This window comes from Cnephaeus nilssonii (genome assembly GCF_951640355.1).
Source record: "Cnephaeus nilssonii genome assembly, chromosome: 7".
NCBI classification, from domain to species: domain Eukaryota; kingdom Metazoa; phylum Chordata; class Mammalia; order Chiroptera; family Vespertilionidae; genus Cnephaeus; species Cnephaeus nilssonii.
In genome coordinates, this window is record NC_137078.1 from 6,552,349 (window position 1) to 6,624,437 (window position 72,089).

General features: G+C 46.8%; 1 protein-coding gene across 1 annotated transcript; it reads right to left on the reverse strand.

The window, feature by feature from the left end:
* Positions 1 to 7,126: 7,126 nt before the first annotated feature.
* ST6GAL2 (ST6 beta-galactoside alpha-2,6-sialyltransferase 2) lies at positions 7,127 to 54,807 on the reverse strand (the record flags this gene model as incomplete). The annotated part of the gene is made up of 5 exons (XM_079778231.1): positions 7,127 to 7,383; positions 37,157 to 37,331; positions 39,440 to 39,541; positions 40,941 to 41,038; positions 53,901 to 54,807. 5 exons carry the CDS (start codon positions 54,805 to 54,807, stop codon positions 7,127 to 7,129), a joined length of 1,539 nt encoding a protein of 512 aa, XP_079634357.1.
* Between the last annotated feature and the right edge of the window lie 17,282 nt (positions 54,808 to 72,089).

The window sequence follows — 72,089 nt, forward strand, 5'->3', positions numbered from 1 at the left end:
ATAATAGTTCCTAGAAATCCAGGGAGAACTTTTACACTTCACATCTCAATTCTGAGGAGCCACATTCCAAGTGTTCGATACCCATGTGTGGCTCGTGGCAGTGTGTTTGATAGTGTGTCCCTAAGTGAGGTGTAAGACTCACATTACAGTTCAATTATAGCAGTTTTCTCTGTAATGATGCAAAAAGAAGGGTGCATCTTATACCTGATGTCTTAGATTCGATGAATTAGGATAGATTTTACCTTGTGTTGGAAAGAGAATTTGAGATAAAAATTAAGTGTAATTATGGAAAAAAATGGAGTCACATTTCTTACACATCCTTGCTCTGTAGTGCATTTGAGAGTCCTCTAGACACCAGCTCTGAGACTCACTCTGAGCCCTACAGGGGGCAGCAGCAGCAACTGCTGCTGGCTCTTCCCCTGCTGGGGTCCCAGGGCCTCTGCAGGTCTTTCTCTAGTGTGTCCAGGCTCCCCTGGGCTCTCTCCAACAGCTTTCCTAAATGAGAAGAAGAGCAGTTGGGAGAAAGCGCCCCAATCTTGTGTCAGCATTGTTTTCACAATAGCCATGGGGCATGCTGCTATTCTAAATTCAGTCTTGTGAATATTGGAAGTCAGCAATGACAAGGAGAAGATGTATTTTCGAAAGGTATTGATTTTTCTCTTACCTTGACTTTTGTGATCAGTTTCTCAGCTTGTGCTGCATTTTTCAACTTCAGCACTGTATTTTTCCTCCAGCATGACACCGTTTAGTGCGGACAGCAGCTGGGAGAGAGCTGATAATATCCCAGGAGCCATGCCTGCTTTCTCGAAGCCATCTCAGCAGTACTCTACATCGGGCTGTGGCAAACAGTGACTGGCTTCCAGTCACAAAATGAAAATTGTACGTAACGGACACATGTAGTTCAGATACATTTCAATGTTCTTGGAATGTAGAAAACTTAAAAGCCTGCGTCCTCTTTGAATTTCCATAAATTTCAGAACTTAAAAATATAAAAGCATGATTATCCTCCAAAACTGAGCCGGAGTATGGGATTTTTGAGTTTTGGAGTAGTACCGCAGGGAGGGGCTGTTTTCAAGAGCCTAGTTTACCGGTTCCAAGAGTGAGCGCTGAAGGCAGTCGAGAACTGCAAGCTTGGCCCTGTCATTTCCCAGATGTGTGACCGACTGCAGGCTGGTGATTAACTAACTTCTCTGGCCCAACTTCCCTGGAGCTAAGATAGCTATCCACCTGGTCAGCGGTTTTGTGAGGTCTACACGCACACTACCTTAAGGCTTGCCTAAATGTACTCAGCATTGGCACACCTTTTCGGTGAAGGGCCAGATAATAAGTATTTTAAGCTTGGCGGGCTCTAAGGTCTCTGTCACCACAGCTGGACTGTGCCTTTTATGTGGTAGTCATAGACAACATGGAAACAAACGAGTATGGCTGCTTGCCAGTCACACTTTTATGTACCAAAACAGGCTATGGGCCCTGATTTGCTGCCCCTGCAACAGGCAAAGAGGAGCCAGCGGAGGGTTAGTGCGGTGTAAGACTCACATGACAGTTCACTTACAGCAGTTTTCTCGGTAATGACGCAAAAAGAAGGTGCATCTTATACCTGAGGTCCCCGCCAGGTCTGAGTACCAGGGTTTATTGAGCACAGACTTCAGTTTATAGAGCTGGGTCAACAGATGAGACTTTAGTATGAGGTAGTTTGGTTTCTGCATTAATGAATTTGACATGTAAATGGCACTCATTTCTTACTTTTTCTCACTGCAGCCTTCCTTTTCTGTATCCTTTTCACCTCCATCTCCTTCCCCTTGCTCCTCCTTCATGTCTTTGAGTGCTGCCTCAGGTACTTCTATTTGAACGCAGAGTCCTCCCAGCTGCTGGCTGCTCTCCGAGTGAGGAGCAGCTTCCTTTGAGAGTTCCACCTCAGGTCCTTCCCTAACCAGCCCAATGAAGCCTGGGCTTTAATTATGTAAAAGCAAGCAGTCATCTTCCAGGGAAAGGAAGATGGTGATAACGAGAGGGTGGGGCAGTCCTCTGTGATTCTCAGAATTGCCAGCTGTTCGCATCAGTCCTCACCTCAAACACCCATGCTCCCCTTCAAGGATTCCTTCATATTCTAACCAAAAAGCACAAATGCCCAGGAATTTCTTTTTAGGAGCCTAATTAACTGATTTTCCACTCACATGGCAAGTATGAAAATAGCAAGGCTAATTTGACTTTGCAGTGGATGGAGGTGAATTCACTGCCTACAGGCCCCCCTCTAATAACTTATGTACATTTTGACGTAAAGCCCTGTGGAACTGGGCAAGTCCCCCAAGGCAACAAATTAATCACAATGCGGGGCCAAGTCAACATCAGGATATGATAGTCTGTCCTTGCCTTTCTGCTTGGCTTTGCTGCAACCGCTCCCCTGCGCTATGGTGTTAGGCCCTGGACGAAGCCCAGTGTGATGCTCATAGTTGGAGGCAAGATGTTGTTGCTTCTTCCACAACTTCTAATCAGATTTCAAATTCTTGCCTTTTTTTAGGATGACTCATTATTTGCCACTCACTCATCTGCATGTGCAACTTCTACAAATGAAAACAGAGAAATTCCTAGACAATTGAAAAAATGTTTTATTTACAAGAAAAAGTCTGTACACTGTGTATACATAAAAACATACAAAACCAAAATAGAAAATATCAAAACCTTAAAATGTGTACAAACACCTTTAAAATGTAACCCTGAAAACCTCAAGCCTTAGTTTGAAGAGCACACATTTCATTTAAAAATTGTCATACAAAAAAAAGTCCCAATGCTGTTAAAAAAGTTCACTGGCTTCCACCAGAAAAGTTTTCTAAGTATTTTTTTTAATCTAGGATAAACAGAATGTGTGATATTATAAATGTTATGTCTTAATGCTACCAGTACAGTTAATTTGCTTGAAACCTACCTAATGAGAAGATTCTTTTCCGTAGAACCAATCAATGTTTCTTCCCTGAATCTTGTAATGAGTTGTCAACTTCTCATCAAACTTCAGAGTGACATTAGGTTGTCTTCAGGTCATGGGTTCACCTTCACAGTGATGTTTAAATATGTCCACTATACTTTTTAATGTAGCCAGGATGTGTAAAGTATGAGTGTGTGGAAGACTAATTTTTTTTAACAGAAGGACAAATAACATTTGCTTCCTTCTCTTAAAAACTTGGTGTTTGTGTCCTAGCCAGTTGCTCAGTGGTTAGAGCATTGGCCCACGAACTGAAGGGTCAAGGGTTTGATTCCAGTCAAGGGCAAATACCTTGGTTGCAGGTTCAATCCCTGGCCTCGGTCGGGGCATGTGTGGGAGGCAACCAGTTGATGTGTCTCTCTCACACAGACGTTTCTCTCTCTCTGTCTTTCCCCATCCCTTCCACTCTCTTAAAAAAAAAATCAATGAAAAAATATCCTCGGGTGATATTTTTATATTAAATTATAGGATTAGCAAAAAAATAAAAACAAAACCACCCCCAACAACAAAAAAAAAAACCCTAGTGTTTCCATAATTAAAATAGAATGTATTACAAAGATTTCAGAAACAAAGTTTGATGAAAAAAGACAATATAAATCCAACCATGTGTGTAGATATGTGTATATACAATTATATAACTATATCCATATGCACACTTTTATAACAAGAGAACTAATTCTTTAAATTCCACTGGCCCAAACTTGTAGAGGAATATGCTGGATTATATTTTCTTACTAAAAAGTTTCACCCATTCAATAAAACAAGAACCAGCACTTACATTTTATCCTTGAATTGACAGAAATACCTTTCATGTCCCAATTGTGTAAAGTCCTAGTGACAGAAAAACATGCAGAATATTTTTCACAATGGAAATATCCAGAGTACAAAAACAAATTTGAACTCAGGCACATTTTATGCAAGCAATTCATTTCTAAATGTAGCTGCCTTTACCAGCTGTGCAACCACTGGGTAGAGTTCTAAACGATCAGAATGTGAGAAGTCACATAGGTAGTGTGGTAGAGCATATGCAGAGGCTATTGGCCTACATATTCAGTCATGTATTTCTCCATAATCCCCCCACCTCCTCTCCCATTTCTTTCCATAGCTAAGCAGAAATGAGCCAGGTGACTTTGGCCACCAGCCCAAACATGCACTGTGCCATGTGTCTCCGGAGACCGGAATCCAGTCATCTGTGCAGACATCACATACCATGACGCATGTGAAGCTGACCCCACCTACATCAAAATTCTCCCATCACATACCATGGCACATGTGAGATTGACCCCACCTAAGGTGCCCAATGGGACCTGGTTAATTCAGTGATGGAAGTGCTGCCACTGAAAAGGGTTATTTCTTGAGAAAAGCAGCCCTGTACGGACTGAGGGGAGGGTCAGACTCACAGGGCCAGCACTGCCTTCCACGGGGACAGTGAGAACGCTCCACCTGCTACACCTTACCCTCACACCTGGAGGGACTGGTGAAAGGAGTCAGGGAGAATCTAGATGAAGGTGAGCTGTCATCCTTTGCCAACAGTTGTTTCTTTGTGATTACAACAAAACCAAAAAAGATCAAGTGAAAAGATCATGAAATATATAGCAATGTGACCTTGCTCATCTTGAGAATGAAACGAGGGACCAGTGGCCTCGGGTTGCACTATGAGGACTTGATCAGCGTCCCTTCACAGAGGATGGAGGGTTTAGAAGGGGCAGGGCCTGGAAAAAACGCAGCGGGGCACTGTTTATTGTCAACTATGCCACAAAAGGCCTGTGTGCTTCACTGCAGTTCATATGTAGCCTATAAGGACTTAATCAACGTCTGGCCAAATATTGCACGTAAGACCCATTTGGCTAATCCTCGAAGCAGTCATCATGCTAACTCCAACTGCCTAATGTTCTGAGAGGCTAAACAATTTAAACTTCTAAATTGGAGAACGCCCAGCCCATGCTATATTAGTATGTGTACCACATTTTTGGAATTTTAACAAATCCTGAGTCCCAAGAGTCAAGACCATAATAAATTCAAAGATTTTAATTAAACTTCCTCTATATCCTCCAGTCTTTCTTATCATTTCAGCGACATAGAAAGCACTTTTTAAAAGTATATGCGTTACAACATAATGCAATTTAAAAATATTTGAAGTGTTTTCTGGGGCTTTGGACCTTGAGTATTTACATTGACCCAATCCATTTTCCTCTAACCAATCTTTCCAGTCATCCAGGGGTTGTCCTGGTGACGGGATGAGGTAAGGGCTCACGAGGACCACTGGGGAACCTCCATTCCCTGCATGTGAGGGCGGAGCCGGGGGCTGGGGCCAGGACTGCAAGAGGACTGCTCGCCGCACCAGCGCTACCTCACCAGCATCCAGCATCACTGAACCCATGACCCACTAGACATGGGACGAGACTGAGCTCTTTCAGGAAATAAGGGAGAAAAGCGCTTGACCAGGTCTGCTCAGACATAAGCTAATGTGCAGGAAAAAATCACCCATCTCTTCTCATACATACAGAAACGAAGCTCTCACAGGGACTTTCATGGACACTGCCACATTAAACTTTCAGTTACTTCACTATTACAGTAAAGATGTCTATAGGATTCTGCTATCCATTTGGATTTCTGCTGAGATGAGCCAAATAGTCGTCAGTTTCTGTAAATCACTCTTGCTCAAGAAAGTAGTCTTGAGAGGGCTCAGGTAAAAGCAATCTGGAACAAAAAAACTTTCCATAAACCCTCCTGCCATTCTAACACTCTCTAGGGGGAAGGTACTTAATTAAGCTGCTGCGGTCATTGCAAAGAAGTGTCAAACAGATCAGTGAAACATGTTTTGGTTGCATATTGAAATAATGCCATGTTTAATTAAAGTATTTCAAAGGTTTCTGTTTCACTCTGTTCATATCAAAATCTTTTTTTTCAATGTATGAGTGACCAAAGTTTAGATTAAGTAAAATAAAAACTGAATATAGCTAATGCCTTGGGTGACCATATCCCCTCCAGCTGTCTTTCCCCTGAAGCAGATACATGTTTTCCTTGTTGCTAAAGAGCCACGCTTTCACACCATCTTATTTAACTATATGGCTTTGTTATATTGCTGACATAAAACACATCTGTGAAAATGAGGACGGGATTCCTAAACATCCATCCCTCCATCTGTAGGAAGAATTAGTACCAGGTTTCCAACAGCTGATACTAACCTGCAAGAAATCCTCATAAAAGACAAAGATGTGCATCCCAGGAGCAGGGGGTTACTGCTCCCAAACCCCTCCTTCTGCGTTGGAAGGAGCCCTCTCCCATAGGTGTGTCCCATTGTCCTGTGTATGACTAGGAAGGCCATGGGGAGGGCTGGCTGGTGAGAAGGTCCAAGGCAGAGTGCTGGGGCGGGGAAACGTCTGGGTTACCCTGCAGCCTCGTTACTCTGTGCTACTCACCAGTGCTGCTCCTTCCATCCAGGGGATGCTCCCAGTTGATAAGAAGATCATGCAGGAAAACCACATGTCTCCTCTGTGTGCAATTCTAGGCTGGACTGTTCTTGGCCTGCTTGGCATGGTTGCTCTATGGTTTCAGAAATGTGTCTTGACATAGAGCAAATCACTTGTGGCCACGGGAAGCACAGATGGCGAATGCAACGGTTTGGAAACACAGGCACCTCACAGGAATCCTAGATTCCTGATGTTAAAATAAACACAGCTGAGTGGCAAGTCAGATATTCGTCATAAACTCTAGAATCTTTTCTGATGAATGCCTGCACAAGTGACGTTCGATGCTGTAAACACTGTGCCTCAATGTCCGTGCTTCCAGGTCTAAACCTTTTTTTAGTGTTAGACGTGTTGCTGGCATCAGCCCTGTCACCAGCCCTGATAAGCTGAGCCCACAGCGTGGAAAAAGCTTAGCAGTGTTGTTATACATTTTATTTTCTTCCAGCTATTCTTTTTTGTGCATCTTTCTTGATCTTTTTCCCCCTTTCAATTCCATTACTATATTCAAAGCAGCAATAAATACTCAAGGGCTTAGAAAGAGAAGAATTCTCGAGGCCATCACTAAATTGCAGTTTAAAGACTCAAGACCACATTGCCTAAAATGTATGTTCAAGTATTCTTTTGTGACTTAGAGCACAGCAGTAGTACTTATTGCACATTGGTTCCCCAGAGTCCCTTTTCAAGAGTTGGGGGCGGGGCAGTGCACGGCCCGCAGCCCTGGCAGAACCACCTTGCCCTTGCGGTGCAGGTCCCCTTGGGCACCAGTGTTCAGGCGCTGCACCAGCAGCTTCTCGTAGAGCAGGGGGTGGTAGGCCCCGAGTGTGCAGGCCGCGTCGTAGTACAGCTCGTGGTAGTGGCACAGCTCCGTCTGCCTGACGGATGGGAGGTATTCGTACACGTGCACCTCACTGCACAAGGACATCATGAGGAGGATTCCTGGGACGGAAAGAAAATGGAACCCGATGACCTCCACGTGGGAAGTTCCTATTGGCAGGGTGGTGGGGAATGACGGTGACCAGAAAACCTTGCTCTCCAGGCTTCCCACTTCCAGTGAGTGGGTATACTGGTTCATGGGTGTGGGGCATATGAAGATATAATCCTAGCCTGGCTTGTGTGGCTCAGTGGTTGAACATCGACCTATGAAACAGGAGATCACAGTTTGATTCCTGGTCAGGGCACATGCCTGGGTTGTGGACTCGATTCTCAGTGTGGGGCATGCCGGAGGCAACCGATCAATGATTCTCTCTCATCATTGATGTTTCTATCTCTCTCTCCCTCTCCCTTCCTCTCTGAAATCATTAATATATATAATCATTTATATATAAAGATGTTATACTAGCAGCCCTGGCCGGAGTCTCAAGTGGTTGGAGAGTCATCCCCTCGATCAAAAAGTTGTGGGTTCGATTCCCAGTCAGGGCACGTATGGAGGCAACTGATTGATGCTAGTCTCTCACATCAATGTTTTCCTCTCTCTCTAAAATTAAAAAATACATATCCTTGGGTGAGGATTAAAAAAAAAAAGATGTAATACTAGTATATATATACTTGTTCAGTTGAGTACTGTGGGATTGAAAATAAAACACAAAGTTACTAAACTTAGAGACTGCAATCTAGTGAGTGACAGATCTATATCCCCCAAGTTAGACTACCAGGTATCAGATTGTACCCTCAGGTTCCACCTGATTTGCAATAGAACTGCTATGTTCCAAAGAAACATGTTACATAAAACTGATTATAAAATAACTGCTTGATTATAAATTAATATAAAATAGCTGTTTGAATGAGAAGAAATGGAGTTTTAAACAGTTTAAAATTCATACTAAAAATTATTTTTTTCACTGAAACTGTCAGTATTGGAGTTGCTTTAATTTCTTTGTTTTACTGTTCAAATAGTGAGCTGTAACCCCAAACATCACTGAGCAAACAGAGTTTGTGGTCTAGGCCAACAGGCTTTCTTTTCCTAGAGCCACCTCATTAACACCCTTTAAACATTAAAAGAATGTGCACACTCCTTTCATTACAAAGATATCCCTGCCATGGAAAAAGCAAAGTCACACAGTTAGAGGCCATATTTGTTTGTAGAGGATAACCATATTTCTAATTAAGCAGCCCTGTTTGCACCATGAAAATCCCCACAACCAGAGGAAGTCCTGCCTAGGAGACACCGGGAGAGAAGAGAGGAGGGGCCGGTTTTGCCCAGGAGATGCAGAAAGCTTGCCCAGGGAGGGTAGGCCCGAACCTAAAGGGCGGCCTGCAGACAGGGGGCGGGAGGGAAACAGAAGGGGTGCTGCTGCCAGAAGGACACAGGTACCTGCTTGGAAGACTCTGAAGATGTGAGCCGAGAGCCACGGCCCTGTGTTGTGGCTGAGAGCAAAGCACATTCCTAACAAAGAGAAGGTGAGTTCCTTCAAATTCGATGAAGGAGTTGTTCTCAAGGGCAAGGTTAAAACCCCCAGTTCCTCTCAGTTCTAGCGGTTTCCTCCTCCTCTTCCTGCTGCCCCACTGTGGCCCCTTTCAGGGTTGGCAGAAAGTGACAGGCACTCAGGTGGGGCCCAGAGGGACCCACCAAGGCAGGACAGCCCCTTCTCCCTGAAGTCGCGGAGGGCAGTGGGCACTGTTCTGAGTCGGCACCGCGCAGGCGATGAAGTCCCGCCTCTGAGAAGCAGTTACTGCTCGACGAACATTTTTCTATTCCTCACAAGATCATCTATAAAGAACTGACATGGTAAATGAGAATGCCATGTGCCCAGGGAAAATTAAATTCTCCTTTATTCCCAGTTCCTTTCAACCTGCAACAAACAAGAACCTGTGTGACGTGCATGCTTTCTCTCGATGAGGGCACAGGACCTGTGTCTGCGGAGAGAGAAGAGCTTTGGCATTTCCTAATCAGAGCTAGGGAACAAGTTCTTGGACATGGCCTCCCCGCACTGGCTGCCCTCCCCGCCCTGGCTCTGGCCTGTGGTCAGTCCTACACATTATGCACGAGTGCAATATGACAACTTGCCTGCAGGCGGCAGTGAAGAGGCTTGGAGGGAGTCTGTTCCCCAGGTGGTTCTGAGAGGCAATGGCAAAGGCACTCATCCATGGGGACTGCAAGCAACTATATCCTAGCTGCTCTTTGCAATTCTGGTTCTAAAGTGTCAGTCAGTTTGTTGTTCCTCTTCCTACAGCAGTTCCCACACTTCAGACTGAAGTGAATGGCCTGGACAGCTTGTTAAAATGCAGACTCCTGGACTTGTCCCCATTCCCAGAGATTTGGGTTCCAATGGCTTATGTTGAAGCTCAGGAAACTGAATTCTTAACAAGCAATCTTAAACTATCTGTGGTGAAAGCCCATTTAGAAAGTCCCAGTCGATCACAGAGCAATACTTTTGAAAACACAGTAACAATGAATTATTAGAGACACGTATTTGGATGACATTTGGTGTCAAATTTCTATAAAAATATCTAAATACTTTCCATTTCCACAGTAATCTGGTTGTAGACCAATCACAAGCATTCCTGGTCCAGTGCTGGCCCACCACCCATGCTGGTCTAAGACATACGTTCTCTGAAAAAAACTGCTGTCAGGGAGTCCCCAAGCTATCTCACAGTAGCCAGACATTCTACCTGCTGGGCAGCAGACACACCCAGGAGATCTTGGGGTAGGTTCCCTATATATCCTTACTGTCTATTGTCTTGGTTTCAAAGGGCTACTAGGTGCTTGAATCTGATCTTTAAATCACATATTTGCTAAATATACAATACTAGAGGCCCAGTGCACAAAATTCGTGCACTGGTAAGGTCCCTAGCAGCTGCTGGCTGCCAGCAGGGGCCTCCCTCCCTTCCCCTGGCCAGCTCCGCCCCCTGGTTGAACTCCGGGACAACTCCTGGTGGAGGGACAATTTGCATACTACGCTTTTTAAAAAATATATATTTTATTGATTTTTTACAGAGAGGAAGGGAGAGGGATAGAGAGTTAGAAACATCGATGAGAGAGAAACATCGATCAGCTGCCTCCTGCACATCCTCTACCGGGGTTGTGCCCACAACCAAGGTACATGCCCTTGACCAGAATCAAACCTGGGACCTTCCAGTCCGCAGGCTGATGCTCTATCCACTGAGCCAAACTGGTTAGGGCCATACTACGCTTTTATTATATAGGATAGACTTTGTCATAAAACTAGACAAAATGTTATGGTTTCACTATAAGTAAATAGGTACATTTTAGCATTTTCATAAATATTTTTTATTTTAATTTTTTATTGATCTCAGAGAGGAAGGGAGAGGGAGAGAGAAATAGAAACATCAGTGATGAGAGAGAATCATTGATCAGCTGCCTCCTGCACACCCTATACTGGGGATCAAGCTCACAACTTGGGCATGTGCCCTTGACCAGAATCGAACCCTGGACCCTTCAGTCAGCAGGTTGACACTCTATCCACTGAGCCAAACCAGCTAGGGCAGTGGTCGGCAAACTGCAGCTCGCGAGCCACATGCGGTTCTTTGGCCCCTTGAGTGTGGCTCTTCCACAAAATACCACGTGCGGGCGCGCACATACAGTGCGATTGAAACTTCGTGGCCCATGCACACAAGTCGGTTTTCGGCTCTCAAAAGAAATTTCAATTGTTGTACTATTGATATTTGGCTCTGTTGACTAATGAGTTTGCCGACCACTGAGCTAGGGCAATATTTTGCATTTTAAAATAACTTCTAGGGCTTCAGAAATACAAAACTTGCCAATTAGTTCATGACAGTCCCAAACGAAGGGCAATCAATGGAGGTTCAGAACATGTGGCTTCTCAGCTCAGCATCTGTGTAACTCCTACCTGACACAGGCTTAGTTAGCAACAGTGTTCCCCATGTCGTGCTGTGCCCATATGTATGAGTGGTTTCCTGTGACTATGAGCTTTTGCCATGCACCCTAAAATTTATCTAGTAGCAGAATCTGCTCTCAGTGTTTAAATGGCAGCCATTAATAGTGAAATTAGAATGGCAGCACCTTCAATAGGAAAATTAAATTATACTCATTGGGTACATGTAAAAGATGGACAAAATTTATGGTACCAAAGGTAGAGAATATTTTTATTTGAAATTATTTTTCAGGCTGCCTGGTCAAATCATTTAGCATGTGAGTACATTTTAATTTATTAAGGCTGTTATTACATGTAAATTTGAGTTTAGATTCAGATTTTGGCATATAATAAGTACTGAAAATCTTTATTAAATGTGGATATATCTAGGACTTAGTAATACACAAAACCCTGAAGATGGCATTTCTTCTGACAAGTTCAGAGTATGTGTATCAGGGTACAGGGGGTGTGGGGAGTAAATACTGTGGGAGAGGGGGGAAGGGTAAGGACAGGACTAGAAAGACCAGAGCCCAGGTACTACTGAGAGATCTCTTCAATTAAATTCAACATTTATTAAATGGGTCACAGTGCTAACCATTGAGGATTTAGAAAACATTTCTTTAAGGAAAAAATTATCAAATTAAACTAAAGAAGTAACCTTTAAATTAAAAACAGGGGCTAAGCCCATAACCTAAAACTCTAAGGGTGACTTGAGGAAAGTGTCTTAAACATTGTGCTGAGGAAAGTGTTGGGCACCACACCAGCCTCTCTGCTGAGGTGTGCGATGCTGAGCCCGTCGTCCAGACATGACAGCCACCACCAGTAAGGTTCCAGGTCGGGAGTCCCCTCCCAACCCCTGGGCTTTATGACTGGCTGTGAGGACTATATAAGCAAGGATACAAGGCAAAATCAGCAAGGAAAAGCCACAGGGGGAGAGAAGCCCAGGGGACCCGGGGGGAGGCTTCCAGAATGCTGTCTGAGTGGTCACACAGGATTACTCATTATCCCAGCAACACGTGTGAAATGCTGCCAACCAGGAAAGCTTCGCAGAGAACCAGCACTCCAGGTAGGTTAGCACCGGGGGCTAGCCACGTAGGCAGGCTCTATCTGGCGCAAACCAAAACTCCAGACTCGAAGGAGGAACGCAGGTGAGCCACACTGCTTGCACAAACAGTCTAGACAGAGTGAACCATTCTTGTCTTACCAGTTATGACAGTGAAAACCCTCCCCGAATCCAAGTCCCCAGATGCCAACCTTGTACAAGGCCTTTATGGAGCAGCAGGCAGGCCTTCTATGCACAGATACCATATACATATAAATTCAAAGTGTGACCTCGTAATCATTTCCCCATGCAGTATCGACACAGGGAATTAAAATCTGCGGATGATACAAATGTTACTACTATTTCTTTCATTTCCTCTCTTATGACTGTTCAGGATTATCCAAAAAGCAAGAATACAAATCATCTAATACTATGCTATTCAGTAAATAATTTTTAAAAATAATCACTTAAGGAACTTTTATGTTAAATAATTTTATTTATAGATTACTAAATAGAAGCTGTTTCATCACTAATAAAACTTTACTGCTTTTGATATGGAACTATAGTTTTTGATAGGTAGATCAATATTTAAAACTCTTTTTCATGTGTTTTAACAAGCCAATCAAATGGGCACATGGCCAGCTTTTTAAAATAATTAAACATAATTCAATTAATGTTAAGTTTCTTGGCCAGATTTTATAAATAAGTCCATACTAGGGATTCATTTAAAGAAAAAAAAAAGCGTAATTTTTCCAGGCAATTATGACTCAAGAGGCATTCATGTGCCAAATTGCATTTTTAAAATACTGTATAATGCAACATAATTATCAAGCCAATTAAAAAGCATTTACACTGGTCTTAATAAAATGTCACATTACATAACTCAGCATAACAAGCAATGTGTATTCATTTGCTCAGAGTGTGGATAAAAAGCAAACTTCAACTCATGCTCCGATTATCACAAATTCGGAATGAATGAGGCTCCTTCTCTGAAATTCTACTATGCAGATATTGATGTATCTGATGTTCTTTCAGAGTCTAGTATAGTTTAATTGTTTAGCCTTTAGCTGTACTGTAATTACACTAAAATTTTCTTGCTTTTCACCTGGCAATATTTAAAGTAACATCCAACATCATTAAAAATAATATACTTTTCTCCTTGATGAACATATTCTTTCAACATGTGGCAAAATAAGCTATGTATAAACACAACATATTGGCAGTGACAAGAAAAATACTGGTTTATATCACTTCCATTAACTACTGAATGCAATTTTTATGTTAGGTAAATTAGGAATTTCTGAGACTGACCAATAGAACACTTATATTTTTCAATGAGTGATGAGGGTGAAAGGCTGAGTGTATTGAATATGCAGTCTAATGGAAATCTAACAGCTGTTTGGTGGTTTCTCCATAAATCCTATATAATAAAAGCCTAATATGCAAATTGTCCCCTCGGGTAGTCATTTAACTGGGAGTTCGACCAGGAGTTCTACTGGGAATTTGACCACTCGCTATGATGTGTGCTGACCACCAGGGGGCAGCGTGGAACATGGCGGGCGTTGGTGACGTGGCGCTGGCAGCGGGTAGCAGTGGGGGTGCTGCTGGCCCCGATGGACCCAAATGAAAGTGCCACCCAGCGTGGTGGGATGCTGGAGCAGGTGAGCTGGCGGTGCCAGGCCAAGGTGAGTGTGAGCAGGGGCCCGATCGCTCCACAGATGGTGACCAGTGGAGGCGGTGGAGGGCGGGGCTGCAGCTTGGCTCCCAGGCACTGAGGGAGCTGGGCAGGGGGCCCAGCCCTGATTGATTGCCCCACAGGCAGCATGGTGGAGCAAGTGAGTGGGTGGCACCAAGCTAAGGCGGGGTGCCAGGTGGGGCTGTGGAGTTGCAAGGCTGGGGGTGCGAGCTGGGGCCCAATCCCTGCAGGCCATCCCTAGGGATCCCACCCATGCATGATATTGTGCACCGGGCCTCTAGTTCATTATAAAATAGAAAAGTGTGAGAAGTACACTTAAGATTATTTATGGAACGAAAGTGTTGTGTTTTTTTTTAAGTTAGATTTCCAGAAAATATTTGTAATTAAAAGGTGGTTTGGAAATTTAAACATCTTATAATAAAAAATAATTGAATAAGCATCTACTATCCTATCTAATAAAAGAGTAATATGCAAATTGACCATCACTCCAAGACACAAGATGGCCATCCCCATGTGGTCAAAGATGGCTGCCCCCATGTGGACACAAGATGGCTGCCACAAGATGGCCTGCAGGGGAGGGCAGTGTGGGCCGTTAGGGGTGACCAGTCCAGCAGAGAAGGGCAGTTGGGGGTGACCAGGCCAGCAAGGGGAGGGCAGTTGGGGGGGACCAGGTCATCAGGGGAGGGCAGTTGGGGGGGACCAGGCGTGCAGGGGAGGACAGTTGGGGGGGACCAGGCCTGCAAGGGAGGGCAGTTGGGGGGGGACCAGGCCTGCAGGGGAGGGCAGTTGGGGGGGAACAGGCAAGCAGGGAGAGCAGTTAGGGGTGACCAGGCCAGCAGAGGAGGGCAGTTGGGGGAGACCAGGTCAGCAGGCAAAGGCAGTTGGGGGGGGGGGGCAGGACTGCAGGGGAGGACTGTTCGGGGGGACCAGGCCTGCAGGGAAGAGCAATTGGGGGGACCAGGCCTGCAGGGGAGGGCAGTTGTGTGTGATCAGGCCAACAGGGAGGGAAGTTAGGGGTGACCGGGCCAGCAGGGGAGGGCAGTTAGGGGCAACCAGATTGGCAGGGGAGGGCTGTTAGGGGTGACCAGGCCAGTAGGGGAGGGCAGTTAGGGGAAACTGGGCCATCCGGGGAGCAGTTAGGCGTCGATCAGGCTGGCAGGGGAGTGGTTAGGGGTTGATCAGGCTGGCAGAAAGAAGCGGCTTGGAGCAATCAGGAAGGCAGGCAGGCGAGCAATTGGGAGCCAGCAGTCCTGGATTGTGAGAGAGATGTCCACCTGCCCTCAAGGGGTCCCAGATTGGAGAGTGTGTTGGCTGGGCTGAGGGACACTCCCCCTCCACCCTCCATGCACGAATTTCGTGCACTGGGCCTCTAGTCTATATATATAAAAGCCTAAGTGACCGGACAACTGAACAACTGGTCAACCTGTCACTATGACATGCACTGACCACCAGGGGGCAGATGCTCAATGCAGGAGCTGCCTCCTGGTGGTCAGTGTGATCTCACAGCGGGAGCGCCGTTCAGCTGACTGACCCATCCTGGTGGCCCACCAGCCCAGGGGCAGCCACTCACTCCCTCAGTAGTCCTGCAGGTCCAATCTCTGGAGAATGGGCCAGGCACCGACGGACCAACTTCCCCTCCCTAGATGCTCTGCAAGGAAGAAACAATATAAAAGTGGCTGCCAGGTGGCTCCCGACAACTGGCACGAACGTCAGCGGGATGGATCCAGATCCCGGGCCGGCAGGAGAGTCCCACAACCTGCCCAGAGGCCAATTGCATCCCAGCCCCCTCCTAACCCTTTCGGGATGGGCTCTAGACGCAGGGCTCATGGCTGGTGAGCGCCGCTGTGGTGACACCAGCTTCTCCAGATCGGGACTGACTGGGCGTGAGCAGCAGGGCCGGGATGAGCGGGAGTGGCAGGCAGGAGTTGGACTGCCAGTTTCGGCCTGATCCCTTCAGGCTACCCCAAGGGATCCATCCATGCACGAATTCATGCATCAGGCCTCTAGTAGTAAATAAAATCACATAATGTGAGAATAATACTTGAAGGCCACTATTTAGCTCATTTATTTGGTGGTAACTAACACACATTCAGGATTCATTATTTACAGAGAAATGCAAAATTTTTCTAATCAACATAATTGCAATGCATTTTTACATAATCATAAATATGGGTGTTCTGTGGCTTGTGATTTTGTGTTACTATGTCATTATATTGTGTTAATCATGAGTTTGGATGCTATATTGGAAAATCAAAATCCCAAAAACAGTATAAAACAGAAAAAAGAAAGGAAGTTATGACCTGTTAAGCATATTATGCTTGTGTGTATATTAAATAGCCTGAAATGATAGTGTTTGCATTGAAGAACTGCAGAAATATTACTTATAATCAGTAGTGCTGCCTTTTAAAAGGGTAGAGGGGTGTTGGTGGTTTCTACAATAAAAATGTTGTCAGTTGTGGATTTAAGTGAGCTCACCTCTGTGCTGCTGGTGCGCCCTGTGCTACCAGCCTGTCTGCCTGGCGGTGCTCAGCCTCTGAGCCAGGCTGGGTGGACACCAGCTTCATGTAGGTGGCAAACCAATCCAGCCATGCTTTGTGACCCCAGGTGAGCTCACTGGCCTTCTATAAAAATATGTCTTTATGAGAGCAAAATGGAAGCTGTGAGATTCCAAGTAAATTGCTATTTATCCTCAGTGAGGCTATAGTACAAAGGGACTTCACAGTGCCAAGTTACAAGGTCAATCTCTAAAACCCAACTAGGGATTAGAGAGAGAACTGCTACTCATATGCGAACAACTAGCTCCCTAATGGGCTGTAGGTAAGTAACCCAATAAGATGAAAGAGTTGTTCCAAAGAAACAAGTCTTTATGGATCATCTAAATGAATGTAAGCCGTGTTACTTCCTTTTAATTTAGTAAATACATGTGCAGTCCAAGAGGTGCAAGGGCCCCTTCATTGCTTCTCTAGAGAAAAGGATCGTACAAGTAATATATTTCCAATGTATCTACTGGGTGCCTCTTTCTCTGAACTGTAAGAAAAATATGGGCTCTGATCAGAAATTCAATGAAAAAGCAGTATATTAGCACTTTCCAACAAGTATCAAAATGTCATACCCTTTGCTCAGCACTAATACTCCTGATAATTTATCTTAAGGGAATGGTTTAAATGAAAAAATCTATATATTCACATATAGAATAGATTATAGCATATTATTAGTACATAGATATAATAATGGTTCATCAATCTGATTGATACTATCAAATAATTTGAAAAGTATTTCAAATTATTCAACAACTAAAGGCAGGCATAAATTATGATATACCTATCTGATGTAATGATTGGCCTCTACAATATCAAAGAAAGCAAAAGTCTATTTTTACCTCGATTTATCTTAATGAAAGAAAGATCTTCATACATTTTGGAAATATAGTCTTATTTGACCAGCATAAAATTTGAGGTGAGGCACATCACAATAATAGTAAACAGTAAATATTAGCTATTGTGCTAGGAACATGATACTTTAAAGATAAACGTACTATTAGTATCTTTATTTTCTAGTTGAAAAAACTGAGGTTTAGATACATTCAGTAACTTGCTCATGATCACATATTTAGTTGGCTGTTGGAGCCAAGATTTGATTCTGGTATCTGTAGAGTCCAAGATATCAACCATACAGAAGGAGGTGGATATCCTTCTACATGTGAGACCAGTTGAACAGTAGGTGAGAGTCTATAAGGTGACATAAGGTACAACTTCCCATTCTTTTGTTCTTCCCTGCATTCATTAAGCTAACATTTATTGTGTCTGTTGTGTGGTGCCATGAATCAAAGGAGCCCCTTTTATTACAACAATATTTAGAATAAGTAAAATCTAGATAAGGTCAAGATTTGGAAGAGTATAGAATAAAATAAAATCAGGAAGGCATACTGAGAGTGAGGGGTTATTTGGTGTTTTAAAGAATGTTTAAATATTTGATTATAATGTATATCTCCCCTTTGTATAAGCCCTGCAAAGGATAATCCTATCTAACAAAAGAGTAATATGCAAATTGACCGTACCTCCGCTACACCCACAAGCCGCGCCCACAAGCCACGCCCACAAGCCAATCAGGAGCGAATATGCAAATAAACCCAACCAAGATGGCTGTGGCCACGGAGAGCAGGAGGGAGGCTTGGGTTTCCCCCCTGCAATGGAGGAAGCCAAGCTTTCCGCCTGCCCTTGTCGGCCCAGGCCTCTACTCAATGCTACAAAGTTTCAATGATAGAAGATAAATAAATCCCAACAAAAATGGCGGCAGCCACAGGGCTGGAGAGAACAGGAGGCTTGAGTTGCCCCCGGAGATGGAGGAAGCCAAGCTTTCCGCCTGCCCTGGCTGGCCCAGGTCTCCACTCCAGGCTATGAAGTTTCAATTATAGAAGATACATAAATCCCAACAAAAATGGCTGCGTCCATGGAGCGAGCAGGAGGCTTGGCTCCGCTGAAGGCTACAAAGTTTCAATTATAGAAGATAAATAAATCCCAGATACCAGGGCCTCCGATTGGGTCGCCGGGGTGTGTGGTCAGCCTGCAAACCACCACAGGCTCCTCGCCAAGGCCACCCCACGCCCCAAGGGAACCCCCACTCTGATCCGGGACACCCTTCAGGGCAAACCAGCTGGCCCCCACCCATGCACCAGGCCTCTATCCTATCTAATCCTATCTAATAAAAGAATAATATGCAAACACACAAGATGGCTGCCCCCATGTGGTCAAAGATGACTGCCCCCATGTGGACACAAGATGGCCACCACAAGATGGCCAGCAGGGGAGGGCAGTTGGGAGGCAGGCCTGCAAGGGAGGGCAGTTGGGGGTGATCAAGCCTGCAGGGGAGGGCAGTGAGGGGTGACCAGGCCGGCAGAGGAGGGAAGTTGGGGGCGACCGGGCCTGAAGGGAAGGGCTGTTGGGGGGGGACCCAGGCCTGCAGGGGAGAGCAGTTGGGGGGGACCAGGCCTGCAGGGGAGGGCAGTTAGGGGTGGCCAGGCCTGCAGGGGAGGGCAGTTAGGGGCAAACAGGCTGGCAGGGGAGCAGTAAGGCATCAATCAGGCTGGCAGGGGAGTGGTTAGGGGGTGATCAGCCTGGCAGGCAGAAGCGGTTAGGGGCAATCAGGAAGGCAGGCAGGCGAGCAGTTGGGAGCCAGCAGTCCTGGATTGTGAGAGGGATCCCAGATTGGAGAGGGTGCAGGCTGGGCTGAGGGACACCCCCCACCCCCATGCACAAATTTCGTGCACCGGGCCTCTAGTCTTAAAAAACAGTTGCAAAGAAAAATCTTATAAAGCAAGACAGGATCATTCTTTTCCTTAAGTTTTGCTGAAGGCTTTGCACCAATATCTATCAGGAGAAATAAATCTCTAAATCTCCTTTGATGTATATCTTTAAATAAATGAGATTTCTTAAAAAGTTTGTCAAAATTTCACTAAATTCGCATAATGACCTTGTTACTAAAAGTCAAAATGTATTTGCACAGTTATACTAAAGTGTCTTGAAAATAATTGAGTAATCAGTTACATTTTTTATTTAACAGCAGTAAATGTTCATCTCTTTAATAATAATTCTTCAAAATATTTTGTTTGGTAAAATTGTTTGTGATAATATGATGTTAAAGAAGTAGAAAACATGGTTTAAAATATTCATTTAGAAACTGAGATGACTAACTTCAGTATAATCATAGATATTAAAACTAGTAAATATCTTAATAATATTAAATATCAAAAGAATGAAACTAGATTACAGTTTGTTCCCATGTACAAAAATTAATTCAAAACGGATCAGAGATATAGATATAAGATCTAAAACAATAAATTACACAGAAGAAAACATAGTTACTAAAATTATGGACCTGATGTAGACAGCATTTTATGAATTTGACCAAAGGCAAGAGAAGTAAAAGCAAAAAAATAAAAAAATAAGTGGGATTATCAAACTAAAGAAGCTTTGGCATAGCAAAAGAAACTACCAACAAAACAAAAAGGCAACTGACTGAATGGGAGATGATATTTGCAAACAACAGCTCCAACAAGAGATTAATATCCAAAATATATAAAGAGCTCATACAACTCAACACCAAATAAAATAAAATAAAATAAGCCAATTAACAAAAGGGCAGAGAACCTTAACAGATACCCCTCCCAAGAAAACACATGGTCAACAGGTATATGAAAAGATGTTCAACATACTAGCTATTAGGGAAATGCAAATAAAAAATTAAAAAAACTACAATGAGATACCACGTCACACCTGTTAGACTGGCTATTATCAACAAGACAGGTAATAACAAGTGTTGGAGAGGTTGTGGAGAAAGGGAACCAACCCTCATTCACTGCTGGCTGGAATGTAGACTCATATAGCCACTATGGAAAACAGTATGGAGGTTCCTCAAAAAATTAAGAATAGACTTACCAAATGACCCAACAATCCCGCTTCTGGGTATTTACCCAAAAAACTGAAAAACATCTATTTGCAATGATATGTGCATAACTTATATTCATTGCAACATTATTCACGGTGGCCAAGACATGTAGCAAACCAAAATGTCCTTCAAAGGGGGATTGAATAAAGAAGATGTGGTACAGCCCTAGCCAGTTTGGCTCAGTTGATAGAGCATTGGCCTGTTGACCAAAGGGTCCCGGGTTCGATTCCAGTCAGGGGCAGGTACCTCGGCAGCAAGCTCCTCCCTGGCCCAGGCCCTGGTGCAGAAAGCAACCAACCAATGTGTTGCTCTCACATCGATATTTCCGTCCGTCTTTCCCTCTTCCTTCCACTCTCTCTAAAAACCAATGAAAAAAATATCCTTGGGTGAGGATTAAAAAAAGAAAAGAAGATGTAGTACATATATACTATGGAATACTACTGAGCCATAAGAAAGAACCATATTATTTCACTCATAGGTGCTATATAAAACTGAAACTTGTGGACAGATAGCAGTGTAGTGATAGTCAGAGGGAAAGGGGTGGGTGGTGGTACGGGGTGGAAGGGGCCAATATATGGTGACAGAAGGTAGTTGGACTTTGGTTGGTGGGAACACAATGCAATATACAGATCATGTATCATAGAAATGTACACTTGAAACCTGTATGATCCTATTAACCAATGTCACCCCAATAAAAGTAATAAAAATTAAAAATATATATTTTAAATAGGCTTATAATGAAAGTATAGTTTAAGTTACTTAATATTAAAATGTATTTATATTACATCAATATTATAATTGTTCACCTATGTATCTCCAATTAAGTTTAATTATAAAAAAAAAAAGCATAATAAGCCCTAATGGGTTTGGCTCAGTGGATAGAGCATCGGCCTACGGACTGAAGGGTCCCAGGTTTGATTCCGGTCAAGGGCAGGCATGTACCTTGGTTGTGGGCACATCCCCAGTATGTGCAGGAGGGAACTGATCTATGTTTCTCTCTCATCGATGTTTCTAACTATCTCTCTCCCTTCCTCTCTGTAAAAAAATCAATAAAATATATTTTTTAAAAAGCATAATAAGTTATTAGCTTTGGTAAGTTCTCTGAGTAAGTGAACTGCACACTTCTGAAGTGTTTTTCCAACAATACTAGTAAAATGGTTTCAGCGAAGAGGTCAGCGTGTTCCTCAAACCTACATGAGCTGCTCTTCCTCTGTGAGTAGAAACACAGTGTTTGCATTTGCAGATAAAACAAGAGGAATTTATGTAGTTGAAAAGTATTTGTGCCTAAATTTGATTTTACCAGGACATCTTGCCCAAAGAAAACTTCTCCATAAGAACCGCTAATGCATAGGTTGCACAGAACCCAGGAAAAGCACAGCCCTGCGACTGCATTGAGATTTTGGATACTGCTGATGCAGAAGTATCCCAGGCCACTCTCACTAGGAAACACTCAGAATGGTGCACTGAACAGAAATTTCTTCCAGACTCATCTTCCCTTCAATAGTAATTGCTAGATCTGGGAAAAATGGCGGTCGAATAGGCAGACCTTTCTTGCACCTCCTCCCAGGGCCAGACTTGAAATAAAATTAAAGTGGGGAACATACAACTGGAATTACCAACTGAAATCCAGCTGAGGAGGAGACATATCAAGGAAGGACAAAACACCCGGAGACTGGTAAGAAGGTTGAGGTGATGAGAGGAGCTGGCCCAGCTTCCAGCAGTGGCAGGTTGGAAAGCCAAGAGTGAGGAGGGAGCTGCCGGCCAGGGAGGGTCTGTTCCCTCAGAAGATAGAGGCCTGGAACCAAGGCCGGGCTTCACAACCCGGAGCACCAGAGCCGAGAACAGCAGCCAACAGAACATCCAGCTGGCAGGGCTGCGTGTCGCTGTGGAGCCTGGAGCCAGTAGATCAGAGCTGGTGGGAGTGAAAGCTGCAGTTTTTATTTGTTTGCTTGTTGGTTTGTTTTTGTTTTTAAACCCAGAGCACAGTTTTTATTTGTAGCTACTCACCCTAAACTTCCATGCAGGGAGGGAGGTGAGGACTTGAGGTACCTAAGGAGAAGCTGGGGTGGGAAGCATTGTGGGGAGATGTGGAAAAGCAGCAGGCAGGAGTCCAGCCTTTGGTTGTACACCCCCAAACTGAAACAAACACGTTTCCTGAGAGGAGTTAGCCACTCCCAGTAGCCACAGGGCAGGAAAAGGAAAAAAACCCACGCTGGGTAACACAGCCTGTCCCAGCCTCAGGAGCCCTGCCTACCACACCCTGCATTTTGACGTTTTCAGAGAAAACAAAAGCAGAGGCCAAGCCTACAGGTTTGAACAGTTTCGGGGAGCTTCAGTGACTGGACTGGAAGAGGGGCCATCAGCCCCACTATCCCAGGAACCTGAATGGTGCTGTCCCACACAGGAGAGCTGATAACTCCAGGTTTCCAGCTGATCCCACTGGACCGAGTACAAGGATCACTGCCCAGCCAAGGGCAAAGTAGTATTTTGGGCCACTTGCAGAGTAAATCTGGGTCAGGGAAACACACCCACAACATTCCCTGAAAACTGAATAGCACTTGCCCCACCTAAAGCCCTTTCAGAAACAGACTTTTGAGATTAAGATTGACAGCTGGCTAGCAGGCAAAGGTGGACAGAGGTGGAGCCCAGAGAACCAGGAGAAGTTTGCTGACGCAGCCCTGAGCCCCATGCTGCTAACAAACCTATTTTAGAGGGCAGGTTGGCCCTGACTGCTTGCAGCCAAGTTCTCTGGAGACAGACACAAACCGTGGAGCTTTTTGATGAAAGCAATTTGATGAAAGCCAAAGGAAGACAGTTAAGGACAGTGGTAAGCACCTAAGTACCTCACAGGAAGCTCAGAACTGGCAGACAGAACAGTCAGCCACAGCCATCAGAAGAGTAGGATCCAGAGGGAGCTCCCATGGGGCACTCAACTCTGATGAAACAAATGCCCGCCCCCTTTTCTTCTTCTCTTTTCCTTTTTATTATTCTCTTTCCTTTTTAAATTTATCTTCTTCACCTATCTGCTTTATTGATTTGTTATTATTTTTTCTTTTTTTTACTACTCAATTTTTTTCTTTTCTTTCTCTCTTTTCTTTTTCTCCTGCTCTCATCTTTTTTCTTTTCTTATTTTAGGTCTATCTGCTTTTTCCTATATTTTCCTTTTCAAACTTTTTTCTTTTCTTTTCCTTTCTTTCCTTCCTCCTTTATTTTAAACCATCTTCCTTCCCATATTCCCCTAATTTTTTAATTTCCTTTATGTCATCTCTGCAACTACATATTTCTTCCCCCACCTTTTTTGTTTTGTTATTTGTTTGTGCTATTTTTTGGGTTTGTTTTATTTTCTCCTCATATTTTTTTCATTCTTTCTTTCTTTTCTATCATTCTTGCTCTCATATCTCTTTCCTAATTCTCTCTTTTCTGGTGGTTGCTTTTATTGGTGCTATAGGGGTCTTGTGTATGTTTTTATTTTATTTTATTTTTGTTTCATGTTTGCTGTGTTGTATTTTGTTCTGCTCGGTTAGCACCTCCACAACAACAAGTACAACATGGTCAGGGATGAATCACATACTCAGCGAGCCTGAGAGGAGACTCCATCCACCAACAGGACAATAATATTCAAAACCCAAGTACAACAGGAGAACCCACATAACTCAAGCAAGGGGCCATTCTAGAGCACCCAGCTCAGGAGATATAAGAGACTGTACAACTGGGTCCCACAGAACACCTACTACATAAGACCACCCCTCAAAGTCTGGGAGGCATAGCAGTTTTATCTTAATACAAAGAAATTAAAACAAAGGAACAGCAAAAATGTGGCAACAAAGAACCCCAAAATGAAAGAAAAGGAAGAAATGCCTTTGTCAGATAAAGAATTCACAGTAATGGTAATAAGGGCGCTCAAAAAACTCAAAGAAAGTACAAGCAACTTAATAAGATTTATAAAGGATTTAATGAGAGCTACACCAACATGAAAAGAGAGGTGGAAACAATTAATAAGAAGTAGATAAGAACGAGGAATGACAGAGTGGAAATAAAGAATACCCTGGAAGGTTTCAACAGTAAACTAGAAGAAGGTGATGACCATAGCAGCAAATTAGAAGACAAGGCAAAAAAAAAACCACCCAATCAGAGCAGCAAATGGAAAAAAATTAAAAAGCAAGAGGAGAGTCTAAGGGATGTTTAGGAAAACATGAAACATAAATTTTGCATCATAGGAGTGCCAGAAGAAAAGAATCTGAAAAAGGAATAAAGAACCTGTTTGAAGAAATAATGGCACAAAATTTCCCTAACTTGGTGAAGGAAAAAGTCACTCAAGTTCAGGAAAAACAGAGAGTCCCAATCACTATGAACCCGAAAATATCCACATCTAGGCACATAATAAATAAGATGGCAAACATTAAATACAAAGAAAGGATCTTAAAGGCTGTAAGAGAAGGATAAAAAGTTACCTACAAGAGTGCTCCTATTAGACTATCAGTTGATTTCTCATTAGAAACACTTCAGGTCAAGGAACTGAACCCAAGACTACTCTATCTAGTAAGGCTATCATTCAAAATCAAAGGTGAAATAAAGAGCTTTGAGAGAATTTATAAAAAAGGCTAAGAGAATTTATTATCACCAAACCAGCACTGCAGAAATGCTGAACTGAGTGTTGTAAGAAGAAGTAGAGAGAAAGAGGAGAACACAGGCATAAAGAATAGAGTGGCAACAGATAAGTACCTATCAATAATGACCTTAAATGCAAAAGGCTTAAATGCTGCAATCAACAGACATAGGATAGCTGAATGGATAAGAAAACATGATATACACACACACACACACACACACACACACACACACACACACACACAATCTATAAGGGACCCACTTCAGAACAAAAGATTCACACAGGCTGAAAGTGAAGAGAGGAAAATAAAATTTCCATGCAAATGGAAATGAAAAAATAGCTGGGGTGGTAATACTCAGATCTAACAATACAGACTTCAAAGTGAAGTCCATTACAAGAGATAATGAAAGCCACTTCATAATACTAAATGAATCAATACAACAAGAGGATATAACTCTGATAAACATATATGCACCTAATATAGGAGCATCTAAATATATAAAACAGCTTCTGGAGGATTATAAGGGAAAGATGGACAGCAATACAATCATGGCAGCGGACTTTAATACCCCACTGACATAACTGGATAGATCTTCTAGAAAAATAAATCAATAGGGAAACAGCTATCCTAAATGACACAGTAGATTACATAGGATTAAATGACATTTTTCAGAACATTTCACCCCAAAGCTACAGAATATACATTCTTCTCAAATGCACATAGGACATTTTCAAAGAGAGATCACATGTCAGGACACAAACTAAGTCTCTATAAGTTCAAGAAAATTGAAATCTTATCAAGCATCTTCTTGGGTCACAATGGCATGAAATTCATAATCAACTACAATAAACACACTCAACAACATTCAAACACATGGAGGTTCAATAGCATGTTATTAAACAATGAATGGATCACCAAAGAGATCAAGAAGAAATTAAAAACTTCCTGGGAACAAATGAAAATGGACACACAACAACCTAATATCTATGGGACACAGTGAAAGCAGTCCTCAGAGGGAAGTTCACAGCATTACAGGCCTATCTCAAAAAACAAGAAAAACTCTTAATAAACCATCTAACCCTACAACTAAAAGAATTACAAAGAGAACAGCAATAAAAGCCAAGAATAAGTAGGAGGAAGGAAATAATAAAGACCAGAGTGGAAATAAATAACATCAAGACTAAAAAAACATACAAAAGATCAATAAAACCAAGAGCTGGTTCTTTAGAAAAGATAAACAAGATGAACCTTTAGAAAGACTCTTCAAGAAACAAAGAGAGAGGACCCAAATAAAGAAAATCAGAATTGAAAGAGGTGAAGTAAGAACTGACACCACAGAAATACAAAGGATCGCAAAAAAACAAAACAAAACAAAACAAAAAACTATGAAAAAGTATATTCCAACAAGTTTGACAAACTGGATGAAATGGACATATTTCTAGAAAAATACAATCTTCCAAAACTCAATCACGAATTATCAGAAAACCTCCATAGGCCAATAACTACTGATGAAATTGCAACAGTACTACTACTAATAAAAAATACTCCCAGTAAACAAAAGCCCTGGTCTGGATGGCTTCACAGGGAGTTTTACCAAATATTCAAAGAACTAACACCTATCCTCCTCAAACTATTCCAAAAAATCAAAGAGGAAGGAACACTTCCAAGATCTTTCCACGAGGCCAGCATTATCCTAATTCCAAAACATGATAAAGACACTACAAAAAAAGAGAATTATAGGCCAATATCTCTGATGAACATAGATGCTAAAATCCTCAACAAAATATTAACAAATCAGATCCAGCAACATATTAAAAAGATAATATACCATGACCAAGTGAGATTATTCCAGAAATGCAAGGCTGCTACAATATTTGCAAATCAATAAATGTGATACATCACATAAACAAACTGAAAGACAAAAATCACATGATCATATTAATTTATGCAGAAAAAGCATTCAACAAAATTCAACACTCTATTTGGTAAAAACTCTCAGCAATGTGGGAATAGAGGAATTATACCTCAACATAATAAAGGCCATATATTACAAACATACAGCCAAACATCATATTCAATGGGCAAAACCTAAAACCATCTTCCCTAATAGGAATAAGACAGGGATGTCCGCTTTCACCACTCTTACTCAAATACTAGAATACTGGAAATCCTAGCCATAGCAATCAGACAAGAAGAAAAAATAAAAGGTATCCAAATTGTTGAGGAAGTGAAACTGTCATTATTCACAGATGACCTGATATTGTAGATAGAAAATCTTAAAGACTCCACCAAAACACTATTAGATTTAATAAATGAATTAGGCAAGGCACCAGGATACAAAATTAACACCCAGAAACTGATGTCATTTTTATATACCAGTAATGAACTCTCAGAGAGAGAAACTAAAAAAATAATCCCATGTACCACTGCAACAAAAAATTAAGATACTTATGAATAAACTTATCCAAGGAGGTAAAAAACCTGTACTGAAAAAACTATAGGACGCTGGAAAAATTATAGAGGAAGTATAAACAAATGGAAGAATATACTGTGATCATGGATTGATAGAATCAACATCATTTAAATGTCTATACTACCCGAAGCAATCTATAGATTCAATGCAATCCGTATTAAAATACCAACAGCATATTTCACAGACCTAGAACAAACACTCCAAAAATTTATATGGAACCAAAAAAAGACCCCAAATAGCAGCAACAATCTTGAGAAAGAAGAATCAAGTTGGAGGAATCACAATACCAGATATCAAGTTATACTACCAAGCCACTGTACTCAAAACAACCTGGTTCTGACACAAGAAGAGGCATATAGATCAATGGAACAGAACAGAGAACCCAGATATCGACCCAAGTCATTATGCTCAATTAATATTTGACAAAAGAGGCAAGATCATACAATGGAGTCAAGACCATTTCTTCCATAAATGGTGTTGGGAAAATTGGACAGGTACATGCAAAAAAATGAAACCAGACTACAATGTACACCATACAGAAGAATAAACTCACAATAGATATAAGACTTAAATGTAATCATAAAAATCCTAGAAGAAAACATAGGCAGCAAAATTTCAGACATTTCTCATAGTAGCAATATAATTACTGATACATCTCTTAGGGCAAAGGAAATTAAGGAGAAAATAAATAAATGGGACTACTAAAATAAAAATCTTCTGCTCAGCCAATGAAATCATCAACAAATGAAAAGAGAGCCCAATGCACGAGAGAACATATTTGCCAATGATACATCCAATAAGGGGTAACTTTCCAAAATATATAAGGAATTGATCCAACTTAACAAAAGGAAGACAAACAATCCAACTAAAAAATGGGCAGAGGACCTAAATAGATACTTCTCCAAAGTGGACATACAGAAGGCCAAGAAACATGAAAAAATGCTCAGTCACTAATCATTGGAGAGATGCATGTTAAAATGACAATTGAAGTATCACCTCATACCTATCAAAATGGCTTTCATCAACAGATCAACAAACAAGTGTTGGTGATGATTGTGGAGAAAAGGGAACCCTGGTACACTGTTGGTAGGAATGCAGACTGGAAAACAGTATGGATTTTCCTAAAAAAATTAAAAATGGAACTGCCATTGACCCAGTGATCCCACTTCTAGGAATATATCCTAAAAACCCCAAAACACCAATCAGAAAGAATGTATGCACCCCTATGTTCAAAGCAGAATTATTTACAACTAGGGGCCCAGGGCACGAATTCATGCATCTTGAAAGGAACTGTGGGCCGAGAGGCTGTGGTGGGCACAGGGGCAGACCTCGGCCCATCCTCCACACCGCAACCACAGCCCCTCCCATCATGGCGCCCGGTCCCTTGTCTGCCAGCAGCCCCCTCCACCACTCCCACGCGCTGATGGCATGGAGTGATTGGCGCCATCAGCGGGTGTGAGCGGTGGCTGCTGCCCCAATTGACCCTTAGGAGCAGGGGGAGGTGGAGAAGCCCTCGGGGGTGATCAGGGCCAGCAGCCACCGCTCACACCCACTGATGGCGCTGAGCGATTGGGACCAGTGCTGGGCGCCGGCAGCTGGCATGAGCAGGGCCAGCGCCAGCAGTGGGTGCGAGAGGCAGCTGCCAGCACTGATTGCCCCTCAGGAGTAGGGGGATGTGGAGAAGCCCTGAGGGGCAATCGGGGCCAGCAGCTGCCACTCACACCCACTGACAGTGCCGAGCAATTGGGGCCAGCGCTGGGTACCGGCAGCGGGTAAGAGCAGTGGCTCCAGTGCTGGCAGTGGGTGCAAGTGGGGCCGGCGCCAGCAGCAGGTGCGAGCGTCTGGCAGGACCGCGGTGCACGGAAGCAAAGAATTTTCAGTAACCACCAGAGGCTCGCCCCAATGACAATGACCAGTGCCTCGCCTTGGTCTGGCATCCCTGCTCACTTGCTCCACCATCCCGCCATGGCTGTTGCCCACCATGTTCTGTGCTCGGCCGCCTGCTGCCGATGCCCACCATGTTCCACGCATGTCCCCTGCTGGTCAGCGCACGTCATAGCGACCAGTTGTTCAGTTATTCTACTGTTTGGTCTATTTGCATATTAGGGTTTTATATATATAGACTAGAAGCCCGATGCACAAAGATTCGTGCTAGAATGGGCTTTCCTTTCCCTGGCTGCTGGCACTGCCTTTCCACTTCAGCCCAGCCCCTTTCCGCTCAGGCCCCGGAGCCGCCTCTTTCTGCTCCAGCCCCGCCTTCCCACACTGCCCAGAGGCCCTAAGAGACTGGGGGTGGGGCAGAACGCCTGCATCGTCACCATGGCGACGACGCAAGCATCCCGGCCCTGTCATTTGGCACCTGTGTATGCAAATTAACTGCCATCTTTGTTGAGTTAATTTGCATATCATTCCTGATTGGCTAGTGGCGTAGTGGAGGTACGGTCAATTTACATGTTTGTCTATTATTAGGTAAGATAGCTAAGACTTGGAAATAGCCTAAGTGCCCATTAGCAAATGAATGCATTAAAAGCTGTGGTACATATACACAATGGAATACTATGTGGCTATAAAAAGAAGGAACTCTTACTATCTGAAACAGCATGGATGTACCTGGAGAGTATTATAAGTGAAATAAGCCAGTCAGAGAAAGATAAGTATCACATGATCTCACTCATATGTGGAATCTAATGAATAAAATAAAATGATTAACAAAATACTAGTACATCCACAGACTTACAACCATGGATCAGACTGGTGAATTTCAGAGAAAAGGCTAGGGGGAGGAGGAGTGATTAACTGGGGAACTTATATGTATATATGCATAGCCCATGGACTCAGACAATAGTGTGGTGAAGGCCTCAGAGAGGCGGGTGCAGGGTGGAGGGGGATTAATTGGAAAAAACACAAAGGGGACACCTGTAATACTTTCAACAATAAAGATTAATTTTTAAAAAAGTAGCATATGGTCAACTCTGAAAAACAGTGCATGGAATCTTGGAAAGTAATGTGGTTTGTAGTAATTAAAGTCCCTTTTAATTTTTTATTAGTTATAGTACTTAAAACCTATGTCTATTTTCAGATTCTTGAATTGCTAAATTTTCACTTTGCCTTTATAATTCTAATATTTTAATTAAAAACTAACTCATCTTAATGTAAAATAAAAAATTCAGTACAATTTTACTTCCTTCAACTCACCATTATATAATTCTACACTAGAGGCCCGGTGCATGAAATTCGTGCAGGGGGGGGGGCGGTGTCCCTCAGCCCAGCCTGCACCCTTTCCAATCTGGGACCCTTCAAGAGATGTCCGACTGCCCATTTAGGCCCGATCCTACTGGGATCGGGCCTAAATGGGCAGTCGGACATCCCTCTCACAATCCGGGACTGCTGGCTCCCAAATGCTCGCCTGCCTGCCTTCCTGATTGCCCCTAACCGCTTCTGCCTGCCAGGCTGATCACCCCCTAACCACTCCCCTGCCAGCCTGATTAATGCCTAACTGCTCCCCTGCCAGCCTGTTTGCCCCTAACTGCCCTCCTCCGCAGGCCTGGTCACCCCTAACTGTCCTCCCCTGCAGGCCTGGTCCCCCCCAACTGCTCTCCCCTGAAGGCCTGGGTCCCCCCTGAACTGCCCTTCCCTGCAGGCCCGGTCACCCCCAACTTCCCTTCTCTGCCGGCCTGGTCACCCCTAACTGCCCTCCCCTGCAGGCTTGATCACCCCCAACTTCCCTCCTCTGCTGGTCACCCCTCACTGCCATCACCTGCAGGCTTGATCGCCCCCAACTGCCCTCCCTTGCAGACCTGGTCCCTCCCAACTGCCCTCCCCTGCTGGCCATCTTCTGGTGGCCATCTTGTGTCCACATGGGGGCAGCCACCTTTTGTGTTGAAGTGATGGTCAGTTTGCATTACTCTTTTATTAGATAGGATAGAGGCCTGGTGCACGGGTGGGGGCCAGCTGGTTTGCCCTGAAGGGTGTCCCGGATCAGGGTGGGGGTTCTCTTGGGGTGAGGGGTGGCCTGGGCGAGGGGCCTGTGGTGGTTTGCAGGCTGGCCACACCCCCCGGCGACTTAAGCGGAGGCCCTGGTATCTGGGATTTATTTATCTTCTATAATTGAAACTTTGTAGCCTTCAGCGGAGCCAAGCCTCCTGCTTGCTCCGTGGCTGCAGCCATTTTTGTTGGGGTTTATTTATCTTCTATAATTGAAACTTTGTAGCCTTGAGTGGAGGCCTGGGCCTGCCAGGGTGTGTGGAAAGCTTGGCTTCCTCCATCGCTGGGGAAACCCAAGCCTCCTGCTCACTCTGTGGCCGCAGCCATCTTGGTTGGGTTAATTTGCATACTTGCTCCTGATTGGCTGGTAGGCGTGGCCTGTGGGTGTAGCGGAGTGGTGGTTAAATTGCATATTACTCTTTTATTAGATAGGATAATAAAACCCTAATATGCAAATCGACCCAACAGTGGAACGACTGGTCGCTATGATGCGTACTGACCACCAGGGGGCAGATACTCAATGCAGGAGCTGCCCCCTGGTGGTCAGTGCACTCCCACAGGGGGAGCGCAGCTCAGCCAGAAGCCGGGCTCACAGCTGGCGAAGCACAGTGGCAGTGGCAGGAGCCTCTCCCGCCTCCACGGCACGTGGACATCCCTTCCCCCCCCCCAGGGGTTCCGGACTGCTAGAGGGCGCAGGCCAGGCTGAAGTACCCCCCATCCCCAGTGCACAAATGTCGTACACCAGGCCTCTAGTCTAGCATAATATAAAGTTATAAAACTAGATATTGTTTTTGTTATATATTACTCTTCCCAGAGAATTTTTACTTTAGCACTTATTTTTGTTCCAACAATTAAATATTTTGACTAACAAAAAAAATAGTAATTGCTTCCCTTTCCCAGCACACTCCATACCCCATTTCTCTCTGACAAGGTAAGCCTACAAGATTTATGTGACATCAGCAAGGCTGCTAGTGCCGGGCTAGGGGTTGCTAAAGAAGGTGCAGAAGGAGTTTGTTTGAATAAAAGACACTGGCTAAGTCATCTGCCCAAATGAGAGGCTGGTTTCTGGCAATCCATGAAGAGTTGGGACCTTGCTTATACCCCCCTAATCAGTATATCCAAGAATCTGGTTCCCAAGATGATACGACTAACCAACCAACCAAACTAACAAAAATCCACTTTTAGGAAGGGTATTTATAGTCAGCTGTGACATATGCCTTTTTACACTAAGTTCTCTGGGCATAACATGAGTCTCATCTTTTATAGCTCCGTGTCACACCATGAGGCTGACTTGTATCGTGGACCGAAAGTAGCCAATGTGATCATTTATGACCCCCTAAAAAGTACTGTGGCTCCCTCCCCCCTGCTTACTCTCTTGGAGCCCTGGCTCTGGACTCTAGAGTCTAGAGAAACCAGGACCAGGCTGTGAGGACCCTCGAGCACTCAAGCGGCCCAGTGGACAGGTCCTGTGGTGGGAAACTGAGGCCTCTGGCAACAGCCATTGTACAAGTAAGTGAGCCGCCCTTGGGAGCAGACTGGCTGGCCCAAGTCTAAATAGCTTGACTGCAACCTCCTGAGATACAAGCCAAGTCACCCCGCTAATGTGCTCCTGGATCACTAACCACAGAAACTGTGTGAGATAACACCTGCTTATTGTTCTTTGCAGTACCTGCAAAGATTTTTGCGGTAATTGCTTCACAGCATTAGGTAACTGATACACAAACCCTCTGGGTGATTCTGATGTATGCTATACTTTCAGAACCACTGAGCTAACATTCATTCCTTCTCTGAATAATTGTTTTTTGTACCTACTGTGTGCTGGACTAAAGCAGGAACCAAAAGATGGGCAAATTTCCCAGACCCCCATACCTCCTGCTCTTTTCCTTCACTGCACTTAAAAGTTTGTACATTTATCTGTGTGCATGTACCTATGTGATGTCTGCCACCTGCTACACTGTACCAGTAAGTTCCAGGGGTAGGACCTCTGTGTGGCTTCCTTGATCGCACAGCCTTGTGGTCAGCCTGCACTTGGCACACAGGAGGTGCTCAACTAACATCCACTTGTGGATGACTTTTCCCTTCCACCTGCACTGCCTTCCTCCTACACCAGGGGTAGGGAACATCCAGCCCGTACAAGGAATCATTTGGTCTGGCCCTGCCAAGGCAGTAGGGGTGAGTTAATTAAATGTTTAACCAAATGTAGCATGCTAGTTTTTAAGTTGATAATTCTGTATGGCCCATGAATGACGTTATAAATATCCAAATGGCCTTCAGCAAAGAAAAGGTTCCCACCCCTGACGTACAAATGAGTTCAGCCCAGGAGCAGGCCTCTAACTAGTACCAATAACATTACATTTAAGGGGCCAGGTGTGTTCCTCTGGGGATCTAATAGCCATTGATTAAATTCACATAAGATAAATGCCTTTTGTGTTCAAAACAGCCAACTTTTATTATTATTATTAATAATATTTTAAATGTTTTTTACTTGATTTTTGTGAGAGAGGAATGGAGGGAGGGAGAGAGGGAGAGAGAGAGGGGGAGAGAGAGAGAGAGAGAGAGGGGGAGAGAGAGAGAGAGAGAGAGAGAGAGAAACATTGATCAGCTGCCTCATGAATGCCCCCTACTGGGGATCTAGCCCACAACACGGGCATGTGCCCTGACTGGGAATCAAACCAGTGATCCTTTGGTGCACAGTATGATGCTCAACCAACTGAGCCATACCAGCCAGGGCAAAACAGTCAACTTTTAGAGTCCCTCTATTTCACACATGCTGATTCATAAACACATTTAGGGAAAATGTGTGCAGTGGATTTAGAGATGGAAGACATTAAATGTGAGACAGCTTTTTCCCAGCTGGATGAGCAGCTCATCAATAAAGAAAAGGATTCATCCTGCTTCACTTGCAGGTGGAACCCTATGCTCATCAGGAAAGCAGCCAGTCCAGGGGCTGTGTGCTGCTCTTCTCTGAAGGAGCGTGTCCTGCTGACCGTGCACCTGGGCAGAACCTGGAAATGCATGCACATGGAGACATTCTCACCTCATGGACGGGCTCCACCATGGGTTCTTTTGTTTAGTAACTGACATTATAGGTTGGAATGTTTGGAAATGATGAGGTGACGAGACAATAAGTCAATAGCTTTTCAACATGACCTTAGAACATGAAGGCACGTTTGAAGAACACGTTTTGATAAGCGAAGAAAACACTCATTGATCTTTAAAAATTCTTCTGGCAGATAGATTCAGATGCGGGTGACATCGTTTTACTGGTATATTAAAAAGTCAGATAAATTATAGAACAGTCCCTGCTCTGAGCATATTTCTAGCAAGATCCAGGAAGAGTACAAAGGTTGTAACATCAGCAGGAGATGCCGAGGGTGACAGCTCTGCTGGGCATGGCTTGCCCAGGTGGTATCTCCTGCCCACCTTTAGCAAGGTGCTCACACTCAGATATGGCAAGGGACAAAAGTGGCAGGCGGAGTCAGTGACGTCAAGCCACACCTTCTACTAGTATACACTTATATCCCCCAGATCCAGCCTGCCCAGTGGGAACAATGGTGCTTTATCGACTTGCTCTTTTTCATTCTGGCCAAACTTAACAGTGTGCCCTGCAGAGCTGCCTGTGACCATGGAGAGTTCTCTGTCTGAACTGCCCAAGCCAGTGGTCACCAGGAGCACGTGGCTACCGAAACCTGAAATGGGGCTGGTAACACCGAGGAAGTGAAGTTTTCCTCTTATCAATCCCAATTGATTTAAATGTATATAGCCATTTGTGGCTATCAGCTGCAATACAGGACAGAGCACAGCTAGAAAATAACATCTGCAAATCGGCCCACTAACTCATCTTTTCAAAGGTTTTATTATTATTTGCATTTCTCACATGTGCACATGGAGAGGCACAGGATTAAGCAACTTGCCCATAATTAGGAAGTTAGTAAATGTCAGAGAAGAAGTCACAGTCTGTCCGACCCAATGACACTCTCTCTTCAAACTGCAATCCCCTTTGTCATGTAAAAGAAGCTGAAAGGCAAGTATCAACCTGGGAAACTCCAAATTCTCAGTCAACAGCTATGACAGGAGGCTGGCCATATATACGAGGCATGATTTCTTTCAACAAAAACACCTGAGGAAAATGTCTTCTCCAGCTGTGACTAGCTAACTTGAATATCTCAAACTATATCACAATAAGCGTATCTGACAGCCCACCAATGTGCCCTAAAACTTTTACTCTAATCAAATATTATTCATGAGAAAGCAACAGAAAGAAAAAGATATTAAACTCCTGTCACACCCTATTATGCTGTCTTGCATTATTCCATCACCCTTTGCAGAGACATTAATTATACCCTTTTCCCTAAAGCAACAGATCTAATGGAACTGCACAAAAGATAAAGAGATTAGGATTTCAAGACTGATTTGGAAATAAGGAGTGCCAAAGGCTTGGCTTTAAAAATTGAAGAGTAACACGCAGTCACAGTGTAAATTTTGTCTTGAATTCTGCATAAAATATTCACATTATTACAGAACTAAAAACCCACTCCAACACCTGTAAGTTTCAGTTCAGATATTGTGCATGTTCCCCATATCCACCAGGAAACCAGTGGAGCTCCTTAAACCCTCCTTTGTCACACAGGGACCCACTGCACAGCGCACGCCAAGGTGCACAGTTCTAAAGACACTGAAATCGGGGAGAATGTTACAGTTCCCTGTGCACGAAACTAATATCTTTGGTTCTACTACTGCCTTCATATTGCCAAGGAGATCTAAGAAATTATTTAATGTTACTCAACTCAGTGAAATCAAAGAAACAATGGGGCAATATACTGAAACGTAGGTAAACAAATGGGGTAAGACCACAACTTTGAGGATCAAAGCCTGGCTAAAAATAAGTGATAATCTTGTTACATCAAATCTAGTTTTGGGTTAGAGCTAGTGGACTCTTGTGTAAGAGCTTTCTAAGGTCCTAAAATTAGTCTCACCAGAGCGTGGGCCACCTGGCACTGTCCTGTGGTCACACATTCATTCCCAGCCAGTCCTCCTGCCAGCACTGTGCGTGGCAGTGGGTGATGGATCAGAGATGGCCAAGGTGGGCTCTGTGTGTCCTCCCTTGAAGCTGACAGGACCTCAACTGCTCTGACCCCCAGAACATAGCACGGTGATTCTGTGCACATCTCCAGGCCTCTGCCATAAGACACTGACAGTTCTATTGCCTATGTTTTGGACCACTTGCCTGGAGCCCATTTAGGAAGTGCAGCTACTCTGAGACCACCTTGTAAGAGGCCATGTGTGGCCTCAGGCCAACAGTCCCAGCTGAGCCTGAACTCCTTCCATGGGGTAAGACATGCAGCAAAGCCATCCCATGAAGCAGCTGAACACAACCCAGCAACCCCAGACAAGCCCATACTGACCCATAAAATCATGCAAGGAAATAAAGTAGTTCTTGGAATTTTGGGTAGTGGGGTACGTGGCAATAAAAACTGGAGAAGAATGTTTCTCTTTTCTTCAGCTGGTCTATTTCCCCTCTAAAACCACCTTTACTTGCTCTTATTGTATAACATGAGTGTGTATTTATTGCCTATCAGGCCTAACCTGCCTGCACACCACTCTTTCCAGTTTTACCAATGCACCTACCAATGAAGCCAGAAGATGGTGGGTTGGGCTGAATCTTCTCCTTGGTGTTCTCCTGGATGATGTCCCAAAGCTGCCATACAAATTTAGGGTGAAGAATGTAGAAGGGCTGATCTGGGTTCCTCTGACGATGCTGAACATATGGTGTGAACAGGTTGTAATCTGGCTTCTTGTACCACTAAGAGAAAAAATCAACACAATCCAGTCCTGAGGCCACATTGTGCAAAGGACACAGGGCAGCACTGGAGGGAGGGATGGAGGGACTCAGAGGGGAGGGGGGAATGTGGACAGAGATCAGGGGTCCCGCTAGACGGATGCTGCATGCAGCGCTCAGCAGACTTCTGCAAAGGGCTTGTGGGTGTATGGTCTCTGTGGCAATCACTCAGCTCTGCCTTTGTGCTGGGAAAGCAGCCACACAAGATGCCAAATGAATGGCTTGGCTTTGTTCCAACAAAACTTTATTTAAAACCAGGGCCATATTTGTCCCGTGGCTGTGGTTTGCTGACCTCTGGGCTAAAAACTAATGTTTTCCGAATAGAATCTAAAGTGACAGAAAGCAAATCAGTTAATGCCTAGGGATAGGGCTAGGATGACCCATGGGTGTGGCACAAGGAACTCTGGAGTGATGAAAATATCCGATTTCTTAATTGTGGTGGTAGATACATGACTATAGATATTTGCTAATACTCATCAAAATGTATGCTTACATTGATTGTATATAAAATATTTTATGAAAAAATAAACTATAGGTTGATTTAAAAAAATGTTTGCAGAAGCGTGTCAGTTGCCACCATGAAATGGGATTAGGAGAAGGTGTGTGAGGGGGAGGCTGGGCTCGGGCTCCAAGCTCCCTTCAGACAGACACCTGGTCTAGAGTACGATCCCGAGGAACAGTCCATGGCTGAATGTGTTCTGTTGCTTTGAAGATGCTGAGGATGGCTGGGCCAGATCATCTTAAGTGAGGCAGTGGGAAGGAAGCCGGGGAATGTGGGACTTGCTTCTTCCCCTCCTTCGATCCTGACACAGCGAATGGGAGGACAGGCCCTTGGACAGCAGCCTGTCACTCAGACGTCAGCATCATGGCGCTCACACGTGTGGGGTTGCACAGCCCTGTGCCTTGCGCTTGGATGCTTCCCACAGAGCAACAAGCAAGGTTCGACACCTAGAAGCTCTCGGTCTGTCCACAAACAGCAGGAGAGCTATCCGAACCCCAAGCCAGAGAACCTCAGGCTGGGAGGGAAGCTGAAAAGTTCAAACACTCACGTGATGCTTGATCCTCAATGGAGGGCACAAATGAGAGCCCAAAAGGCTTTCTCAGAAAACACACATCAATGCAGTGCATTACATTTCTGGAAATGGGGCTCTGACAGACAGAGCTGAAAAATCCTCTCCAGGTGGTTCTGATTTCAATCCTGGTTAAAGTGGTTAGTAATCACGCTAGGTAAAGGTCCAGCTTCCTGAGGAGCAGTGACAGAACACTCCTTTCAGAGGGACCCATCAACCCTGGGCAGCTCTCTTAGAAAGATACCTCAGGGTGGGGATGGGGACGGAAGAGCCAAGATCAGTCCCCCCACAAGACTGCATTCTCGAGCCACAGCAAAACAAATCGAAAGACACCCATTGGCACAGCGGACAGCATCTGTCATGGTGAAATTATAATCCATCTTCCAGCGACACTGGCTCTTCATCCCAGGCTTTACCAGAAGTAACTGGCTGCTTGTTTAGATAGCCAGCGACTTGCCAGAAAGTCGTGCATATAACTTGCCTACATTCTGATGGCTAGCAATGATCTTGTTTATGCATCACAAGATTAAACAGGTTGAGAAGCTGAAGCCAGAGTGACCCACTCAAGGAAAGCCGGTAACAGGTTCATTTCAATAACAAACTGGTGATACACAAGTTAGATTTTTCTTGCCAAGCACTTCCAATTTATTTCAAAAGGTCTGTAACTGTTTGGAAGATAATGTAACCCTATCATAATGGGAACATTTTGAGTTTAATCAGCCCAACCTCCAATGTAACTAGGAATTTCTGAACATTTGGACATTGGCTATTGAAAAAAAAAATCCTCCAGAGCAAAAGCCTTTTTTAGATGGACAATGCTCACCAAGCATGTTATGGGAAGTGGGTATCAAGATGGCATGGGCACACATGTATTTAAGCAGCATCCATGATCAGTTTCATTATGTCTATCAAAGCTCAATCCTTGACTTGCTCCCATGAGTAATCAGTCAAAGGCACCTCTGACCACTAGAGTCAGGGTAGGGATGACAAATGAAGACTTACCAGGTCAAGATTTGCAGAATAAGGAGCAGGGTCCCAGGCCACCAAAATGACATCTTTATATAATGAACTGTCAATGAAGTGATGGTTGGGGTTGGTCAGAATCTGCAAATACATAGAAAAATAATTTCAAAGCAAGTGTTTGGTTCTTCAAAATCATATTCTAAAAAGAGATGAAGAAAAGTGTTTCCTTGCTCTGATCCATTTTTCAAAAGTCCCTCAGACTTTGTTTTCCTCTGGGGGAGGGAGAGAGGCTGGCATCGCGTGCTAAAGCACATAAAAATAATGTTTGGGGAAATGAGGTTTTGTTTTTTTGTTTGTTTGTTTTTAAATCCCCCAGTTCTTTTATTTTCACCCAGCACTGTACTCATATCTAGTGGAATCAAATCAGCTCCTAAAAGACGTAACCTAGCTAATTCAGGGCCCCACAACCTTCTTCAATTGTCTTCACAGGGAACTTGGGAGAGAGTTGCAGATGTGGATGAACTGAATTCTGCAGGTGCCTCAGCATGCCAGCCTAGGACAACGGGGCACAGCGAGCCAGTCAACCTGTGTCAGCCTGGGTGACCGTTTCCTCTGGGGCCTGTCTAGTCTGGATGAGTTCTTCAATCTCACCTGTCAATCATCTTTTTTTTAAAAAAAAATTACAGTTTTGAGAAAAAATAATGTGATTTCATTTTTAAGGTGCAATTTTTCAGTTTCTAAGATGTACTTTTTTTCTTCACATTTTAATGTTTCTGTAGTTAAAAGGTATCCTACAGTGACATGTATTTTAATTTGGTGAGGGTTAGCTCCCCTGCTCTGAAAAGCTGTTATTAAATGAATGGTGAATCTTATAATCATTGGCATCTATAAATGAAGGATATGTGGTAATTGTTTCTTACCTTGCTGTGTGCTGCCTGGCTCAGGGTACTAGGCAGAAATCTAATCTTTTGTTCTGCAAGCAACTCATCAGAAATCATTCATCACCTCATATTTTTCTATATAGTGTGGAAACTCTAGAAATTGTTGTGGTTTGTTCTGAGAATAATTTTGCTACAATTTGGAAAACATTCTTATTAAGAATACAAAGAAAAGAGATATTTTCATTTCAACAATCCATTTTCATTTTTTAAAATTTCAAATAACAAAGTTTAAAGCTACGCTATTAACCTTGAATTTTGTACCTTTGCTTTTCTCTCCTCCATCCCCTGCCTTCTCTTGGCCACTACTTCTTGTAAGTTTAACATCCTTTGAAATCCACAAGATGCAACATGATAAGTCTATGGGTGTGTGTGTGTGTGTGTGTATATACTTTTTTTTGAGCTTATTTACTCATTTTGTTCCTATTCATATCACACACAAATTCCCATTTCTCTACATTTTTCCTCATTACTTCTTTATAATTATAAGACCCATAGAAATAAGGAAAATCATGATCATGATTTTCTGGGTAATTTCACTCATCCGGTTAAACTATATACCTATAGAGCACACATCCATGCAAGCATTCCATCCATCTTACCTGGGAATTAATGATGCGCACAGTGGTTTTATTCCCAACATCTCTCTCATAGCCACGGGTGGGAGCAGCGTTAAATCTCAAGACTGCATCATGAGAATCTAGGGGCACATAAATGACACTCTCACTTTTTTCCTATCTGTAGAATAAACATAATCTAGTAAAATATCTTAAAAGTGAATCTTTTAAACCGGAAGCCAATCAGACACCAACAATGAAGAGACCCATGGACACATTTTCAGCGTACTGTTTCTTTGAGATGCTGCCCAGGGGCAGATCAGCATGGAGGCACAATCCGTGCAATTACGGCAGGTCCTGTGTCACCTAAGTTATTCAGCGATGCTTACGTGTCCACATCTTTACAAGGGGACATGCTTTTGGCAGCCATTCTCCTAAAGACTCCAAAACCTTTTGAAGATGGAATCTACGGGAACAGGATGCTACAAACAGGCTGCTCACCGCGGCTTCTCACTGCTCAGAGTGGAGGCTGCTCCTTGTGCCTCCAACACCACTGCCTGCACCAAGATCAAGTGTGTCTCTCACAGGCAGAGCCACAGCCTTCCCTGTAGCTTGCCCACTTTTGGGTGCTGGTTTGTGCTTAAAAAAGAAAGCCAGCTATAGTTTCTGTGCATCTTTACCTACTGCTCACAATGCCAAGAAGAGCCACACGAGAGCAATCTTAGTACATTCTTCCTTTTCCAGCAATGGCCTACCTTACTGCCTCGCCCTGGAGGAAGGGAGGGACCAGCTACCAATGCTACTTATAGTCCATCAGGCACACCGTGATCCATGGAGCTTCAACCACAACAGAGAGCCATGTCTCCCTTCATTTGACTCAAACGTCAGACTTCCCCAAGTTCTCTGAGGTCCCAAAAGACAGCTCCCATATCATATAGAGACTGACAAGGGAGACAAGAGCTAGAGGTCAAGGAAAGTGGGCTCACCTGACTAAGGGATGGAAATGGGAGATATGTTTGTTTCCTTTCCACAGAGCAGTCTTTATACACGTCTTGAAATTTCCTGTGCCAAGTAATTAATTTTTCAGAAACCAGCCTGAAATCAGACTTAATCAGCAATAAGAGAATCTCCACAGGCTATCTTTAGCTTCAAAAATTCTATGCACATGTCAGGTTCAACTTGGAGCAATGACACTGCCTATTTGTGAGGGAGTGAGGTGAAATTATGCATTTCTGATCTGCCAAAGAGTCTTGTGGATACATGCCACCTTTATAGTGACCATACTCCACTCAAGTCCCTAAGGCAGCTCCCATTCTCCACTTGAGTCTATCCCCTCCTGCAGAGTCTCCTTGGGATAGATCCTCCTACTCCCTAAGTAGTAGAAACTTGGCATGTGTGCCACCATTAAAACCATGTTACAAGCATTGGATTCAGAAGATTTCAGATTCCAGATGTGGGTTAAATCAACACTCTTTTGGAATACAAACAATGCATAAAGGGTACCTGGCTAAGTCATCCAAAAGTCCTGCAATGTTCTTTTAGGGGAAATTTTTCAATGGTCAGCAAGCTATGACCTGCCACCAGTTTTAGTAAACAAAGCTGTGCTGTGACACAGACATACTCACTTGTGTGTCTATTGTCTGTAACAGCAGAGCAGAGCTGGGAGACCCTGTGGCTCATCAAGCCCGAACATTTACTACCTGGCTCCTAAGAATAAGAAGTTTGCCACTCTAGAGGCTTATTCTTCGGTCTCAGGACCCCTTTACATTCTTGAAAATCTATGACAACCCAAAGGTTTGAACTACATCAATATTAGGAAGTAAAAAAGAAAAACTTTAAATGTTTATTAATTTAATTTAAAATAACATTTTTATGAAAAATACATTTTCAAAATAAAAAAAAATAGTGAGAAGACTGGCACTGTTTTAAATGTTTGCAAATCTCATTAATGAGTGACTCTTTGGACGACAGCTGGCTTCTCCTCGCTGCTGGTGCACACAGTTTCCTGCAATGTATTGCTTTAGTTGAAGTATATAAGGACTCAGACGTATCACTGGAAATGGACGAAACATCTGAAGTCTTTGCAGATTACTGGGAATAGTCTTCTCTGATACTTCATCAAAACCTGCTAAGTGGCCGCAATGAGGTATGTGATGCAGTATCAATGAACTTTTCATGCTGTTACATTAAAACCCATCAGTTTATTTTGCTCTTAAAATGGATGATTCACCTGTGCATAATTCTGTAACATTGTGCAATGATCACCTGGGACTATCAGTTCAGTAAGTTACCCGGATCTTCAAAATACTGTTATAAAGTAAATCAAGCTCATGCTTGAAAGCCTGAATTTTCACTGGCAACCATCATTGTCAGTTATTTTCCTAAAAGTGACAGGCTCACTTAATCAGTTTTTGAGAATGCTAATGTCTAAGACTGAATAAAGTCAGTTAGCCATTTCTTCAAGGTAAAATGTGTTTTCAGTGATAAAAAGGCTCATTCTGCTCACAAGCCACACTGACGCTCTTCCCTGTGTGCCAGCACACACGGTGCTTTTCACGTCACTTCCCCCTGGGCCCCAAAATCACAGGTACTCAGAGACTGAGATTTAATAAAGTCAACCATTTTTACTGTTTTATCAAGGACATCTGTAAGTGAACCTGGCCCTTTTTGCTTTTACTGCTGAGTTTGGCAGCGAAAATGCCGTGCCCAGCAGAGTTGGGCCTGATGCCTTGATTTGTATTAAGAAGCATTTTATTCGCCAATGCTTTTGCAACATCAATGTGAATGTCAACATTATTATGAGTATTATTATAAAAACTAGAGGGCCGGTGCACGAAATTAGTGCACAGGGGGTGGGGGTGGGGAGGGGGGTTCCCTCAGCTCTGCCTGCACCCTCTGCAATTCGGGACCCCTACACCTTTTTCTTATCTAGCTAACCTCTTCACATTTAAAAAAAATTAACTGAAATATCACCTATTCTAGGAAATCCTCTTTGAACAAATGTCTTTACAATCTGTATTAAGTATTTTCATAGTATACCATTCTTTTTCTTTAACAGCTACTTAGAGTGGATGCAATGTGGTTTTCATTCTTGCATCTGAATTTTTTCTTCTTGCTCTTGTAATAGCAAAGCTTATCCAATTTACATTTGCCCTTCAAGGGCTTATATTTGGTTCAGTTTCTAGTTGGCTCCCTGCTTTTTTTTTAAGCAATATATTTGGGTTGTGATAGTAAGCCTCACTTGTAATCAAGCCTGTAGGTCTCTCTATCTGAATATTTCTATAATACCTATCACTTTAGCATACCAGAGATTGTGTTCATTTATAGAAAATAACAATAAATGCCACCTGATCATTTGATCTTCTAGTAATATTTTATAGCAAGATATATTATTCTAGTAATTTAACTATTACAAAACTGAGGCGAACAGAAATAAATTACATTGAACAATAAAGAATGACTCAAATATCAAAGCATAGTACACTTAGGGCCTCCCTTGTCCTGTGCCTCAGATATCATAGCATAGTACACAGTTCACATGGAACTCAGCTTCCTTTAAAATAGGAAGGGATGCCATACTCATGAAGCAGCTGATTTTTATTTAAGGGCCTCACTTGTTCTGCACCTTTACAGAGGGGTGAGTAGGGGCTGAGGGAATTTGAGGAAACCCAGACAGAATTCTCCTCCTAAAAGATTTTGCTAAGCTGGCGACCAGGACCGCCGGGCATTTGTTCAATTAAAACCCGGACACACAGCAATAACAAAGGCACTGGTCTCCTACTGCTAATGCATAAGGATTAAACCCCAGCCTGCAGGAACTCACCCCCGCAGTCAGGACCAGGCTGCTGGGTAGACCTGGGCTAGTGCTCCTAACTCTGGGGAGAGGGAGACTTCCCATGGCTGCAGGCTAGAGGGGAACAGGTCCCTAGCGCAGGTTGGTCAGCGGAGCGGCTTCTTAGCCTGGGATTGCAGGGCGGCTTGGCCAGGCTCTGCTGGCCTGTTCACCCCATGATCACGGGTCAGCTCAGCCTGGCCTGTTCGCCCTATGATCGCAGGTCGGCTTGGACCCAGGCTCTTTGCCCCGTGATCGCAGGGCGGCTTGTACCCAGGCTCTTTGCCCTGTGATCGTGGGGCAGCTTGGACCCGGGCTCTTCGCCCCGTGATCATGGGGTGGCATGGATCCGGGCTCTTCGCCCAGTGATTGCGGGGCGGCTCGGCCTGGCCTGTTTGCCCCATGATCACAGGGCAGCTTGGACCCGGGCAGGCGGGGCGGCTTGGACCTGGGCAGGTGGCATCGGGTGCTGCCTGCCCGGGTCCAAGCCGCCTGACGCTGCCTGCTCAGGTCCCCATCTCATCTTGGGTCTGCCGGCGGCTTCTGGCGCTGCCCCCTGCTGCCTGCCCTGGTCCCTGACTGCAGCTTGAATCCCATCGGCCGCATAGGGCCCCTGCCTGTGCCGCCTGCGTATGCAAATTTACCCGCCATCTTTGCTGGGTTAATTTGCATATCACTCCTGATTGGCTGTGGGCGTAGCGGAGGTATGGTCAATTAGCATTTTTCTCTTTTATTAGTGTAGATAGTTTTCATTTCGTGGATCCCCAGTGTGTAAACTTGGACCTAAGGCAACCCTGCCTGGCAGGGTGGAGCATGAGTGCAGGCTGCAAGCAGGGAGGCAAGCTCTGGGCACTGAGAGGTGGTCAGGACCCCGGGGCGAGGCAGCGCCAGCACTCCTACTGCACAGGTCTCCCACTGGACCACACTGCCCCTAGGCAGCTCTGAGGCTGAGGTCAACAAGCCAAGGCACCTAAGCAGTGGCTGCATTTCAAATTAACCAGGCAATTCCAAATTCATTGCATTACTCTTGAAAACATCACAGCTTTTAAATGCCAGAGTTCCACTGAGGTGTGTTTTAAGACTTCAAATGACTTCATAGGCACAGGGCACAGCAATGCAATGTAGCTGACCTCCTTGAGCAGTGGTGTGAGTCAAGAGCTAAAGGCCCGTTTTGTGGAGGAGGGCTGGAGAGAGAGCTGGCGCTGCCGGGATGACCCTCCTTAAAGCTGTCAGTGAGCAGAATGGGGAGGATGAGCCGAGAGTACGCCCATCAGGCAGCCGTGTTTTGTAAACGTCTGTTTGGCTGTGTGTGCATCACCTTGATAAATGTGCTTTAAAAAACTACGCTGTCTGTTCACATTTAGAAGAGAAGAAAGAGATCAGACAGCAAGCACAAGGGGAGCAAAGCATCGTTCTGGAGAAGGCTTTTCCGGGGTAGAGCCATTTCACATTGACCTTGAGAACAGGCTAAGTGCACTCACTGAAGGAACATTAAAGCCCTTTGAGGAGCAGCCAGCCAGGAGGTGCAGGAGCCCTCCCTTACTGTCCTGCCCTGGGCACTGGATCCTCGTTCTCCTCCTCCTTTTCCTCACACACCCAGTACACGAAATCTGCATCATTAAGCAAGCAAAAGCCTGCAGTCCTTAGGGACTTCATCTCTCTCGGACTCCACCTCACCTCTCCCGGGACTCCTGCAATGGCACTTATATCTTCATGCCTTCAAATCTAGGCTCTGGAGCAATCTCTCTAAAATAAAAAGTCGACCCATCAATCCTCTGCTTCAAACATTGCAGTGCCTCTGACCACAGGCCCAGGGTCAGAGCTGGAGTTCCTGGAGACTCAGACTGGAGTCTGATGGAACCCAGGATCCACCCACTGGGCCTTCCAGGTGTCTACATTTCCTCATCCATAAAACAGAAATAACTATCTATTACTTCGGGGTGTAAGGCTTCCAGCAGTTAACACATAAAAGCATTTGGTACTGAACCTGCTGTAAACACCCTACTGAGTGGTACCTATGATAATAATTACTTAGTGAAGTCTAATTTCTGGGAATGATGCACAAAAACATCTGGGAGCTGACCTCCGGCCACCTGTCCAGCCTTCTCTCCTCTCCCCTCCCACCGGTGGTGCCCTGCAGCTCGCTGCACCTCTGGCCTGGATTCCCCTCTCTGGGCAGTCTTTGCTGACCTCCTCTCTGTCCAGGCACCAGCCCTCACCGTGGGCTAGGATTCCGTTGTCTTCCCTGTCAGTCTACACCTCTCTCAGTTCTTCTCCTAACCACTGCCTATTCATAGTCTGTCTTCCCCACTGGACTGCAGAGGGTTTGAGGCTTTGGTCTGTTCCCTATTCATCTTTGTGTCACTAGTAGCTAGCATAGTTATCAGGCCTCAGAGAGATGGGGATCAATAAATACTCAGTGCTTGCTAAATAACTCTATTATCTTTCTTGCTTTTTTAAGGTAACAAAACAGGGGCTTCACGCCCTATACAGGCCCTCCCTCATTTCCCACAGGCTTCCCAGAATTTGTATTTCAAGTACACAGATCCTGATTGCCCAGATCGAGGCCACCAATGTTAGTTCAGAGCAGACATTTCTCCTCTGAAGTGAGTTTCCACAGGACTGCTGGCAGATGATCTCGCTACCAAATTATTATTTATATGTATGGGTGAAAAAAGATCTCAATGATTCTCTAGGAAAGAATGTTCCACATTTCCAAAACAGTTCAGTTTGCTTTTCAATAACATATTCAACAAGGAGGTTTTGACAACTGCTACAATGTTCTTAAAAACAATTACAGGGCATGACTCAGTCTAACAGAACTTGGAAAAAGGACTGCACTGTCAATAGGACCAGCAGAGGGAGCTAGAGGAAGCCAGCAGGCGAGGAAACCAGAGGCTCACTGAGTCTTCCTCTGGGGCTGGGGGTGTGACTGCTAAGCCTTCAGGCACAGTTCTGCCTGAAGGGGCCTCCTGGCAGTGCTGACATGGAGCTAGCCCCAGGTACTTTTATAGCTCTGCTCTCAGTTTTTCATAAAATTATGTTGGTAAGTCTTTTGATCTTCATTTAGCCAATCCGCGAGAGATTTTTAGAGGTCAAGATGAATTTAGCTAAATAGTACAGCATGCCCCAATATTCCAAGTTGCCTGGAGGAATCTGCTAGTGACTTCGTTTTTATTAAGAGAGCCATTAACAACTCTGTTGATAAGCACATGCACATTCCCACATTCCTGGCGAGCAGAAAGGAGAAGGCACCACTCATACTGTACCAGTGCTGATGGTAAGCGATACCAGCTTATAAAAATGAAGGACATTTTGTTTTTACAACTTGTATTATGCTATGATAACATATTCTTAAGATGGTAGGTACAAAACTGGATTCTAAAGAACCTAGACAAAACAATAAAGAATTTTAAAAACGTGTTTTTCAGTTAAGATTCTGAGTATGTATTAGACAATTCTAATCATGAAGTTTCATGTGAATGAAGACAATATAAATTACATTTGGATACTAGAAATGAACCAAGATATGACATTTCACGTTCCCCCAAAACATGTAATGCCCAGTGTTTATCACACTCTATTCCAAATTCTTCACAGAGTTTATGAGACCCTGGTCAGAGGCATTTATGCCCCAATAAGGGGCAGGGGAATTCTCCCTGGCATGCGAGAACACTCCAAATGTGCAGCAGCGGTACAGAGGTGTTTAAAACACAGCAAAACCAAACCAGAAGCTAGTTACGGCCTGCTTTACAGCATAATACTTCAATTCCTTCGTACATTATTAATAATGGCCCTGGAAATGAGGAGGAACTGTGGTGTTACTGCACTCCAGGGACCTCTAACCACTGCTTTTCCTAATCAATTGCAGGCTGCACGTTTATGTGACACATGGACAGTGTTATTATGGGCCTGCGGTAATGTCAGCATAGGGACTCTGGGACCCCAGACGTCAAGTCTAGACTTGTGTCTTGCTTATTTTAACTTTTAAAAAATTTCACATTCAGATGAGGTCTGGGTTGTGGAGCTTGATTACGATGGCAGCACCCCATTTTAAGATGGTCAGGGCATCAACCACTCCTAAAGGACACAGAACAACGAATGGGTCCAGGAAACAACAGCTGCCCCTGAACGTCACTTCCAGATTAGTGAGCATGTATTAAACTCGGTTGCTTCACATTCACACCTCAGGCTGAGGCTGTGTGATTCACATTTGTTCTCTGGCACCCAGTGCAGAAGCTGGCACACAGTAGGGCTAAGCACCCAGGTTGTTAAGCGAGTTAATGGGCCTACAGGTGCATTAACTGGTGCAGCAATAGAACTGGCCAGGGCAGACAGGGAAGTCTAAGTCCTTACAGCGAAGACTGACATTTCCTGAAGGGGGAATTCTGCATCTGGACTGCATTAGAGAAGCCCAGCCTGAGTTTCTACCTACCAACCCGTCCTCCAGATCTCAGGCTCAATTTCAGCTCTTACCTGAATTTCCTACCTGCCTGCCCTTCAAACTTCAGAATTGCCAGTACCCACAATCACAGGAGCAAGTCCTTAAATAAGCCCCTTTCTCTCTACATGTATATCCCATCCCTAACTGGGAACTATGAAGCAGCGTTCCCCCAGGCTCCTGGCATGGACTTAAAGATAGTTCATAAGGGAAGCTAGGAGGCAGGTGTGGTCCTATTATTTACCAACTTGGAGAAGCTCCCTGCTTAGGGGCACTGGCCGTGACCCAAAAGTCAGATTTGTGCCAAAGGGTCAGAACTCTTGTTGGGCAGGAATCCTGTTCTCGGCAGCAGTCCCTCCGCAAAGCCCACAACAGCGGTTTAGTCCCAGACTAGCCATACTTGTCCTCAGGAGACATCTCTGTGGAGCTGACTCACTTAACCCCGCGGGGATTGCTCTCCTTTCTTTTTTTTTAAATATACTTTATTGATTTTTTTACAGAGAGGAAGAGAGAGGGATAGAGAGTTAGGAACATCGATGAGAGAGAAACATCGATCAGCTGCCTCCTGCACACCCCCTACTGAGGATGTGCCCGCAACCAAGGTACATGCCCTTGACCGGAATCGAACCCGGGACCCTTGACTCCGCAGGCCGACGCTCTATCCACTGAGCCAAACCGGTTTCGGCTGCTCTCCTCTCTTACCCCTTTGTTGCTCATAGCTCTACCACACTATGGGTGCATCAGCTTCTGTGGGCCAGGCTGGGAGACTAACAGGGAGCACAGTTTCTAAGGAAGCTGGGGAAACGAAGGCATCTAGTGGTCGGTGTGAGATGACATCAGATTTCAACCACTACCATAAGGGACACATTCAAGAGGCAGACGCAGTGAGCGCCAAAGCCTTGCTGCACCAAGACCCGGCAAATAAACGTGTTTCCCGCACAGCAACTCTTCCTTTATAGACACAGAGGGTCCGCACGACCAATTGGCCTGGAGGACAATTCCTCCCAGTGACACCAACAACAATCAAGACTTAACTATACAAACAAGGACCAAGATGGAGGCATAGGGCAGAAGCCTGATTGCTGCCTACCACAACAATTTTGAGACTACGACGGGAGAGCGGAGCAGACACCATCCAGAACCACCGGAGGGCTGACTGAGCAGATGCTCTACAACTAGAATAAAAGAGAGGGGTACGCGGGATGAAGCTGATGCCGGTGACCCAAAGACCACACTTTAAAAACTACGGCTCAAGCGACACAATGGCGGCCTGGATCGTGCTCGGCGCAGTTCCCCCAGCGGTCTCCGGCTGAGGGGAAGGCTTCACTCGCTGCCGAGCACGGACAGACGAGCCCCTGGGAGACATGGGGTGGGAGACTACGCGCTTGCTGACCTCCGAGTCCTTCAAGAATCTCAACGCCTTGGAAGCGGCCAGGTGCGCACGCTCGGCGACCGGCCACCGCTGCAGACCCAAGGGCCGACGCAGCCACCCCGGACCAGCCCGCCGCCGCGCACCGGGCACACCGGAGCTTCGCCGAGCCCGCCGCCCAACGAGTTCTGCGGTGGCTGCCCTGGAACTCTGAGAAAATGGCCGAAGGAATTGCTGAGAGGGAATTGACCAACAGGAATTGGGATCAAGAATATGAAACCCCGCTGGGTCCCGGAACCGGGTGAAGCCGCGCGTCTCTGGGTCCGGGTGAGGCTGGAAACTGGGTCAGGGTGAGGCTGGGCCCCGGGTCCGGGTGAGGCCATGTGCCCCTGGGTCAGGGCAAGGCCGTGCGCCCCTAGGTCCGGGTGAGGCTGAATCCTGGGTCTGGGCGAGGCCGTGCGCCCCTGGATCCGGGTGAGGCTGAGTCCTGGGTCTGGGCGAGGCCGTGGGCCCCGGGATCCGGGTGAGCCTGGGTCCCGGGTCCGGGCGAGGCCCTGGGCCCCTGGATCCGGGTGAGCCTGGGTCCCGGGTCCGGGCGAGGCCCTGGGCCCCTGGATCCGGGTGAGCCTGGGTCCCGGGTCCGGGCGAGAGCCTGGGTCCCGGGTCCGGGCGAGGCCCTGGGCCCCTGGATCCGGGTGAGCCTGGGTCCCGGGTCCGGGCGAGGCCCTGGGCCCCTGGATCCGGGTGAGCCTGGGTCCCGGGTCCGGGCGAGGCCCTGGGCCCCTGGATCCGGGTGAGCCTGGGCCCCGGGTCCGGGCGAGGCCCTGGGCCCCTGGATCCGGGTGAGCCTGGGCCCCGGGTCCGGGCGAGGCCCTGGGCCCCTGGATCCGGGTGAGCCTGGGCCCCGGGTCCGGGCGAGGCCCTGGGCCCCTGGATCCGGGTGAGCCTGGGCCCCGGGTCCGGGCGAGGCCCTGGGCCCCTGGATCCGGGTGAGCCTGGGCCCCGGGTCCGGGCGAGGCCCTGGGCCCCTGGATCCGGGTGAGCCTGGGCCCCGGGTCCGGGCGAGGCCCTGGGCCCCTGGATCCGGGTGAGCCTGGGCCCCGGGTCCGGGCGAGGCCCTGGGCCCCTGGATCCGGGTGAGCCTGGGCCCCGGGTCCGGGCGAGGCCCTGGGCCCCTGGATCCGGGTGAGCCTGGGCCCCGGGTCCGGGCGAGGCCCTGGGCCCCTGGATCCGGGTGAGCCTGGGCCCCGGGTCCGGGCGAGGCCCTGGGCCCCTGGATCCGGGTGAGCCTGGGTCCCGGGTCCGGGCGAGGCCCTGGGCCCCTGGATCCGGGTGAGCCTGGGTCCCGGGTCCGGGCGAGGCCCTGGGCCCCTGGATCCGGGTGAGCCTGGGTCCCGGGTCCGGGCGAGGCCCTGGGCCCCTGGATCCGGGTGAGCCTGGGTCCCGGGTCCGGGCGAGGCCCTGGGCCCCTGGATCCGGGTGAGCCTGGGTCCCGGGTCCGGGCGAGGCCCTGGGCCCCTGGATCCGGGTGAGCCGGGGCCCCGGGTCCGGGCGAGGCCCTGGGCCCCTGGATCCGGGTGAGCCGGGGCCCCGTGTCCGGGCGAGGCCCTGGGCCCCTGGATCCGGGTGAGCCTGGGTCCCGGGTCCGGGCGAGGCCCTGGGCCCCTGGATCCGGGTGAGCCTGGGTCCCGGGTCCGGGCGAGGCCCTGGGCCCCTGGATCCGGGTGAGCCTGGGCCCCGGGTCCGGGCGAGGCCCTGGGCCCCTGGATCCGGGTGAGCCTGGGCCCCGGGTCCGGGCGAGGCCCTGGGCCCCTGGATCCGGGTGAGCCTGGGCCCCGGGTCCGGGCGAGGCCCTGGGCCCCTGGATCCGGGTGAGCCTGGGCCCCGGGTCCGGGCGAGGCCCTGGGCCCCTGGATCCGGGTGAGCCTGGGCCCCGGGTCCGGGCGAGGCCCTGGGCCCCTGGATCCGGGTGAGCCTGGGACCCGGGTCCGGGCGAGGCCCTGGGCCCCTGGATCCGGGTGAGCCTGGGCCCCGGGTCCGGGGGAGGCCCTGGGCCCCTGGATCCGGGTGAGCCTGGGCCCCGGGTCCGGGGGAGGCCCTGGGCCACTGGATCCGGGTGAGCCTGGGCCCCGGGTCCGGGGGAGGCCCTGGGCCCCTGGATCCGGGTGAGCCTGGGTCCCGGGTCCGGGCGAGGCCGTGGGCCCCTGGATCCGGGTGAGCCTGGCCCCGGGTCCGGGTGAGGCCGTGGGCCCCTGGATCCGGGTGAGGCCACGCGACCCTGGGTCTGGGAGAGGCCACGCGCCCCTGGGTCCGGGTGAGGCCATGCGCCCCTGGGTCCGGATGAAGCTGAATCCTGGGTCTGGGCGAGGCTGTGTGCCCCTAGATCCGAGTGAGACTGGATCCCGGGTCCGGGTGAGGCCGTGGGCCCCTGGATCCGGGTGAAGCCGTGCCCCTGGATCCGGCCGAGACCAAACCAGAGGGAGTCGGACCTGCATTACCACCATTTGTCCACCATCCAGAGCTGAGGGGTCAGTGCCGACATGTACTCATAAGGAACTGGTGGACATTGATATTGGGTCTCAAAAGAACTGTTGGACCAGAAAGAAACTCACTACAGACTGATTCATTTGCCTGTCAGCTTAACTATTATTGCTCGTCGCACATTCAATTCTTATAAGTATATCTCTAGTGACACATGATTTCGCTCATCTAGGGGAAATGATGAACAACATAGACTGATGAACAAGAACAGAACCAGAAACAAGGAGGCATCGATCGGACTATCGGGCCTCAGAGGGAGGATGGGGAGGGTGGGGGGAGGGGGGAGAGATCAACCAAAGGTCTTGTGTGCATGCATATGAGCCTAACCAATGCTTAAGTTCAACAGAGGGTTGGGGCATCCATGGGGAGGGGGGTGGGATGGGAATGGGGGGATGAGGACAAATATATGACACCTTAATCAATAAAGAAATTAAAAAAAAAAAAAAATAAAAAAAAAATAAAAACAAAAAAAAAAAAAAAAAAAAAAAAAAAAAAAAAAAAAAAAAAAAAAAAAAAGGAAGCTGGGGGGTCTCCCTGCAAAAGGCAGGGATGCTCCGGCCTTCCACTCCCCCTGGACCCAACTCTGGGGAGCACACCGCTGCTCTAAAACGGCCCAAAGGATACCTCTGCTGGGTTCAGGTAGTCCCAGCTAGAGAAAAGCGGTTTCCAGCTAATGTCCACAACATCCAGTGCTAGGCCCAGGCTGCCCCGCAGGCGGGAACCGGAGGAAGGTGGAGAAAGCGCCGGCCCCTCATCACGCACTGGGCCCAGGACAGGGACCAGAGTCCCCCACCTCCCCGCCCCGCACCCCATGACACCCACCTATCTCCTCCCCCAAGGAGGAGTTGAGGATGGCGCCGGCAGACATGACCACAGCGCAGGAGCGCAGGCCGTTGGGGTGCAGCTGGCCGAGCGGCACCGGGGGCACCAGCGCCCGCCAGCCCAGCGCGGAGAAGGGCGGCTCCGTGCCGTCCAGGGTCCGCAGGCGCACCTGGCGCCGCAGCGCGCACAGCAGGGCCGCCCGGCTCCGCCCGGCCGCGCGCCTCCCGCGGAAGCGCACGCCGTGCTTGTTGGCCGCCAGGTAGTCCTTCATGGCCTTCTGCAGGCGCGGGGTGAGCATCTTGGAGGAGACGGTGCCCTTCCAGAGCCGGTGCAGGAAGGCCCTGGACATGGAGGAGGACAGCCTGTCCCCATCCTCGCCCTCCTCCAGCGCGGGGCTGCCCCCCTGGGGCTGGTGCCTTTTCCTCTCCGGCAACCACCCTCTCCACCGGCCGGCCTGCCTGGGGGCAAGGGGCTCCAGTGTCCCCTGAGTGTGGCTATGAGACCCTGGTTGACCGGCAGCAAAAAAGTAGTCGTCGTCTTCTGGGTAGAAGGTACTTGGGGATTTTCTCCCAATCTGGGATAAAAAGAACTCTTCTTCATTTTCAACCCCATCTTGCACCTTGGCCCATTTCTGCAGGTCGCGAGGCCCCGTGGGGTGTCCATCCAGCAGCCCCTTGTTCGTGTTCACGCTTTCAGGCCAGGAGGGCTCCTGCATGGCACCCATGATGACCCTCTGCTTCCTCTGCATGGGCAAGAGCCTCCTAGTCTCTAGGAAGGCAAGGGAGCTGGGCGCAGGCTCAGCAGGGTTGCTGTTGGTGAAGTAAATGAAAATCACCAGGAAGAGGAGCCCCCAAGTAAATATCCCACAAAGCATTCGTTGTCTCCATTGCTTCAAGTGTGGTTTCATGGCAGGTCTCTGGGTTCAGCAGCTGGTGTCCCAAAGCGGTGGAATGAACCTGAAAAACAGGTCTACATTTAGCTAATGTGGACATCTGCTCAGACACCATCTATGTTTGTAGTGTTCCTGTAGGAGAGGGTTGAGTGGGCATCAGAAACCAGGATCATGGGGGAGGGAGGGAGGAGCGAGGGGAGCTATGGCTAAATTCAGGTGTCATATGTCCCTCAACCCCTGACTTCTGCAAAGGGGTCCCACCATCTCAGTTGGCTGTCCTGGAAGGAAGGAGGTGGAGTGGGTGTACTAGTATACTGGGAAACCCTACTCAGGTCACTCAGTCTTCCCACCTTGACAGCTGCTTAATAGGAGCCATCCCAAAACCTTTCCCTGAAACTGGATTTATCTATACTAATAATAGCCTAGGTCAGTGGTCGGCAAACTCATTAGTCAACAGAGCCAAATATCAACAGTACAATGATTGAAATTTCTTTTGAGAGCCAATTTTTTTAAACTTAAACTTCTTCTAACGCCACTTCTTCAAAATAGACTCGCCCAGGCTGTGGTATTTTGTGGAAGAGCCATACTCAAGGGGCTAAAGAGCCTCATGTGGCTAATGAGCTGCAGTTTGCCGACCACAGGCCTAGGTGGTTGTCATGCCCTCACGCATCATGCCCTAATGTCATCACAAGATGGCTGTCACAAGATGGCTGTCACAAGATGGCTGCGTGCACAGAGGAGGTGGGGCCTGGTGGAGGAGGTGAGTCGCGGCAGGGGAGGGCAGTTGTGGGTGATCAGGCTGGCAGGGGAGGGCAGTTGTGGGCGATCAGGCCAGCAGGGGAGGGCATTTGTGGGCGGTCAGGCAGGCAGAGGCAGTTAGGGACGATCAGGTCGGCAGGGGAGGGCAGTTGGGGGCAACCAGGCCGGCAGGGGAAGGAAGTTGGGGGCGAGATCAGGCCAGCAGGGGAGGGCAGTTAGGGGTGATCAGGCAGGCAGAGGCATTTGGGGGCGAGATCAGGCTGGCAGGGGAGAGTAGTTGGGGCCGAGATCAGGCCGGCAGGGGAGGGCAGTCAGGAGTGATCAGGCAGGCAGGCAGAGGCAGTTAGGGGCAATCAGGCAGGCAGGCAGGTGAGCAGTTAGGAGCCAGTGGTCCCAGATTGTGGGATCGGGCCTAAAATGTCAGTCGGACATCCCTCAAGGGGTCCCCGATTGGAGACGGTCCAGGCTGGGCCACTAGTAGAATTATAATTTAGTAAAACAAAGCAGGAGTTGAGCAGAGTTTGCCATCTCTCACCTACTTATCAGCCAAAAGCTCAAAGTTCACATATTGTACTGTTACAGAATTTACCAGGTGACAGAAAAATACACAGGAGTACTTGGAGATTCAAGATAAACCCGTTTATTTTCAGATGTTTCACATGTACTAGTACAGTGACTCAGGGGGGCCTGTTCCCAAATCCTGAGCCCCTGAATATGGAAGAAGCTTTCCCTTTATGCCCTTTGGTTTCTTTGTCCCCCAAATATGGATCATGCTTCCAGACCTTTCGCTGGCTTTGCAAAAAGCCCCATGTGTCAGGATGGGGGCTGTGAGACCACACCTAAAGGCCTGGCCTGGTGCCAGCACTGATAACCCCCTCCGGGGGTTGTGTATTGTTCATGGTTTATGGCCTTTGTAAAATGGGAATATTTAGGTAAATAGGTCTTGCAAGACCAGATAATTAAGGAAGGGGCAGTGAGTTAATTATCAGCTAGCAAGAATGTGCATTTAAGGATACTGATTAACTAGGTAGAGTCAGATTGCTAGCCCCTCCCAAAAATGTATTTTTATGTTCCCCATCAGTACAGCAGCATTGCTGTGTATTTCTAGGGGATGGCAATCATATCTGATTCTTCAATGTCTCTCCCGGGCCTTGGAGGCTGCCTGGAACATACCAGAAATACACCTATGGTCCTGAATAAGCAAGACTGTAGTGTCTATTGCTGCAGGGGGATGTTATGTCAAGGTGTCTGTGGATTTCAGTAGTGCCCCAAATAATGCCCACCTACTTCACCCTTACCATGAGTCTCTGAAGGAATAAGAGGGAAGTGTAAGGACAGAAAAAAGCCTTATCTTTGCTGTGACCTTCCACAATTTATGAGAAGCACCTAGTAAGTAAACTCTAAGACCATTGGCTCCTCTTTTCAAACTGGGGGACAAGATAAGCAACTCTCACACTTTTAACACTAATTTCTGATTCCATCTGATCATACCAACTGAAGCAGTATTTTCTAAATGAGCCTTTGGATCTCTTTTTCACAAATTGTCACAGTCTAATACTTTTATATTTCCACTAGTGGCCCAGTGCACAAAATTTGTGCAGGGGAGGTGTGTGTCCCTCAGCCCGGCCTGCACCCTCTCCAATCTGGGACCCCTCTGGGGATGTCCGACTGCCAGGACAGGGCCTAAACCAGCAGTAGGACATCCCTCTCGAAATCTGGGACTGCTGGCTCCTAACAGCTCACCTGCCTACCTGCCTGATTGCCCCTAACTACTCCACCTGCCAGCCTGCTCACCCCCAACTACCCCCTCCCCCCCGCCGACCTGCTCACCCCCAATTGCCCCCCATTGCTGGCCTGCTCGCCCCCAACTGCCCACCCCCCCCGCCAGCCTGATCACCCCCAACTGCCCTCCCCTCCTGGCCTGATCGCCCCTAACAGCCTCTGCCTTGACCCCGCCACCATGGCTTTGTCCGGAAGGTCTTCCGGTCTAATTAGCATATTATCCTTTTATTAGTATAGATTCCTGAATGTCTTGGCAATATCAAAGTGCTGTAAAGGTTTCTAAATGCTTACAATCAGTTCTGTACATATCTCAATCAGGAACTGAGAACAGTTTGTGGATGTGCACAAACTATTCACACTTTGATCACTGCAAAATGATCTTTCTAAACCTGTCCATTCAGCAGATTATGCTTCAAACTGTAATGCACAACCTGAAGATATAAAACTGTTGCCAATATTTCCACAGTTCTATTAGAAACCAGAAAAACATTCTTATAAGAGTTATTCTGCTTCCACCCCAACTGAATACACTGCAACACAAGTTTACACTAACCACTAGTGTTAGCACAATCCCACGAGACATCAGACATCAGCCTTAATTTATATCCCCAGGCCACCTGCACTTCTCACCCTGGAGATCCCCACAATAATCCTCAGGTTTAATCATTTACTAGAATGACTAACAGAACTGGAAGTAATACTATACTAATGATTACAGGGGTTTTTTTGTGTTTTTTTTTTTGGTAAGGGATATATGTAGTTCAAGGTGTGCATGTGTTACCAAATGGAGAGGGATTCCATATCCATTTCCCATGGTGTCAGGCAACAGTATCCTCTTGGGCCATCTATATGTTCACCAACCACAGACTTCCACTGAGCCTTGGCATCCAGAGATTTTATTGGGGTTCCATTATGTAGGCATGACTGGTTGAATCACTGACTATGTGACTGAATTAAATTTCCAGTCCCCTCTTCTTCCCAGAGGTCAGGCTGGCCCAAAGTCCCCTGCCTTTTAATCCCAGGGTAGATCTTTCGGATGACCAGCTCCCATCCTGAAGCTATCTAGGAGCCCACTAAGAATAACCTCATTAGCATAACAAAGACACCCCTATTACTGAGGAAAATTCAGTGGTTTTAGAAACTCCATGCCAAGAACCCAGGACAAAGACCAGACAAAAGATTAAAATACCATAAAGCTCTAGTAGCTGATTTAAAAGGCAGTCTTTCTGCTTCTGGTAGAAATCATCCTTTCCTGGTTGCCCTGCAACAGCTCTGGGGGCTTATTCTGATGGATTACTAAAGAAAGGGAAATGGAGGGTTCTTAAACAACATTTGCTTGAGAGACTTAAAGCACTAAGTCAAAACGGTGAGGTATGTGCACAGAATTCAGTAGATGACAAAACAGGAAACCTTGATAGGTTGGAGAGGAACTGGAAACTTAAGGCTTTGGGGATTGGAGTGAGGACCTGTGTCTTGCATGCCAGGCAACCCTTAGCTGCCCAGTTCTGAGAGTCAGGAAACTATGGAAATGGACTCAGAAGGTGAACCTGCTAAATTTCATGTCCAGATTCAGAGTATCAGACATATAGACTTGATTATAGAGAAATGGCCAGTTCCCAACCCAAGACATGTGACGTCTGTTTTTTATGGGGAGATGACAGACATGAAACCGGGGGCGGGGGGGGGGGGGATTGGTTGGGGGAAGTGGCGCAGAGAAGAATGAGAGGAAGTCTGTAGACACAAAGAAAGTAAAGGGAAAGCCTAGCTGGATAGTGGGGCCAGGACCCTGGGAAAGGTTTTGTCCTCTCCATCTTCCAGGCTGGGAAGTAGGGAGGGTGGGATTTGTGAAGCTCTCTGAGCACCATATAGGAGTAAGTATCACAATGAAAAGAATGAGAATTTTCATTAGGTCAGACTTATAGCTTCTCATCCACAGTAATAATAGAAAGTGGTGGGATCCTGCCTCAACTCATGATTAGGCTTCAACTTTTAGTAGATCCAAAAGCTGCCCTGCAAACTGCTGTCACTGCAGACCTGCTGCTGCCAGGGAAGGGGACAGTCTCCAAAATGATGAATTCCCATGGCAACAGTAAATCCTCTGCTAGCAAAATGCTACAAAAATCATTGTATGCATTCTGGGTCCTTCATCAACATAGTTGTAAAAATCCAGGTTAGAGAGGGTTGGAGGACACAACCAATGTCACAGCCTTGATCCCTCTTTCCATAAAGGAACCACAAAACCTAAGAGGAAGAAATTTTGGTAAGCTGTAGAAAAAAATACACATTTTTCTCTAGTATAGTACATCTGAAATATTATACGGACATAGCTTACACAAAATGGTTCTGTAATACTTATTGCTATGTCCCATCATTAGGTGGTGTGATATAAATAGCATCAGGGACATATCAGTGGCACATCAGGGAAATGATCAGTCCCCAGGAGCCAATGAGAAGGTGCCCCCTGATTGTAGGCCCACCTGAGCTTTGTGGGGGAAGGTCTCTCCATGACTGGCTGCTGAGTTCCTACCAGTTTTCCCGTGGAAGAGAACTGGCAAGGCTGTATGCATAGTTTGTAAGGTGTGGCTTTCTCTTCTTTTCCATGGTGTTTCTAACAGTACTCCCTGGCTGTGCTCAGGTTTAAATTCCAAGTGATGTTCTCTGCTATTTGAACTGCACTTCTCCATCCCCACCCTCCTCGCACTTTCTGCTGCCTCTGTAGCCAAGCCTCTGGGAAACTGCCTGGCAACACTGGGGTAATGACTACAGGCAAAATAAAAAAATGACCCACTCCTAGAAATTATTCTGATTGTTCTACTTGCTCAGGAATTTTGGTGCTCATATCTTAGATACTAATTATCAAACAAGGAAATGAGTCACATTTCCACATGGATATTTGAAACAGTACAAAAGAATGTCTAAATTCTCCTTCAAATAGTTCAGAAAAAAAATATCACATTTTCCAAAAGGCACAATTACAGGTTGTCAGATGAAATTATAAAGTGTAGGAACTGCCTCAGATGAACATTACAATGCAGCTGACGGTGAATACAACTTCCTTCTGATTTTGTTCAGGGTAAAGCGAAATCCACTTGAATGATGCTTTGCCACTTGAATGATGTCCCTCATAAGCCCTGAGGGTGACAAGCTTTGATCACCGGTTTGCCTGAATGGAGAGTATTTTTCACACTTTTTGATTGACTTGTCTGCTGCAGTGCCTGCTGGCCAGGCTTTCTGTGGTGTGACAAACACTCGTGTTCTATTTTGTGTAAAAGTTGTCTCAACTGATCTTAAATCTAAGTATTTACTTTAACATCCTCCTTCCTATATAATAAAGAGGTAATATGCAAATTGACCATCACTCCAACACACAAGATGGCCACCCCCATGTGGTCAAAGATGGCTGGTCCCATGTGGACACAAGATGGCCACCACAAGATGGCCGGCAGGGGAGGGCAGTTGTGGGCGATCAGGCCTGCAGGGGAGGGCAGTTGGGGGCAACCAGGCCAGCAGGGGAGGGCAGTTAGGGGCAACCAGGTTAGCAAGGGAGGGCAGTTAGGGGTGACCGGGCCAGCAGGGGAGGGCAGTTGGGGGCAACCAGGCCTGCAGGGGAGGGAAGTTAGGGGCGACCAGGCTGGCAAGGGAGTGGTTGGGAGCCAGCAGTCCTGGATTGTGAGAGGGATGTCTGACTGCCCATTTAAACGGACAGTCGGACATCCCTCGAGGGGTCCCAGATTGGAGAGGGTGCAGGCTGGGCTGAGGGACACCCCTCCCCATGCACGAATTTCATGCACCGGGCCTCTAGTTGAAATAATAAAAAAGATGTAGTGTAAACAGTGAGACACTCATGTATCGTAACAGCCTCAGGAATCATTTTCTTTCAAGAATCATTTTCTAGAAAACCAAGATGGCGGCATAGGTTAAACACCTAACCTACAGCCGGGCACAACAATATCAAAAACACAACTAAAAGTCAAAACGGACATCATCCAGAACCACAGGAAAGCTGGCTGACTGAAATGCGCACAATTAGAAGGAAAAAGAAAACCACAAGGAAAATCAGAGAAGCCGTAAAAGCTTGAGGTATGGAGACACGGGCGGAGACACGAGCCCGCGCGCGTGCGGGGAAGCCGGAGCCGGAGAGGAAGGGGCGGCTGGCCGCCTGGCTGGCGTTCTCTGGCGGGAAGGAGATAAAAGCGCCAGATTGTGCTGAACCCCAGCTCCGACTGCACTGAACCCCAGTGCCCGGCAAAACCCTGGGAAGCCGGGCTCATGCTGGGGGAGTCTGGGCTGTGGGACAGAGACACAGAGGAGCTGCGCCGGAGCCGCGCACAGGAATGTGCGCAGAGGAGGGTCTGTTGCCTGTGCCGCTGGATTGCCCTAGCGGGAAGGAGACAAAAGCTCCGGACTGTGCTGAACCCCCAGTTCCAACTGCACTGAACCCCAGTTCCGGGAAAGACCCGGGGAAGCCATGCTCATACTGGGGAAAGCTGGGCTGTAAGGCAGAGATGCAGAGAGGCGGCGAAGAGCAGAGCACTGGAGGCGCACACAGGATTGTGCGCGGAGGATGGGCTGTTGACTGTGCCGCTGAGTCGCCCTGGAGGGAAGGAGACAAAAGCGCCAGACTGAGGTGAGCCCCAATTCTGACTACACGGAAACCCAGTTCCGGGAGAGAATCTGGGAATCCAGATTCATTGGGGGAGAAACTAGACTGTTTGGCAGCGCGCGAAACTCCAGGGCGCTTTTCTCTCAGAGGTGTTTGCTGGGAGTACAGAGGGACACTGAGACACAGGAACCTCATAGGGCGGGGCTGACGGGAAGCCAAGGCGGTAGGCTCCGCCCTGTAACTCCGCCCCATCCAAGCTGAACACAGAGGCTTTTACAATTTTGCAAGTCTAGTTGAATGGGGCTGTCTCCCGGCATAGACACAGCTGATCCTCACAGCCAATTGGACTGGAGGTCACATCCTCCCAGTGTACCAACAGCAATCAAGGCTTAACAACACCAAGACTTTGCACTCAGCCCACAAAGGGGGGTATCAAGAGCGACCACCTAGGGAGATTGGGGAAGCTGAGCGATAGGGAGGCAGCCAAAAGGGGAAGACACCGAAACAGGTCACGAATATAAGGGATGCTGTAATTCCTGCTGAGGGGCCACAGGCAGTAGCTGACCTACACTCCATTGGAGACCCAGAAACGAAGGCATCTAGTGGTCGGTGTGAGATGACATCAGATTTCGACCACTCCCATAAGGGACACATTCAAGAGGCAGACGCAGTGAGCGCCGAAGCCTTGCTGCACCAAGACCCGGCACATAGGCGTGTCTCCCGCACAGCAACTCTTCCTTTATAGACACAGAGGGTCCGCACGGCCAATAGGCCTGGAGGACAATTCCTCCCAGTGACACCAACAACAATCAAGACTTAACTATACAAACAAGGACCAAGATGGAGGCATAGGGCAGAAGCCTGATTGCTGCCTACCACAACGGTTTTGAGACTACAACGGGAGAGCAGAGCGGACACCATCCAGAACCACCGGAGGGCTAACTTAGCGGATGCTATACAACTAGAATAAAAGAGAGGGGTACGCGGGATGAAGCTGATGCCGGTGACCCAAAGACCACACTTTAAAAACTACGGCTCAGGAGACACAATGGCGGCCTGGAACGTGCTCGGCGCAGTTCCCCCAGCGGTCTCCGGCTGTAGGGAAGGCTTCACTCGCTGCCGAGCACGGACAGACGAGCCCCTGGGAGACATGGGGCGGGAGACTACGCGCTTGCTGACCTCCGAGTCCTTCAAGAATCTCAATGCCCCGGAAGCGGCCAGGTGCGCACGCTCGGCGACCGGCCACCGCTGCAGACCCAAGGGCCGACGCAGCCACCCCGGACCAGCCCGCCGCCGCGCACCGGGCACACCGGAGCTTTGCCGAGCCCGCCGCCCAACGAGTTCTGCGGTGGCTGCCCTGGAACTCTGAGAAAATGGCCGAAGGAATTGCTGTGAGGGAATTGACCAACAGGAATTGGGATCAAGAAGACGAAACTCCGCTGGGTCCCGGATCCGGGTGAAGCCGCGTGCCCCTGGGTCCGGGTGAGGCTGGGAACTGGGTCAGGGTGAGGCTGGGCCCCGGATCCGGGTGAGGCCACGTGCCCCTGGGTCCGGGCGAGGCCATGCGCCCCTGGATCCGGGTAAGCCTGGGCCCCGGGTCCGGGCGAGGCCGCGGGCCCCTGGATCCGGGTGAGCCTGGGCCCCGGGTCCGGGCGAGGCCGCGGGCCCCTGGATCCGGGTGAGCCTGGGCCCCGGGTCCGGGCGAGGCCGCGGGCCCCTGGATCCGGGTGAGCCTGGGCCCCGGGTCCGGGCGAGGCCGCGGGCCCCTGGCTCCGGGTGAGCCTGGCCCCGGGTCCGGGTGAGGCCGTGGGCCCCTGGGTCTGGGTGAGCCTGGGTCCCGGGTCCGGGTGAGGCCGTGGGCCCCTGGATCCGGGTGAGCCTGGGCCCCGGGTCCGGGCGAGGCCACGGGCCCCTGGATCCGGGTGAGCCTGGGCCCCGGGTCCGGGCGAGGCCGCGGGCCCCTGGATCCGGGTGAGCCTGGGCCCCGGGTCCGGGCGAGGCCGTGGGCCCCTGGATCCGGGTGAGCCTGGGCCCTGGGTCTGGGCGAGGCCGTGGGCCCCTGGATCCGGGTGAGCCTGGGTCCCGGGTCCGGGCGAGGCCGCGGGCCCCTGGATCCGGGTGAGCCTGGCCCCGGGTCCAGGTGAGGCCGTGGGCCCCTGGATCCGGGTGAAGCAGTGCCCCTGGGTCCAGCCGAGACCAAACCAGAGGGAGTCGGACCTGCATTACCACCATTTGTCCATCATCCAGAGCTGAGGGGTCAGTGCCGACATGTACTCATAGGGAACCGGTGGACATTGATATTGGGTCTCAAAAGAACTGTTGGTCCAGAAAGAAACTCACTACAGACTGATTCATTTGCCTGTCAGCATAACTATTATTGCTCGTCGCACATTCAATTCTTATAAGTATATCTCTAGTGACACATGATTTCGCTCATCTAGGGGAAATGATGAACAACATAGACTGATGAACAAGAACAGAACCAGAAACAAGGAGGCATCGATCGGACCATCGGGCCTCAGAGGGAGGATAGGGGAGGGTGGGGGGAGGGGGGAGAGATCAACCAAAGGTCTTGTGTGCATGCATATGAGCCTAACCAATGCTTAAGTTCAACAGAGGGTTGGGGCATCCAAGGGGAGGGGTGTGGGATGGGAATGGGGGGATGAGGACAAATATGTGACACCTTAATCAATAAAGAAATTAAAAAAAAAAAAAAAAAAGAATCATTTTCTAAAATTAGCTATTGTCACATCCAAGAAAACTTTGCCCTGTCTGCATGAGAGGAAGGCACCGCTCCCACTGTATTTCTCTCTTCACAGCCTCATGGGCTCCTTTGGCAAATGACCCTCTTTCTTTTCTTTCTTTCTTCATCTTTTTTATAAAAGAAAGCCTCCAGTCTGCCAAATGCATGCCACTTAAGGTCCACTCCCTAATTCAGTCCCTCTCTGATCCCAGCCCATGCTCAAGCTAATGTCCAAAGCCAGAAAGTAAAAGGTCCGCCTAGGTCCCGCAGAGCTTGAAGAGAGGGCAACCCCATTCTCCTGAAGGGCTGGGGAGGGGTCAGAGCGGCCAGTTCATTGTTGGAAGTGCAGTGGCATGGCCAGTGCTGTGAGCCCTGAAGGCCAAGCAGCTCCTCCAGGCTCAGGCCAACTCTCCCTGTGACTGGGAGCCATTGGACTCCAGAATGGATGTAGCAATCTCATGAGCTTGCTTGGCTAAGGCAGAGTTTAAAAAATGTGTGCCAGCACTTAATGGTTAGTTTAAAATTTGGATGTTTGAGTCATCTCAATAGGGAAGAGTATGAGCTACTCAAAGGCTGGACCACATATAATCAATTTTGTATTCCTAAAAAGCACAAGGTAGACTGTTTCATGTAAGATTCCTAATTAATATTTCTGAAGTAAATGAAATGAATGACTGAAATTAAAGTAAAACAAATGGAACTGCCTGGACGGGCTCTTGGCTGGGTCAGGAGGAAGGGGGTGCAACGCTTGCCGTGCTGCCCAGGCCATGAGTGTCTGGGTGGCTTCAAGCACATGGAGCCAGCAGTTGCATGGTTAGGTCAGCATCCATTGTGGTGAAGGCAGTCCTGTCAGACCCTGCTGTGTACCAGATGCCTACTATGTAACAGGCCCTTACCTTGCACCTCATATTTACTCTCATTTTAATTATTCATAATCAGTTTAGTCTTTAAAACAAACCCCTTCATAAAGAAACTGAAGCTCTAAGTGGTCTCCTCATTGTTGTTACAATATCCCCATCTTTCCCACTATATCACAAAGCTAGGAGGGATGTACCATGCCTAAAAATTTTATGAGATTTTTTTTTCCTCTGCCACAAAGTTACAATGCCGATTTTCAGGCTAGCTTTCTAAATTGATTAGACCAAGTGATTCCCTAACATCCCATTTTCCTTAATATCCGTATTTTTGTTTGCTGGAGAAGATAATCTTCCCAATTACACCTCAGAATCCAGAATCCACACCTGCCATGCTCAGCAGTGCCCGAGAGAGCTTAGCCTTGGCACAACAACCAAGGGGATTTTGCCAGGCAGAATAAGCTGCCAATTTGCTGACCTTTCCAGAGAGGCTACAGGTGTGAAGGCCCATGACCGCAAGGTGTTTGTTATGTAGGTAGGAAGACTGGTTTGTTGCCCTGTCCCAGGACGGGTGAATGTACAGAGCAGTGAAATGGATTTAAGTAATCCTGGAGTGCTTCAAAGGGAAGGGAATCAGAGCTGAACATTGAAAGACAAGGGTATGAAGGGAGACTGTCACAGACTGGTGACTGGGAGTGAATGGGCTAAGCTGAACAAGGGTGAGATACTTTTCTGAAGATGATGGCATTAATTTCTGGGCAAATAATTTCAGCTGTACAGGATTTCTCCTCAGTGGCAGGGCAGATGGAAAATAATTTAAAAGTCAGATTCACATATGTGAGCCCCTCTGGGTGGCTTTTGGCTTTCAGAACTTTCTGCAATGAGATGGCAGGTGCTGTTAGGCCAGGGGGAGGCGGGAATGATTCCAGACGCCTATTATTGGCTCTACAGAGACAACACAGCTGCCTTCTAGCTAGGGTCTGCTGGCTTCCGGAAACAGTATCTGTCTGCTTTGGACACAGTGGCCTGTTTGTTTTACGAGAATTAGCATTCAAATATTTACACTTTATACCAATAATGTGCCCAGGCTCATGATTGAAGCTGTAAATTAGTTTTGGTACTGATGCTTAATAATAAAACAGATGGAAGCTTGCATACCTGCCATTGAGATTTGAAAGTTTTACACTGATTCCTCAAACACAAGTGGGCTTTTTATTTTTATTTTATTTTATTGATTTTTTACAGAGAGGAAGGGAGAGGGATAGAGAGTCAGAAACATCGATGTGAGAGAAACATCGACCAGCTGCCTCCTGCACAGATGTGCCCGTAACCAAGGTACATGCCCCTGACCGGAATCGAACCTGGGACCTTTCAGTCCGCACGCCGACACTCCATCCACTGAGCCAAACCGGTTTAGGCATAAGTGGGCTTTTTGGTCAAATTGTAGGTGGCTGGCAGGAGGCTCTAACAGGGAGACCTCGGTATCAGGAGAAGCCACCCTTTCTTAGGAAAAGCATATCTCTCTGTCATAGCCTAAGGGGCACCGGCATCAGTGTGGGCCCACATGGTGGGCATATGATGGTGAGGATGGACAGGCACCAGTCAGGTGGCAAGTCTGAGCCATCATTCCTGGCCTACACTTGGGGGTTATAGACTGAGACAGATGGCTACTCATTAAGAGGAGTAAAGGCAATGGATGGTTGACCAGGAAGCCCTGGGATCAGACAGCCTGTTCAGATCCTTGTCAGCTGTGTGATTTTGGATAAGTCATTTGCGCCTCAGTTTCTTCATCCAGTGTGCGTCATAACACTGCCTAGATCATTGCTGCTTCACAGAGGAATGAATCAGGTATTGTGTGATTTGACCAGCATGGCGACTGGCCCAAAGCGAGAGCTCAATCGATGTGATTTCTCAGTCCAGCCTTTGAAATTCTGTGAAAGTAAAGAAGTGGTATAACAAGCGTGGATTTCACTGCATGTGTTTACAGTGGACAGTTTCCCAGTAGGCACCCCTCTCTTTAAATTAACTCTGGTGTAGATGAGCACTAACCCTTACTCAAGCTAGTGAGACTAAATGTTCCCTGTAAACCCTGCCTGAGTGAAGACCTCTCTCTGGTGTCTCCATCATGGATTCAGTGCCTGACAAGTATCTTCTAATGGCTTCATTGTGTTAGTCAGCTTATTATAATTATGCTACTATAATTCAACAAATATTAGTAAGCCTAATGTAAAGCTGAATATATATGTTATATGACGCTTTGCCCTTAAAGCAGTGCTCGGCAAACTCATTGGTCAACAGAGCCAAATATCAACAGTACAACGATTGAAATTTCTTTTGAGAGCCAAATTTTTTAAACTTAAACTTCTTCTAACGCCACTTCTTCAAAATAGACTTGCCCAGGCCGTGGTATTTTGTGGAAGAGCCACACTCAAGGGGCCAAAGAGCCGCATGTGGTACGCGAGCCGCAGTTTGCCGACCACGGCCTTAAGGAACTGAATTAAGTTCTTGGGGAAATTTATATATATATATTTTATTGATTTTTTACAGAGAGGAAGGGAGAGGGATAGAGAATTAGAAACATCGATGAGAGAGAAACATCGATCAGCTGCCTCCTGCACACCCCCTACTGGGGATGTGCCCGCAACCAAGGTACATGCCCTTGACCGGAATCGAACCTGGGACCTTTCAGTCCGCAGGCCGACGCTCTATCCATTGAGCCAAACCAGTTTCGGCAGTTCTTGGGGAAATTTAAATTTAAATTTTGAGTAACAAAAGAATGGACAAGAAGTACAGTACAGATAAAAATTCCAAAACCTTTCTTTAGTCCTGACAATAGGCTTCTGATGAAAGCACAGAGCAGAGAGGGTGCAGGGAGACCCACTTTCCTGTTCCGGAGACAGTCTGGTGGGGCGCTGGTTTCTCTGTCAGAAAGAAAGTGTTTTGCCAACTGTAATTGCAAAATTAAAAAATATATATACTAAAAGAAAAGAAAAGAAAGTGTTTCAGGTGGCAAGAGGAGCATCTTAAAAAATAAAAATAAAAAGAGTCCTGGCTGGTTTGTCTCAGTGGATAAAGCCTCGGCCTGTGGACTAAAGGGTCCTGGGTTCGATTCCAGTCAAGGGCACATGCCCAGGTTGTGGGCTTGATCCCCAGTAGGGGGTGTGCAAGAGGCAACCTATCAATGATTCCCTCTCATCATTGATGATCCAGTTTGTTCTCACAACCAGGCTGCACATGACTTTATCAGTAACACACATATTATGTCAGCCCCCATCTGTCTGACGTTATTGTATCAACCAAAGTGCTGGGCAGTTGCTTCAGTGCACCCCAGATCCTATGGTCTGGGAACTATTTGGAAGCCCCTTTCATGTTGAGAAACATGAGTCACAGTGAAGTTATCTAAAAGTCACACCATTTTATTATGTGTTGGAGCCAGGATAGTACCTGGCATATTTGTAGGCAGTCAAAATGAGGACAATGAGAATGTATGCTCTCCTTATTTCTCAGATTGTTGTAAAGAGACAAGGAAAAATGTGTTAGTGAGAACATTTTAAATTTAGATTGTTTAAAAATTCATTCAGTTTTCATGATATGAGGGATTAACATTAGTTAGATTGAATTATTATGTCAAAGTAATCTTAGCTGATTGTTTCATGAACTATCAAGTGTAAGTGAAAAGATGACCCTAGTATACACTAAAACATCACCTTGGCAGATGGAGAGGTGCCAGGGAAAGTCATGCCCAGGTCAACATGTTTCTAGGCAAGTGAAGATGGTAGCAGTTTGCTTTGCAAGGCTGTTTAGCAGCATTAGTAATGTAGCTTTAACACTCCTGAGATTGGTTTTTGTATAGAAATATTAAAATCTTACTAAGAGAAAATGCAAATTTGTTAAATGACCCAACAATATGCTGTTTACATTTGCCATAGACGAGGGTAAGCCAGCCATGTCTTCTTGGGGTATTATTTTGCAACAGAGGCTTGGGATGGGAGAAATACATTAGTTTTTATATTAAAACACATATAAACACATACTATGAAGTCAAATATAAAATCAACTCAAAGATTTAATATGAAACATGAGACTTCAAATAAATTTCTCACTGTGGAGCTTTCAATTTGCCCTTTATCAACATAAGAAATGTCCAAACCTGTAGAGAATTTTTATGAGTTTACTTGGGCCAAACTGATGACATTTGCCAGTAAGCAAAATCTCAACAAATTGAGAAAATGCTCTGGAGAATAGCAGTTTATAGTTTATTTTATACATTACAATCAAAGGAGGAGGCATAAGGAGGGTTACATGAAATCCACTGCTGGTAGATTAGGGAGGTGGGAGAAAGCAAAACAGGGAAAATCTAGGGTTGGATTAAAAAGTAAATTAATAGACACATGCTTCTTTTACATTTGGGGGGGTATGATAGTTAACAGTCAACAATTAACATGATAACACTAACAATGAGGGGATTTGTGGTCTCTGCTCTGAGGTTGTGCTTTGAGGGTTTTGGGGGGTGGGGAGGGGGGAGGGAATTATTTTGATATTCCAAAGGTATGTTATCAGGTATGTTATCTTAGATGCAAAAAGACAACAGACAGGTGAAGACTGAACTATGTTAGGGCAAAAAACTGCCCTAGGTCATGACTACCTGCCACAAACTACTTTTAGTAAGGAAGTTTTAATTTGAGATCATCCTATGTGGTTACCTTCGTGTCTGAGTTTGTAAGGACGCCACATAGGCCTGTCCCCAGCTTGTCAGGTTAGTGAGTGGCCCCCATTTTTGTCCTCACCTTTGAGTTTTCAAAACTGAATGTTCTCCATCCTCAGAACTCCCCCTATGGAAAAGTTTGAGCAACTGGGGTGAGATTCAAGAAAAAGGCCTACTGTGGATGTTAGAATAACCTAGACATGGTTCAGAGGTTTTCTCTCAAATATGCTTCTCTAGTGTTCATTTCTCAAAGCCTGTACAAATTTGCCATATTATGAAACAATTTCTAGTTTCTAACTCCGAGAATTAGCTCATCCTTATAATAGTGCTTAACTGCCAACACACCCTAGTTAGGGCCAGTCACCCAGTCACAATTCCCATATGAACAACAGTGTAATATGTTTTGTATATGTGTGCATTTTTACATGTGACACAGTAGTGATCTTGCATTACACACTCACCCATTACTTTATTTTGTCATCAATTCTATAGGTAGCTAGATATTAATAAAAGAAGGGAGCAAAGGGTATTAGACATTATCAGGCATAATAATCTAGGGAGCAGAAGCCTGCTTAGTGTGGAGAAAGAATGGAATGGAGCATGGTGCAGACAGGTCAGAGTGAGGGTGAGGGTGTGAGTGGGTGACTGAGTGTGAGGGAGAGTGTGCATGGGTGTGAGTGTGGGAAGGCATCTGTTTGTGGGAGCAGGAGCTCAAGGCGGGCAGTTGGGTGCTCCTGGTAAAAAAGTAGCAGGTCACCGTGTGTTGCTGGGCCATGCACTTCTCTCTACTTGAGAGTAGAGAGCTAGCCATTCTGATGGAGCCATAGAGTCCTCCTTGGTAGGAGACTATGTGGAGCAGCCCTGCTCCAATGCCCCTGAGCCACAGACAGACAGACCATGGGCAGGTGGACACTCATGGCCCCACTATTGGGACCTGAAGCCCCTGGACACACAGACCAGTCATAGTAGCTTGGTGTGCTTGAACTGTGGGCCTCAGAGTACTGGCTGGCTGCCTTGACAAGCAGTATGTGGGGCCTGCCCCGCCATATTGGCAAGCAGGGTACCTGGCCCACCCCACCGTGTGCCATAGCAGAGCAGCACCCAGCCCAGCCTGTCCCCTGCACCAGCTGAGCAGTGCCTGGCTTGTCTTGGCCCCTCCACCTGTGGAGTGCCTGGCCTGCCCCGCCACCTTGACACATGGCCCACATGGACATAGCATGCCAACCCAGCATGCCTGATCTAGTGTCTCTGGATGACCGGCTCCAACACATTGACATGGTGCACCTGATCCTGCCCTGCACCCAGATGCATGGACCTGTTACCATGATCCATTGTGCCTGACTCACTGCCCCTGGACAAATGGCCCCACCACCTGACCCTGCCCAGCAGATGCGAGCTGATGCTCCCCAACACACCCACCTGCCACAGTGACCAGGAACACCAAACCTAATTCCAACAGAAGATTAGACTCACCACTTAGACCCAATGTGACCAGTCACCTCTGGATGCACAGACCTGACCTACAACTGCACCTGCCGCACCCAGCACCCTGGACTACTGGAGTGCTAAAATGGGGAGACAAAGAAACAACCCCCAAATGAAAGGAAAGGAGGAATCACCAGAAAAGGAACTAAATGAAATGAAGGCAAGCAGTTTGTCAGATAAAGAACTCAAAGTAATAATTATAAGGTGCTCAAATAATTTAGTAAGAACAACAAACAACTTAATGAGAATTATAATGAACACTAGGGGCCCGGTGCACAAAATTCGTGCACTGGGGAGGGGTCCCTCAGCCCAGCCTGACCCCTCTCACATACTGGGAGCCCTCAGGGGATGTCCCACTGATGGCTT